The sequence below is a fragment of the Solanum lycopersicum genome, chromosome 5, assembly GCF_036512215.1.
Source record: "Solanum lycopersicum chromosome 5, SLM_r2.1".
Taxonomy (NCBI): domain Eukaryota; kingdom Viridiplantae; phylum Streptophyta; class Magnoliopsida; order Solanales; family Solanaceae; genus Solanum; species Solanum lycopersicum.
The window spans coordinates 43,746,555-43,818,643 of NC_090804.1; the positions used below are offsets into that span (position 1 = coordinate 43,746,555).

Consider the following 72,089-nt stretch of genomic DNA (forward strand, 5'->3'; position numbering starts at 1 on the left):
ACTTGCAGTACCAACATCAAATGGACCATCTGCTCATCCTCACTCTTAGAATATACCAAGATGTCATCAATAAAGCCAATCATAAAGGCATGAAGGTAATTTTGGAACACTCTATTTATTAGGTCCATGAACGTCGTCACGACATTGGTTAATCCAAATGACATGATTAAGAGTTCATATTAACCATACCCAGTTCATAAAGCTGTTTTGGGAATATGTTCACCTCTCACTCTTAGTTGGTATATCTCGACCTCAAATAAATTTTAGAAAAGTAGCTTGACCCTTGGAGTTAATAAAATAATTCATCGATCCTGGGGAGAGGATACTTGTTATTTATGGTGGCTTTATTGAGTTGTGAATAATCATTGCATATCCTAAGGGACCCATCCTTCTTTTTTACGAACAACACCGGAGCACTCCATGGAGAAATAATTGGTCAAATTAAACCTTTGTCTAGTAAGTCTTTGAGTTGAGCCTTCAACTCTTTCAATTCGTTTGGAGTCATCAGAAAAAGAGGAATTCAAATGGGGTTCGTATTCTGTAATAAGTCAATACCAAAATCAATTTCCCGTTTGGGAGGAATTTCGGGCAAGTCATCGGAAAGACTTTTGAAAAGTCCTTCACTAGTTTCAGAGTCTAGGTACTTGACTCTTACAATACGGTATAGACACCCTTTAGATATCATCTTATAATCTCTAAGACAAAAAATGATACGACCTCTAGGAATTGAATTTCCCCCTTCCACTCTTAAATGGGTTCAGTTGGAAAACATAACTTATATAACCTTTTTCTACAATCTATGGAAGTAAAACAAGCATGCAACCAATCCTATCCCAAAATGACATCCAAATCAACCACATCAAGTTCTACCAGGTCTACCATAGTAACTCTATTGGGCAACATTGTAGAACAATTCCTATAGACTCTTTTAGCAAGAACTAAATAACCCACCGAGGTAGTAAATGAAAATGGTTCATACAGATATGGGGAAATATATCAAACTTCATGTCTAATAAAGGAGTCACAAATGATAATGTAGCACCGGGATCAAGTAAATCATAGACATTAATAGTAAAGACTTGTAACATACCAGTGACAACATCGGCAGATTTTTTTTGTCACTCCTAGAACAGAGAGCAAAGAAGTGATTCTTCCTTGGAACATCGGAGTTAGACCACTTGCTTGAGTTTGACCACTCCCCTTCCCTTGACGCCTTACATTTGGACAATCCCTCACCTTGTTGCAACTCTAACCATGACAAAAGCAATTACCCATCCCCACCAAGCATTCACCCAAATACTTCTTACCACACTTGATACATGTAGGTTTTTCACTTTTCGAGCTTCCACTTCTTACATTTTAGGGATTAGGGTTAGGCACCCTATCATCATGAGCCTTAGCAACCTTAGAAGGAACTTGATTGGAAAACCTCTTCTTCAATATAGGCTTGTCTTGAATTTCCAACCTTCCCTTAGAAGAACCATTTTCATAAGACATAGCCCTCTTAGTATCCTTAATTTTCATCTTAAGCTTATTCACTTCCACTAATTGAGCATGCACCATAAAACAAGAAATATCCATGTTGTCATGTAGCATCGCTGAAAGACACTCTTCAACCAAATCATTGGCACTCCCGACACAAAGCGACTTATGTCATCCCTTGGGTTAGACACCAAAGAAGGGGCATACTTACACAATTTCGTCAACTTCAAAGAGTAGTCTAGCACACTCATACCCCCTTGACTAAGGTTGATGAATTCTTAATCTTTAGCATCCCTTTTCTCCCTTGGGAATCAAGAATAGTCTTTCTAAACACCTCCCAACTAATGGGACCCTCTCTCAAATCCCTATTGTCCCTCCATTGAGTATACAAAGTTTGAGCCACATCCTTAAGTTGATAAGCGGCTAGCTCGTCCTTCTCATTTGAACTCAACCCCAAGGCATACAGGATTCTTAGATCTCATCAAGGAAGTCTTGGGGGTATTCATCCTCGACCCAAAGAACATTGGAGGGTTCAAGCTGGTGAATTCCCTCTAGCGAGAAACCATGGTACTAGCATTTTGGTTCACGCGGGGTCCAATTTCCCAATTTTCTTGAGCCGTCGTGGCTTGAGCTTGAGTAGCTACGACTTGGTCACCTTTAGGAGCTTGATTGTCTTATGAAGGAGCTTGGTTGTCTTGGGAAGGAGATCTCGCATTAGCAATCTCTTCTTCTACCCTCCTTGCGACTTCTCTTCTAGTAGTCATTACCTATATATAACCACAATAAAAGGCTTAGAAGAAAAAGGACACATAGAGTTACCACTCTTGAGGCATGACTTTCAAGATTACCAAAAAGTGAGAATTCCTAAGCATCACATAGTCTCTTGTTCATACGTGTGGCGTGCTTCATGCCCATGAACAAGACTCTACATAGACGTGGTTTAATGAGACATAAATCCTAAGATTAGTTCAACCTGACTCTGATACCAAGTTTATCACGACCGGGGAGCACCCCCTAGATGTAACTGGCATCTTCGTCCTTGGAGAGGACTTGGACAAGCCCTCAGTATTCTTTATAACATATCATAGGTCAAAATGCATAAAATTAAAAACTTTTACGTAGTGAGGTATACATAGACCTCTCACATATCTTATATAAAGTTTACATAGACTCCTTTGTTATTGAAGCTTACATAGGCTTCTAATTTAGGAAATATAATCAATATATAGGAAATATTCTAATAAAATCGTCTCACATTAAACCATCTAAAGATTACTACAATATGAGGCATAGCCCATACTTCAATAGAAAGAGCCACAATGCGCTTACATTAATAGTCTCAAATGATAAAGGAAGGAATAAGTGTCTTTAGACATAACAACAACATAGCTAGAATGGTGAAATGGTAACATCCTCGAACATTGAGGACCTACCAATAACTTGGGGAACTAGTCCATGTTTTCTAGCAATTAGCCTCAAAGTGTGTCAATGGCCCGTACCTACATTGTTTGGAAAAAGGGAAAGAATATGAGTTAGTACAACTACTTGTAGGAAGAATAGAAACATGTACAAGTAAAACCATTGTAATCACGATAAAAAGGACAACATTGTTCGAAACCATGCCAAGTCACTTTGAAAAGTCTTTATGCACATTAAGAACAAATACAAGTCAATAGACATAGCATCACTTAAGACAAGTCCATATTCAACATAAGACCAACATCATCATAAAGTCAAGTCAGCATAGATATTATCAACATAAGTTCATATCAACATGAATAACATCATATGAAAATCATATAGGAATGAATAACTCCAACATAACATTATAACAACAATTCATGTACAAGAGCTCATAACATCAAAACATATAAGACCCTTACACACAACCCCTTCCCAAGCCTACAAGTGAAATTCTTATGTGAATCCCCATGACCCCAAGTAAACCAAACAAAGGATCAAGAGCAATGTCAACATTTCATAAACCTTCATATCATGCATATTCATAGTCATGTACATCAACTTAGATCAATAGCATGTCCATCAATCAAACTAACATCATATAGGATCATCAACATGTAAAGTCATCATATACATTTCATTGATATCATAGGTACATAAGAACAACCTCCTAGGAATTTTTTCAAGGCAATGCGTGCAATGTATAAGTAGAGTCTCATACCCCTACCTATACTAAGTAAAACGCCTTAAGTCATCCCAGTTAGAGTTCACTTCATTACTTTATTTATTCATTTTACTTTCGTGAACAATCGCCATAACCGACAATAGACCATGTGAGCCAAAAATGGAATCCAGTCTCATTAAACCCTACACCAAAAGAAGGTGTTCTACTTGCCAAGGTAGAACTAAAACATGAACATAGATTTCTAGGTGGATCCACTAGCTAGTCTTCCTATGGGGGGAAATAGTTAAGGAACTAGGGGATATGTCTTGAACCCTCTACATTCCCATTAGGAATGGATTCCTCATCTCATGAGAGCATTATTGAATCTCCCTTCCATTGGGGAGTCAACACCTCTAATTGTCAAGTTCACTCGGTGCTAAGCTAAAGTCCCTTTTTGAAATGTATTTTAGCCTTGATTAATCATCATATCTTAGTATAGGCCATATGAGACTAACCCCTTGTATATTCATAGTTATTAGTTCATTAGATATTTCATGAGAATTTCCTTTCATAACAATCCTTCATTTGTGAGATCAACATATCATAATCATATCATAGTAAGACACAGAAGTGATTCATATTCAACCTTATATCTTCATCCCCTTAACATGATCCCATAATTAATATAGTCAATACATTTCATAACATTCATTATATCATCGTATTCTTAATATAATCAGATATAATACTTCAATTGAACATCATCATCAAGTATAAGCCATCATCATTGAAGTAAAGAATTCAAGATCACAAAGTCTTACCACATAGCCTTTATAAGCCTACTTAAATATATTACAATCAATCCAACCATATTCATCCATTAGTTCACTTAATAACAACATATAATAGCAATCTATACAAGAATCAAATCAATTGTATCATCACTAATCAAATCTACCTCAATTCATAACCTAGGGTTAGAGAAAAGCGTTCAATCATGGATTCTTTCATTGAACTATGTTAAAGAATGATAACCACAATAATTAACCCATAAAATCATAATATATGAATAATAATCAAAGGATATCAACATCAAATCCAATTGAAAGACAATTCACGATATTGGAATGAAACTCATATTTTTGACATCTTTTAGAAATCGATTTTGAAGAGCCTATTGGGAAAGAGATCCCAAGATTCAATAGCTTCCATACCTTAGGATTTCGTGAAGATTGATGAATAAAATATGGAGTCTTGAAGTCCTAGTACACCTTGAATCTTGGTCTATAATGGGGTCTTGAATAGAGAGAGAAAGTAGAGAGAAGGTGGAGAGAATTGAGTTTGGGTGGGGTGTTAGCTTCGTTTAATGAGGCTTAGTCTTTATATAGTCCCTAAAATAAATTAATTAACTACCCCTTAAACCTTAATTAATAACCTAACAAATTAAATATTTAATTCACTTGACTAAAATTTGGATAGTCCACTCGACCCTCAAACCGTGAAACCCCGACCTATGCACCATAGACACAACGATGGCCCGTACTGGCAACCAACATTTGTGTCAGAGACTGGTATTTTGGGACATTTGAAGAATAGGATAAGTTACAACCTACGAATCCATTACTAAGTATCAATCAATCGACGACTCATCGCGTGGCTCATGGATGTACACTGTCCAATATGATAGTTTTGGGTCAAATGAAAGGGTCCTCTCCAAGGACCCTTAGGGTGATCCTTCGGGGGTCGTACCCAAACGTTTTGAACCTAAACACACTCTTCGATATCTTTAACACCTTTTTACCAATTTTTACTAAATTTTGACTCTTAAAATCCCATGAAACATGCCAAGGCACACTAGCTTCAACTTCAAAATTCTCTAGACGTCATAGTCATTTCTTGAAGTTCTGACTCTAACACTTCCCAATTGATTTCAATACATTATTTTAGAATTAAAAATAGTTTTTCAAGTCTTGTTTTGTCATGTGAGTCTCTAGACTAAGTCATAGACTTTCGAAGTGTTACAATTACATTAATATCATCCTGGCATTCTGATCGTAAAAATAATATCTGGTCTTGTGCAAGTTTGAACTTACTTCAAATGTCCAACAATTGAAGAGTAGGGAACTATTTCCATTTCTTTTCATTCTAGATCATTCGTTAGGCATTGCATGAGATTAAATTTTTCCCCCTTTTCAATAGGAACTATTTCTGCTGAACAATTGTTCATATTAGATCTCTTCACAACTCTTTCGATATAGCCTTTTTTAGATAGTCCCAATAACCCATGTGATCTATCACGGAATATTTCTATCCCTATCATATAGGATTCCTCACCCATATCTTTCATTTCAAAGTTCATAGATAAAATCATTTGTGCCACGCAATATGCCTAAATCATTAGCAGCAAGTAAAATGTCATCAACATACAGGACTAAAAATATAAACTTACTCTCACTAATATTTTGGTATATGCATCGATCAACGATAGTTTCCTAAAATCCAAAAGATGGTATAGTATCATTAAACTTTATATAGCATTTTCATGAGGCTGATTGAGTCCATATATTTAATTCTTTAGCTTACACACCATTTTATCTTTTCCTTTAATTTTGAAACCCTCTGGTTGGTTCATATAAACATCCTCTGCGAGTTGTCTATTAAGAGAGACAGTTTTCACATCCATTTGATGTAACTCCAAATCATAATGAGCTACCAAAACCAAAATAATTCATAATGAGTCTTTCTTAAAGACTGGTGAAAAGATCTCTTTATAATTAATGCCTCTTTTTTTAGTGTATCCCTTGGAAGCAAGTCTGGTTTTATATCATTCACTATTGTTATTAAAATCGTGTTTGGTCTTAAAGACCCATCTAGACTATATTCTTTTAAAACTTTCTGGTAATTGAACAAGATCCTAGGCTTTGTTATATTCCATGAATTTTAACTCTTCATTCATGGTATCATCCATTTGCCAGACTCAATGCTTTCTATGGCCTGTGAAGGAGAAGACTACGTTCGGTCTGTTGAAGGCACTGTCAAACATGTATGATAAACCATCGGCAATGAACAAGGTATACTTGATGCGTAGATTGTTCAATTTACAGATGTCTGAGAATGGATCCATTTCTGATCATATAAACGAGTTCAATATGATTGTAAGTCAACTCAATTCTGTTGCTGTTAATTTCGAAGATGAAATTAAGGCGTTGATTTTGATATCATCTCTGTCCGAGTCTTGGGATATTGTAGTTGCTGCGATTAGCAGTTCCCGTGGATCTGAGAAACTGAAGTTTGATGAAATCCGTGATGTTGTTCTTAGAGAAGTATTCGCGAATGAGAAGTGGGAGATTCATCGGGCAGTGCTCTCAGCATTGACCGAAGGGTGAGAAGTAAGACGAAAGGCCAAAATCAACATGGTCGATCAAAATCAAAGAATCGAGGAAAATCCATGAACAGATCAAACGTGACTTGTTGGAACTGTGGAGAAAAAAGGCATTTTCGGACAAACTGTACAAAGCCAAAGAAGAAACAGCATAAGCAATTTGGAGATGACAATGATTCTATAAATTCAGCAGAGGACATTGGGGATGCTCTAATCCTTAGTGTAAACAGCCCGGCTGAATCATGGATTTTGGATTCTGGTGCATCTTTCCACTCGTCTCCAAGCAAGGAGTTGTTCCAAAAATTTTAAATCTGGAAATTTTGGAAAGGTGTATCTTGCTGACAATAAAGCCTTGGAGATTGAAGGAAAGGGGGATGTTTGCATAAAGACCACCTCGGGAAATCAGTGGACATTGGAGAATGTCAAATATATTCTTGGGCTCAAGAAAAATCTAATCTTTGTTGGTCAGTTGGATAACACGGAATATGCAGCAGAGTTTGGGAAAGGTTCGTGTAAGATTGTGAAAGGTGCTATGGTAGTAGCTCGTGGCACCAAATCTAGAACCTTGTACACCACTGCAGAGTGTATTAACATGGACGTTGTTGCTGAAGGTGCTTCTGGTTCATGTTTGTGGCACAACAGAGTTGGACACATGAGTGCTAAAGGAATGAAGATATTGGTTGCAAAAGGAGTATTAGAGGGTCTGAAGTCTGTTGATATGAGTCTTTGCGAGAGTTATGTTATGGGCAAACAAAAAAGAGTAATCTTCACAAAGACTCCTAGAGATCCAAATAAAGTGCGGTTGGAAATGGTTCATACAGATGTTTGGGGACCATCTCCAGTATCATCACTTGGAGGATCCAGATTCTATGTTTTCATTGATGATTGCAGCAGGAAGGTATGGGTTTACTTCTTGAAGCATAAATCAGATGTGTTTGCAACTTTCAAGAAGTGGAAAGCTGAAGTTGAGAACCAGACCGGTTTGAAAGTCAAATGCATAAGGTCTGACAATGGAGGAGAGTATGAAAAATTAGAGTTCAAGGCATTCTGTGCAGCAGAGGGAATCAGATTGATGAGAACAGTTCCTGGTAAGGCAAGGCAGAATGGAATTATTGAGAGGATGAACAGAACATTGAATGAGCGTGCAAGGAGTATGAGGATACAGTGTGGGCTGCCCAAAACATTTTGGACGCAGTGAGCACAGCTGCATACTTGATCAATAGGGGACCATCAGTTCCTTTAGTGTTCAAGATTCCAGAGGAGGTGTGGACAGGAAAAGAATTCAAGTACTCACACTTGAGGACTTTTGGTTGCACTGCTTATGTTCATGTTGAACCATAAAAGAGAGACAAGCTTGATGTCAAGGCTATAAAGTGTTACTTCATAGGCTATGGCTATGATTTGTTTGGTTATAGGTTTTGGGATCACAAGAACAGAAAGATCCTGAGACATTGTGACGTTACATTTGATGAGTCTGTCCTGTACAAGGATAGAGATCAGAAGGTTCTAGAGATTACAAAGCAAGTGGGAGTTGAGGTTGAGTTGGAGAAGAGTAACCCCAGAGATGTCGAAGTAGATACTCAAACAACTCCTACTGAAGAATCTGAAGTGGAGCAAGTTACACCTGAGCAGGTGTTAAGGAGATCATCCAGAACCATCAAGGCACCAGATAGGTATTCACCTTCATTACACTATCTATTGCTGACTAATAAGGGGGAGCCAGAGTCTTTTGATGAGTCCCTACAGGTAGAGGATTCGATCAAGTAGGAGCAAGCCATGGATGATGAGATGAGGTCACTTGAGAATAACGACACATGGGTGTTGACTAAGTTACCTGCAGGGAAGAGAGCTTTGCTTATCAAGTGGGTGTTCAGAATCAAGACTGAACTAGATGGCAAAAGAAGGTTCAAGGCTCGTTTAGTGGTTAAAGGATATTCACAAAGGAAAGGTATTGATTATGCTGAAATATTTTCTCATGCTGTGAAGTTAACCTCTATTCGAATTCTATTGAGAATAGTTGCATCGGAGAATTTTCATCTAGAGCAAATGGAGATCTGGACAAAGAGATCTATATGTAGCAACCGGAAGGATTTGTGGTTCCTGGAAAGGAACACATGGTGTGCAAGCTCACCAGGAGCTTGTATGGACTAAAGCAAGCACCAAGGCAGTGGTACAAGAAATTTGACTCCTTCATGACCAACAGTGGATTCTGCAAAGCTGAAAAGGATCCTTGTTGTTACTTCAAGAAATGCACTGATTCATATGTCTTTCTACTCTTGTATGTGGATGATATGTGGATTGCAGTATCTAGTATTAGGGAGATTAACGATCTGAATATAAGGTTGTCTGCAGCATTTGAGTTGAAAGATTTGGGTCCATCGAAGCAGATTTTAGGGATGAAGATTTCTCGGGATAGATATGCTGGTACTTCAAATCTATCTCAAGAGTTGTACATTGAGAAGGTACTGAGCAGATTCGGGGTTAATGATGCTAAATCCAGGACTACTCCATTGGAAAATCACTTTAAATTGTCAAAGGAGCAGTCACTTAAGACTGACGAAGAGCGTGATCACATGGCACTTGTTCCATATGCTTCAACAGTTGGTAGTTTGATGTATGCTATGGTCTGCACTAGACCTGATATAGCACCTGCAGTGGGATTTGTTAGCAGGTACATGGCAAACCCAGGTGACTCTACAGGATTTTGTGGATGTTGATCTTGGTGGGGATGTTGACTCGATCAAGAGTACATCTGGGTACATTTACACCATATGTGGAACAACAATGATTTGGATGTTCACGCTTCAGAAGTGTGTTTCTCTTTCATCTACTGAAGCTGAGTATGTGGCAATAGCTGAAGCTAGGAAAGAGATGATATGGCTGGCAGATTATCTGGAGGAATTGGGCAAGAAGCAGAGCGAGAAGATTCTTTATTCAGATAGCCTGAGTGTCATATAGTTGGTGAAAAATCCAGTCTATCATTCGAAGACAAAGCACATCAGAAGGCGATACCATTTCACTCGGAGGGCAGTAGAGGATGGTGATATGTGCTTGGAGAATATAGAGGGTGCAAATAACTTGGAAGACATGTTGAAGAAATGTGTTGATGTTGGGAAACTGGGGTTATGCAAAACCTCAGTTTGTCTTATGTAGTTGTTGCTACAAATGTTGCGGTGCGGTAAAGATGTTGATGATGAAGAGATTTTTTTTGAGAATGTACTTTATGGATGACTAAATCAGTCTCCAAGTGGGAGAATTAATAGGTTGTGGAGCCTGATTAATATATACTACTGTTTACTATTTATTCTCCATTTATTCTCTGTAACCAAAAATACTCTGATTTATTAATATAAATATACCCCACCGCCGTGTAAGTTTACTCACGGGGTGTTACCACGAATTATTGGGTTTTCTCTTTCTCTCTCTAGATCTCTCATCTCTTTCTGTTGAAAGTTCTTGTGTTCTTCATTCATCAAGTGTGTTTGCGTGAATTAGATCCTAACAGGAAACCTGTTTAATAAATATACAACGGTTTTAAGATCATACATCCACAATGATTTGGGTAATGAGGAATTACTTATCATACTCCTAACCATATCAATAAGTGTTCGATTACGCCTTTCTGCAACACCATTTTGTTAGATGTTCCTGGCATAGTATATTGTGCACATATGTCATGTTCTTCAACAAATCAATCAAATGGACCTAGACGTTGTCCTGATTCGTTATCTTACCATGATATTCACCACCTCTATTGAACCTAATGACTTTAACTTTTTTTATATTATTGTCATTCAACCTCATTAACTACACTTTGAGAGTATCCGCTGCTTGTGATTTTTCTTTCAATAAATAGATAATCCATAACGTGAAAAATCATCAATAACGGTGATAAAATATTTTTCTCCACTTAAAGATGGAACATCAAAGGGTTTGCAAATATTAGCTCGTATAATTTCAAGAAGTTGAGTGCTCCTTGTTGCACCTTTCTTGGTATGTTTTGTTTGTTTTCCTTTAATGCAATCCAAACATATATCAAGATAAGTAAAATTCAAATTCAAAAGAATTTTGTTCTTTACTAATCTTTTTAATCGTTCTTTGGATACATGATCCAAACGTTTACACCACAAATAAGCAAAACTTTCATTTAGTGAACTACTTTAATTCCAACATTTTGATGAATAGTAAGTAGGGATTCAGAAATTTATTACCAAGTTTCAATCTATATAAACCATCACTATGAACACTTAAACCATAAAAAATAGTATTCTTTCGTATATTCAAACATCCATGTCCAAACTTAAAATCAGATCTATAAGTATCAAGTCTTGAAAGGGAAATCAAATTGCTAGAAACTGAAGGAACATAAAGAGTCTGTAATAGATCAAGGTGATGTCAAGTATCCAAGATCAATCGATAAGTCCCTATGCCTTCAATTTGAGACTTCATGTGATTTTCCATGAACACGAAATCCCTATTTGGATTTGTAGTGTGGATCATAATGAATCCCTATAATATAGTGAATACATGAGCAGTTGCACCAAAATCAAGCCACCAAGTATTATTAGGAACTTCTACTAAATTTGATTCAAAAAATACAAAAGCACTAAATGTACCTTTCATTTTAAACCAAGTTTTACGTTTCAAGCACTCTTTCTGATGGTGTCCTTCTTTTTTACAAAAATGACACGCATCAGCCTTGAGTTCCTTATGAGCATCCTATGGAACTTAAGCAGGTGCTTTATTTTTCTTAAACTTGTTGACCTTCACTTTAAGTCCTTTAGCACCTCCTTGACCTATGAGAAAACCCATCAAACTTCATGGTACCTAGTGCTTTCTGTTTATGGAATAGTACTCTTTATGCTAACATTCATTCGCATGAACAGAAGGCTTAATCTGTTAGATCGCTCCCATGATTTATGAAAAGACTTCTCATCATCACTACTCTTATCAGTAATGGAAGTGGATTTGTCATTCAATAGAGACAACTCAATATCCAATACACCTAAGTGGAAATGGACTTGTTCATACCATTAAGAGAAGTTCAATCCATTGAACACAATAACAGACGAAGCATGCGCATGAAGATAAATAACTGCAAAATATATAGTCATCCTCACAATAATGTGAAAAGTAAAATGATAAAAATATATCGTAATTCTCCTTTGGGTAGATACTACGACAAATTATCGTAAATTAAATGCCAAGTGTATCTTTGATAGGTAATTAAATATTTTATCAAACATATACGACATCTTTGGATATATAACACATATTTAACTAAATATATTAATTTATCCCATAATTTTCACTAGTATGAGAATTATAGATTCACTTTGGGTAAATTAATAAGTTTTAGCAATAGTGAAAGCCAATTTATCTATTTATTTTTCAATATTGGCATTTAGTTAATCTTCATAGATAAATGTCAATTTTATGAATGTTGATTTTTCTTAACCTTACTAGTTTGACCACTTTGGTGACTAACAAACTATATGAATACAAATACACACATAATATCATCAAATTTTTGTGCATGTGAATAATTTCATATATCTTAGTTTGGCCACCTTGGTAACTAACAAACGATAGAAACATAATAAATGTATCAAGTGATCATAAACATTATATGTGTAGACGTTCATTCCTTTAGTTTGGCCACTTTGGTGACTAACAAACTATAAAAACATAATACATGCATCAAGTGATCATAAATATTATATTCATGAACCAATAGAAAACTAAGCAGCTTTTTGTGTAAACATTATATTAAAACACATAAATCTTATTGTTGTGTCTTTCAAACATAAGAATAAATTAATTAATTAATTAATTAGGAATGTAACACTACGTTTTGCTTGTTGTTATAACAACAAAAGCTTGTGAAAAACATGGCATAATTAATATGCAAACCAATCAAAGGTTTTTTGTTGACAGTTATGCGTACAAATGTGTAGCCGAATCAATTTAAGAATTGCAACATGTTTTTTTGTGTGTGATGAATACATAAATTTTTATTAATTTATTTATTTTACATAAGAAAATTATCCGTTCAAATAATTCAGGCTCTGATGCCATATGTAAGATCAAATACTTTATAACATAATATCAGGATCTTGAACACGATAATCTTACATAGAGATCGTTTGGGGTACATACCTGATGATGAAGACATCATCAGAAATCACAGAGAAAAACAGAAGCGTTAATTATAAATTGGTTTCTACCTTCTTGCTCTAATTTTATGTTATCACAACCGTCAGCGATGAAATTATTGTAGAGAATATGTGATAACCCTAATGGGTGGAGAGAGGACCAATTTACAGAGGTTATCACTTAATCTGGTACGTCCATCAAGTGACCAATGTAAGGACGATATACATGTCTTACCAAATACTAGTTATTTTACTGCTTAGGTTACAAGTAATCTTGGGTCATAAATAAGAACAAATTAATAATAATCCTTACAATTATACCTATTGTCTATGATGCTACATTGCTCCAAAGAACCTATTGGAAGATAGTGATTGCTTGTGAAGCTATATACAATTTTCTTAACGGGCTATATATCGATTTCCTTTGAAGCTATATACAGATCGCATAAGGGGCTATAGAAAGATTTCCTGAGTTGCTTTTAGGTCATAGCAATTTTCTTCAGTGCTATTCATACGGTGTACGATGGGATACTGAGATTTAATGATTGCCAACAATGCTATATTATTATCATTGGGTTATATAGATTAAAATGAAATTACTGAATTTATAAGGGCTCAAGCAAGTTGGCTTATTTATTGTTTTTACCTATCAAGCTTATGGACACTCGTATAGGTTGTATTATTGTCACGACCATAAGTACACCCTAGATGTGATGTTGCTCCCCAATATACGCACAAGTTTACGTGGTCGAGCAAGTAATATAAATTCTTTGTAGAAACGATTTATCATTCCCAAGGTACTTATGATCAATTTATATTCAAACTTAATTCTAATCACTGAAAGTAAAAGTAACTATTTCAAGAGTTGATGGTCAATTGTTAACTACGACTACTTTAGCAATGAATAAAAATAACTAAGATTGAATGATTTAACGATAGTGGTTCAAGCAAAAAAAGGCAATTCCAAGGCTATAGCGTATGTTGAATCTCATGCATCATAGTATTGGTTTAAAACTAATATTGATTGTCAAGTTATTGCTTTATAGGGTTAATTATATGAGTGAGGCTACACACTTCTCGTCGCTTACCCTAATTAGCTACCTAACAATATCGTTGAGCGGGGATAATTAAGCTAATTTGCGAGCATTTATATTTCACAATTTCGTAACCAAGCAAGTTGTTCGTTCGGGCATCACTCCTGAACACAAATCACCTTAATCTAATTGATCGATCGAGCTCTCTATATCTTTTCGTCTATCTAATCCCTCCTCTCTCAATTTTAAGATTTGACATTAAGTTTATCTTATAGTGATCAAGCATTAAAAAGCAAAACAAGAATATAGAAGCAACTTGTGTTGACAACAAAGAATTAATTAACCAGCAAATAATATTCAACATTCAATTCATAGTTGAGCCCAAGAACAAAGACGTTTAGCTACTCATAGTATTCAAAAACAACAAAAGACGATTGTTCATGTGATTTCCAAATAATAAAAAAGATGGACGATTAAGACCTATTACAAACTTGAATTTTCTCTTGCATACCAATCAAAAATTCGAACCCTAATAATGAGTCACTAAGGGTCTATTTATAGTAAATAGAAAAATAAAGTCGAATTCTACTTCAACAAGGATTCCTTTAAATTCAACTTTCTTCACAAACTCCGCACACATTGGGCGCGGGGCGCCACAATTGCGCCTGCCAATGCACCTGAAACCACCCTCAATCAATCTTGGCCTGGAGATTCACGCCCTTGCTGCACCAAGATGGCTGGGGCACCGCGCCAGTGTCACGCCTGGCTGCTTCTTGTCGGTCTCAACTCCTTTTCCTTCCAATACTTGATCATTTCCCTTAGTAACCTGAAAAAACCACTAATCATGTTTATTAGTGTGCAATCATTGCAATCTTGAGACAAAACATGCTAGTTATATTAGATAATGTTCTAGACTAACGTTAAAGATGGGTAATTTGTCGTAATTGAGCATATTTATTGGGCATATAAATATGCCCAAGATCACGTGACATAACACATATGACCCTGAGAGACCTTACACATTTCACTCAGCACACATCATATAAGATAATAGAAAATAAAAGATTTTAAAAGACCATTTTATATCGTAAAGAGTTTGACAAAATGTAGCAAAAGTCTAGCATAGTCACAAACTCAGCTGGTACATCAATAGTGATTGGGACATAACCCATGCATCACATACAAATGAAAAAGTCAAGACAATATGCAATAAAACTTTCGGTCCTCAAAAGTCTACTAAAGTGAACACTGGCCACAAAGATGCGACATGAGAACGTTATACCTAGCACTGTTCAAAAAAGAATCAAAATCGACACCAAGAAAAAAATTATTGGTTCACAGTATTGGATTATTAGCTTAACGGCTTCGATAATGATTTTTTTTGTTATTGGGTATCGGTTCTTTCACGACCCTAGTTTACACCCTGGATGTGGACGACACTCAAGAACCATTGTTGGATCCTTAACGAAATCATCCTGCTGACTACAAGAGGAAGACTAACTTACAAAAATATAAAAACTGAATAAATTCAATAACTCAACTACAAAGCTTTAACTTAAAAGATTAACTCTGAATAAAAATAATATATTCAACTCGCCATAAAACAATCAACTTAAGTTTTTAAAACATTTAATAAAATAAATGAATAATACAAACTTCTCAACTATACTGACTATCTATGAAGCCTCTAACTGATAAAGATGGAAATCGGGACAAAACCCACGACATCCTAACAAGTGATATAACTAAAAGGTAAATGAAACCCTCCGGAAGCAAGAAGTCTCACCATAGATAACACGAATTCTCAAATGTATCAAAGAAGCTCATGTTGATGATCCTGAATACCTGTGTTTGCATCATGAGAAGATGCAGGCCAAATGGCTCAGTACGTGAAATGTACGAGCATGTAAGGAAAATTTTAGAGCATAGCATAAGCTTGAACTTGATAAAAATGTAGACATACTTACCTCTTTTCAAACTTACTCAACTCAAGGAATACTCAATGATACTCAAAACCACTCAACTAAGAAAAACTCAAGGATAAGATACTTAATTCAGAGAGTAGATACTTAACTCAAAAATTAGATACTTAACTCAAAGATATGATATTCGACTCTGGGTACTCAACTCTGATACTTAACTCAATATAAAGTAAGATACACACGCAATATATAGAAAGCTTTATAAAACATTAAAAGTAACTTAGTTTGTTAAAGAAAAGGCAATAACAAACTCAACTTTACTTATATAATAAAGTGATATAATTTCTGTGTGAGTTTCTCTAACTGACAACCACTACTATGAGCGTAAGTGGTGATACAACACTTCACCTCATTCTACCATGGACCATCCTATACCTTGATATCAGTATAGGACATAACTTAACTTAGTGTATCCACTAGTTTATGGTTAAAAAGATTCATCTAAAAAGTATGACACTTTTCTACCTATGGTGGCTACATGGTTTTATGAAGACATGAGTTATCTGCACTCATGCTCATCCCAATTCGATACTCAATACTACTCCCAAAATATACTAGCTTTTATGTTTTAAACACATACTTCTTATGTGATTGAGATTAGTGCTCAAAAACATAACTCAAAGTCTATCTTAGAAATCTCGAATTCCCTTGTTGCTTCATTTATAAAGCTATTGCTCTTTATGAAAACTAGCCCGAAGGCTTTTTGGAAATTTCATTTTCCTTCTTATTAAAATGTGAATACATTTTAAATCTGTTTGGGAATAAATTGTCCCCATATACTTTTGAAGAAATGAACTTCAACTTTACTCTTTACTCAACTCAAAACTCAAGTCTTAAAACAAAGTTAAAACATTTGTATTAGACTTCTTAAAATAAGGTTCATGCCAAATTATGGACGTGAACTCTCAATGCAAGTTTTTCAATAGCCATAGATATATAGTACTCAATACTTGGAACTCAAGAACTTAAATAATACTACTCACTTCAAGAATGTTGGACTCAGAGGGTTCATGCAGAATTATGCGCAAGAACAACTCAACTCAAAGGATCAAAGATACTCTTCGTCTCAAGACTGCTCGACTTATAGGGTTCATGCGGAATTATGGACATAAAATACTCAAATCAATTACTTCATGGGTAACATGCAATAGTCCCTTGATTAGGAATATAATCTCAAACGGGTTAGAAACTCAATACTCAAGACTTATAACTTCAAGATTCAAAACATCAATAAGGAAATCATGTATATGACTCTTCTCACTGTCATACTTACCTCCTTAAAATTTAGCTCAAATCGATAGTTGATCTTAAAGGATTCACACTTAAACTCATAGACTTTCTTGAGATCTACTCTTAACTCTCTTTTGAATGTGAATTATGAATTCAAGAATTATGGTTCATGATATGAAGGATCTAGGTGATAGTTCATACTTATGAATATATACTCTTCAATCTTATACTCACTTGCTCGAGTCTTGAAGCAAGCTACTAGAAGTTGTACAAGACTTTTCAAAAGGACTCAAAATGACTTTCTTAGAACGTTCAAAAGGATTCTCAAAACTTAAATCTCAACTCTACCTTGAATTTGAATTATGAATTCAAGGTTATGATAATTTTAGGAATGATTTTAGATGTTTATAAGTATCTTAGATTGTTCAGAATCAAAAGGAGTGAAGGTGCACTTTAAACGAACTCAAATGGAGCAACCAAAGACAAACTAGATAGTGTAGGCGACCCTGGGCGTGGGGCATCAACCCCTAAACTTCAGAGAAGGGTTTGGGGATGCGCTGGATGGCACATCGTGCCAGGCCCCAACCTAAAAAATCTTACGAGTTTCCTTGCTTGTTTTGTCACCGTAATTTGCCTAGAATCGAACGGTTTCTTTCCCAATCCCATGAAAAAAAACACTCTAATTACTCAATTCCATCTCAAAAAATCATCAAAACCCCAATACAACGAAATTTAGAATGAACTACAAGAAAATCTATCAAGAACTTTAATCTTTCTACTTTAAGAATGAAATTTACGCTGAAAATGATATAATTGGCGTGTGGGTGAACAAACCCAACACCATGGAAGATTACATACCTCTTAGGGATCAATCACATGGGAAAATCTACGACATCACGCAAGAATCTCGACAAACGCTTGATCCTCTCCTCTTTTCTCTTCTTTTCTTTTCTTGAACTCTCAACTAAAACCATAGACGTATATTAGGATTATAAAACTGAACCTATAGGACTAGACCCTTAAAACCTACTAAAAACAAATTGAGTCTAATTGTGTAAGGAAAAGACCAAAATACCCCTTGCTATTTTCGTCTAACTTTCCTTAATTGAACAGCCTAACTTCAAAAGGTCATATCTCACTCATACGAACTCGAAACTTAACAAACTCCACGGATTTGGAAATATAATTAAAAGATCTTTCCAAAGGTAACTTGTAGAACACCTAACTCACTATGTTCTTAGAGTTATGATTGTTTGAAGTTGACCTAAATCTCATACTTAAGCATAACTTGCAAAATTTCATATTTCGCTCTTTCCAATTTAGTTCTTTTTAGAACTCAAGGTTCTTGATGTAGTGTCTTGAACTTAATGCTAAATAAAGTTTAAATTCCTCGGAAAAAACATACTCACTATGAAGGATGGTTCAAGTCTTAGCACAAAAAATTTTGGGATGTTACAGGTTCTAAATGGTTTGAAGTTTTTTCTAAACGGGTTAACTGATAACCCGATAGTAAATTAAATATTTATATTTTTATATCATTTTGTATATAAATTCCTCGACTTAGATTTTGATTTTCTAGTTTTATTTTTTGTGTCTCAAACACTTGGTAATTCTACAATGTAAAAGTGTTTGCTTTTGAGCAAGATGTAACTTGTGAACTCATGCGCATGATTTATTTGGTTTGACACCTTGTTTCTAAGTGATTTTCAATGGATTTTTTTTGTGTGTCAAATCTTAAAGGTTAAACTTATAACCAAACCGATAATGATAAAAACCGATATACCAATAACCGATAAGCCAATATTTTAATGGTTTTATAATAATTTAGCATCTCTACAAATCAATAACCAATAAACCAACCCGGTAAACTTCAAAACCAAACCGACCAATACACAACCCTAGACTCATACCCTACATTAATGAAACAATGTAGGCAAAAATATGCGTTAGTACATGGAATATACTAAGTGTGAGGAGAATGCAATAAAACATGAGATGTGATCATAAAGGGACATAAACGAAAATATGGGATGCATGACCAAGTTAAAACATAGTAAAATAATTTAAGAAAATTCATAAATTATGACCATGGCCAATACATCTTTAAATCATAAAAAAAGCTTCATAAAACATTAGAAATCAATTTAGTTCTTTTTGTAGGACATTCATTGTTGAATCCAATGTCTGCGCACACCGAAAAGGGGTTTCGTACTTGCCAAGGTAAGGACCATGAACTTCTAACTCATGTAAATCCACTAGATAATATCTATCTAAGACACCTCTATGATGTCACATAGGTATTGTCACATCCGATGAGCACCCCTAGAAGTAACAAGTGTTGTCGTCCTCGAAGAGGATTAAGACTAACATCTTAGCATTCCTCATTACATTTCATAGGTTAAATTGCGGAAAATTTAAAACTTTTCATCTACTTCTACATTGAGGTTTACATTGACCTCTCGCTTACACGTAATATATATAGGGAGTTTACATAGACTCCTCGCATATGACGCACTACATAGGCTTCTACTTTTATTTCACATATATAGTATAACAATATAATATAATAGGAAGTCTAGGATAAATCTCACATATAAACCATCTAAAGTCAAATACAACTTTCGAGCATAGCCCTTAATTCACTTCAATAAAAGCCACATATAGGCATATACAATAATTGTCTTCAAATGAAACAGAAAGAGCTATGTCTTAAAACTATAACAATATCAATAGCTAGATAGTGACATATCCTTGAAAATTGAGGACCTACCAAACTTGGAGAATGAGAATCCAAGTTGTCTTCAAATGGCCCTTCTAGAAGCTCAATGGCTGGAACCTACATAATTGTAGAAACATAGAAATATGGGTTAGTAAACACTTGTACTAAGTATGGGAATGTGCATATAAAACATTTGAAATCATGCTAGAGGAGACATTTGTTCAAAATCATGCTAAGTTACTTTGAAAAGCCTCATGCACAACCAAGAACCATATAAGCCAATAATCACATATTCTTTAATTCAAAGCTATATACAACACAAGACCAACATCATCAAGTACAATCAAGTCAACATGTATCATAGCATAATTGAGTACATAACCAAACCAATTCCAACATCAATATATAACAACAGAACATATATAAGATGTTCATAACATTACCACATATACAAGACCATTACTCACAACCCAACATCAAGTCCACAAGTGCAATGACCAAGTAAAGCCACATAACCTTACTCAACAAAGTAAACCTAACAAAGGACCATAGGCAATGTCTAACATGACATAACATAGCATTAAGAGTATTCGTCATCATATTTAGCAATATAGACCAATAACATGTTGATACATAAAACTTACATCATATAGGATCATTTAAAATGTAGAGTCAACATATGCATATCATTTTCTTTATAAAACATAAGAACAACCTTCCAAGACTTTCCTCAAGGACAACTAGTGCAATGCATAGGTAGAGTCTCATACCCCTACCTAGACTAAGTCAAACCCCTTAGGTCACCCTAGTTAGTGTTCACATTATTACTTTATTGTACTTTTGAAAACACTTGTCTTAACCGACATAAAGCACATGAGCTAAATGTGGAATCCGGTGTCATGAGACCTACACCAAAAGAAGGTGGACTACTTGCCAAGGTAGTACCAAAACATGAACTAGCATTCTAGGTGGATCCACTAGCTAGTAATCCTATGGGGCAACATAGTTCAAAAACTAGGAGATATACTTGGGACCTTTTGATGCACAATTGAATTTATTTCACCATTTCATGAGAACCATTGTGAACCTACATTCCCACATTAGGAAGTGACACCTCTCATATCTAGTTCACTCGGTGCTAAGTCTTTAAGCCATCTTTTAACAATCATAACTTAGTATAGGTAATAGGAGACTAACCCCTGTATATTTATAGTCATTGGCTCATTAAGAATTGCATGAGAATATCCTTTCAATATAACCCTTATATGTGAGATCAACACATTATCATCATCATGTCATAATAAGGCAAATAGGCAATTCATAACCAACCTTATATCATTTCATCTTAAACATAATCTCACCTATTCACATAATCAAGAAATTTCAATTGAATCATCATATCAACACCTGATTAATATAATCATAAGACATGTTTCAATTGAACTTCATCACCAAGTACAAGTCATCACAATTGAAGTAAAGGTTCAAGATCATAAAGTCTTACCAATTTTCCTTCAACAATCCATCATTATTGGTATTACCCTAAACCAATCAATTTCATCCATCAATAGGTGTAATAGAATCATTCAGTAGTAATTAACACAAGAACTAACTCAATTGCATCAACACTAATCGATTCAACATGAGCTATAACCTAGGGTTATGGAATTTGGGTCAATTCATGATCTATTCCACATAGTAGGTTAATTCATCAATAACTATCATAATTGAACAATAATACAACATAATATAGTCATAATAACCAAAAGAAACCATAAACAATACAATTTAGAAGATCAAATTTATATTAGGAAGAAACACATACAAAATCATCTTTTTGAAAACCAATTTTGGAAGAACCCTTTGGGGAAAGAAATCTCAAAAGTGAAAGAATCTCATACCTTGTTAATATTTGGATATTTATGGTGAAACATAGTTTTATTGCTTCCCTGGAACCCGTTGACCTCCGTCTTCTATGGAGTTTCCTTAGGAGAGAGAAAGTAAAAAGAAAGGAAGAACAATTTAGGTTTGGGAAAAGTGATGTATTAAGTGGGGTTGAGGCTTAGGGTAGTTTATATAGCTGTATAAATAATCTAATTAACCGAACCTTAACCCATAACTAACTAACTTAATTAAATTAACCAATTAAAACTTAACAAGAAAAGTTGCAGGCCTGACCTACGAGACCTCGACCTACGGGCCGTAGGTCAGTTGACGGGCACTGTTCCCCTCCGTCCTGCATATCCGTGGTTTGGATCAGAGAGTATGCATTTGGCCCTTATGGAAATTGACTAAGTGTTCAGGGACGTAGGCATTGACGCCCCATCGATTGGCCTACGCCCCGTCGATGCAAGCGTAGGAAGCCATTGCATTTTGACCACTTTTTGCCAAAATGGAAGGGTCCTTCTGAAGGACCCTTCGGGTGGTCCTTGGGGATTCATACCCGGAAATTTCGACCCTAAACATATTTAATATGTGTTCGACACCTTTTTACCAAATTTCACCGAATTCTGACCCTTAAAACCTTGTAAAATAGGCTAAGGCATACTAGCACCTCAACTAGGCTCCGAACGTCATGGACGTTTCTTGACGTCTTGACTGTAAAACTTCCTAAATGACTCATAAACATTATTTTTGACCTTAAAACAGTGTTATAACCATTAGACACTCATGTGAGGCTCTATATTAGGTCTTAGACTTTTCAGAGTATTACATGTATGGGATAAGGAGATTGCTACTAGAAACTCGACTTCAAGCTAAGGAAAAATTTTCATCTCAATATCCTATCTATGCTAAGAATATATCGCACTGAATAGTCATTAGTCTTAACTAATCTTATTATTATGTGATGTGGGTATTCTCTTTTTGTCTTATCATATGGGACATTATGGGACATAGGTATTCTCGCCTCTTGTCTTACCCTAATGAGACATCGGTATTCACCTCTTTTCATAGGATATCTCCTTACACCATGCGTGAGAAAAATATTCACCGTCCATGATCTTTTTATAATAGCTTTAAGGTCCATAGTCATTCACTTCATGCTAGAGATGCCCTACTACTAATGGAAATAGTTTTGAAAGTATAATCTAAAATCCTTGATGGCATATCCGGATACCATACTAATCAAGACCTAATTTAGGAAAATAACTCGAAAAATATTGAGGGCAAATCTACTACTAATGGAAATAGTTTTGAAAGGGTGATCTATAATCATTGTTGGCATATCCGAATACCATACTAATTAAGACCTAATTTAGAAAAATAGCTCGAAAAACATTAAGGACAAATCTAGATGTCATTCATGTCATGTGACCAGTCTTTATAGAACACATAAATACATTCATCTATAAGATTACTTGAGTCATCACATTACTTTCTTAAGAGGATATTTTTTTGAAATATGTTCAAACTTTGATCGAAATTGATGTAACATATTGAATTTTGGAAAGGACCTTTTATATGCCCACGTGGACATCATAAGTATTGCATCATTATAAAAAGTAATATGTCCATGTGCGCACATATATACCTTTAAAATACACTATTAAATAGTACAAGAGTAAAAGATCCTCCATAACATTTGGTTTCTTAATAACAATTTCGGCCAAAGTTGCAGGATTTTTTAGATCCTTTTTCCTTCATATTTTTCAGATCCTTTTTCCTTCATAAAACATGTATAATTTCATAAAACATATTCATAGCTTGAAGTTTCTTTCATAAATTGATGTTTCATCTTTCAAAGCTTCTTTATAAATTCATTTAAATTAGGGTTCATAGATCAATGCATGGATTCACATGATAATTGGTTGAAAACATGTAATTAAGTTCAAATCATCAAAATAATATCATAATAAAGCAATTGAATCCATAATAATAGAATCCTTTGAGGAATTGAGTGAATTAATATCTAATCAAACCTTGACATTGATTTGGAGAATTGAAGAGACTTTGGGGGCTCAATGAGTGAATTAAACCTATCGATGAACTCCCTACCTACCTTGATTTAGGCGCTAAGAAATAATGAAGAAATAAGACTTGAACTTGAAGAACCTAGCTTTTTCTTCTTCCTTGATCTAGAAAAAAGATTTTTGGAGAGGATGAATTTGGTCAAATTAGAGGAATTTAGGAGAATGAATTGGAATTGGTTATTTTGGGCTTAATTCACTTATATAGGCCTTGGAAATAGGGTTTCAAACGACATAGTTTGGATACCAAACACTTTGGAAAAAAACCACAATGACCCTAATTTAAAAATTGACGAGCTGACTTAGAATAAAGGCTTCATGAACCGTCAAAGCTTCATGGGTTGTATAGCCAGTCGTGAAGTTTTTCCTATCAGACAATGCTTCACTAAAACGAGCACAAATTTTCACTCTGAGCTCAGAATTAGGCGAACTTAGTGGCGTTGAATATCTGAAACAATATATACTTTGGTTAATTTTCTTAATTTCTTGAATGCTACTTGCATCGCTGAATCGGATTGTCATGTAATTATAGTGTGCTGTGTTATTTGGTCATAACTAAGAAGAAATTGTCTCATATGGGCAATAGACTAGGTGGGTCCATAATGACATTATATTTAGTAGTAAGTTGTATTGAGGTGAGAGAGCTTGTTTGATGGTCCGGTCCATCTCCATGGCAAATTTCAATTTTCATTTGATGGAAATGGAAAGCGCAGGTGTCAGCGTGTCTGTCTTTTTCTCTTTCCACCGAACTCGTCGCAAGCCCCTTTTCTGTCTTCCACCTGTACAGTCTTTCTTCTCCCCAAATATTATACAAAAAATCAAATTCTGCTGCAAAAATCATTACTGTTTCTCGTGTCTATGAGTTTACATAATGATGGCCATTACATTGATTTACCTTTTCGTCTTCTTCCACGTTTGTTTTTTCTTTGTTTCATCATCACTTTCTGATTTTTCAATTCTTGATTACAATTTCGATTCCGATCCATTCAAAGCCGACTATTCACCCCCATCACCACCACCACCCTCTCCACCACCCCACCCTCCATCGCTCACATGCCATGAATTGCAAGGTATTGGCTCACTCAACACAACATGTCAGCTCAATTACAATCTCAATTTCACACGTGATGTCTACCTTGAAGGAACAGGCAATTTGTTCATTCTTCAAGGGGTTCTACTCAGTTGCCACGTTCCTTCTTGTTCCCTTACCATTAACATAACCGGAAGCCTTGAGCTTAAGGCTAATGCCAAAATTTTAGCTGGCTCGGTCTATATAGTGGCAGGAAATGCGAGTTTCATTAGTGGGTCCGTCATAAATGTAACGGGATTAGCGGGTGACCCACCCGAGCAATCAACCGGAACACCTAAGGAGTATCAGGGTGGTGGTGGAGGCCATGGGGGTAGGGGGGCCAGCTGTGTTATGGATAATAAGAAGCTCCCAGAAGACGTTTGGGGAGGAGATACTTATTCTTGGAAGTCATTGGAACAACCTTTTAGCTATGGAAGTAAAGGGCAGAGTACTAATAAGGAGGATAATTATGGAGGTAATGGGGGTGGGAAGATCTGGTTGGACGTCAAAGATATTTTCGATGCTTGCGGAACTCTTTTGGCTGATGGAGGGGATGCTGGAATCAAAGGAGGTGGTGGTTCTGGTGGCAGTATTTACATCAAGTCCAAGAAAATGTAATATAATACAATCTTCTCTTGTTCTTTGTTGAGTATACTATTTTTCATTTAACCCCTATGCCTGCTGACATTACAAAAGATTTCTACACTACTAGTGCAGTTTGATTGTAGCAAGTCACTTCTGAAGTTTTGCTGGTTACCAGCCAGTACCTGTTTATATAGGGAACTGGTTCTGTTTAGCTTTTAACTAACCATACAATGTTCAATTTTCTTTACCTATACGTCGCCTTACACTTCACAGACCAACTATGTATGTCTGAAGATGGTATGCATGTTTTCCCCATCATAAATATTGTCCCTCTGTTTTCTTTGACCATTGATTCTTGTTCTAGTGATAGAGACTTTATTGCCAACCGTCGAGTTGGGAGGTTGAGTTATGTAGAGGGGAAGTTAAAACATTGTTAATCCTCTTGGAGGGGTAATCCCTATTTTAAACACAGAGTTTCTGGTTGAAGGTTCAATGAAACTAGTAGGAAAATAAGTCTAAACATCTCTTATTGAGTTTCAATTTAAGGGGCTCATGCTTCCTTCATTAAATTAGAACTTAAATTAGAGGTCTTCTGAAGAGGTGTGGAAGGTAAGAGGGAATACAGCTTGTTTTCCTAGAGAGGTCGGGAAATACTTTATCCCCTTTTCCGACCTAGAAACTGAAGAAGAATTCTACTTAGAGAAAAAGAAGAAGAAACTAGAGGAGACCCTATCTTATTAATAGGAAAATGATGAGTTGAGCAAATAGAAATGCCAAATCATTGTAGATTTATAGCAGAATTCTCTGTTGAAAGTTCCTCACATACTCTGGATTGGAGGCTTATGTCACAATTTCACTGGGACAGTCTATTCCCCTGTTATATTTATCATTTCTGGATATACTCGGACTTAGCACCAGGCCTGACAAAACCCAAATGATAATGGTGTATCTGTTTAAGTATATGAAACCAAAACTAAAGTTGATGTCATGCAAATAAATATGAAGAGATGAAAACATTTTCTGAGTTTCTAATAAGCCAAAGGAACAAATCTCTAGGAGATATATTTTTACACAAAGTAACCATTACCTGGTGGCTGGTGTGAACATATTGTTGTCTTTGTCATTAGTGACTGTGGTCAATATCTTTGTATATCTTCCCTTCATTAGATTGATGGAAGATACCCCAATGTAGAAAGTATCTATAGCCTCTTTTGCCAAAAGCCTAGGGAAGCAGCTAACTTTGTAAGGAATCTTTGGCTTCCAAACCATCTTCCTTGACACAGGAAAACTAGGTAAAAGGGGTCATCAATTAGTTGCTGAGTGTGTTCTATGCGGGGAACAAACTGAGACAATCCATCTTCTTTTGCATTTCAAGTGAACAGACCAACTATGGAAGATGTTTATATGCTAAAAGGATAAAATGGGTGAAACCTGGAAGCATAGTGGGTGTCCAAAGATGCTGGAACAAGGATGGCATGGTAAAGTAAGAAGGAGTAGAGATGGAAGATTGTCCTGGCTTGTATTTGGTGGTTAATCTGGATCGAGAGGAAGAAGAGGTGTTTTGAAGGAGTACATAACAGCTTACAGATTCTTAAGATGAATTGCTTAGGCCTATTTTTGGTGTGAGCAAAAACTACTAGCTCAAACAGAAAATATTGTTGATGTTTTTGACTTTTTGTAAGGATGCATGCTTGCTAAAGCAGTGGTTAAGTGAAACAAAGCGCTTAACCTGTTCCACAGCAACTTTCAAGGTATAAACAAAACGAACCTTAAGAGATTCTTTAATAATACTGATAAATATACTAATTAAAAACACTGATAAGCATATCTCAACAGTTAAACTTTGGATGAGGTTTTTAAGAAACTTATCATGGATTTTTGGTCATTCTTGACCTCAGGATATTGACACAAGGGGTCTATAAATATTTAAAAACCACTTCATCCAAACTCTTTATGTGTTGGAAAAAATGCTCTAAGTATTTAACATAATATATTTTTTTGACTTTCGAGAAATTCGTCTGGAGCCAACTTTTTGGGTAATCAGCAGCTTTTGGAACTCAGAGGTGGTGGGCACGCTCTTCTACCCTTTTCCACTTTATTAGAGTTGGTAGAGTCTTAAGTTTGATTTTATGCCAGCCAAAAACAGAATATGTTTACATGTTTTGCCAAAGGAAATATTTAGTCTGACAGGTGAGAGGCATATTTAAGACTTGATTAGATAACTAGTCCCTAACAATTTAATTTATATGAGGCGGTTTGCAAGAATTCAACAAAGCAAAACTCATTATCAAGTGATTATATTAGTGCCTTTTTATTATACTTTTAGAAAATCACAATACAATGTCCACAGTGAACTTTTCTACTTTGGGTCTATCTAATACACTGATTGCTAGATTGGATTTAAAAAAACGCTTATAAGATAAATGCTAAAAGCCATAAGTTAGGATTACCCAACTTTTAGCCTTATTTTATAGCTTTTGGGCCTAAAAATAAGCCATCCAAACACCCTCTAAAATTCTAATGTGGATTGTCATTCTTTCATCACAAGTCTCCCTATATGCTACATTTTGGTATTGGTTAAGTTAATGCTATTGCTATCCAATGAGACATATGTCTTTGAGGTAGTATCATGTGTCCAAAGTTGACTTTCTTTCTAAGCAGGATAGGAGGTGGCAAAATAAGTGCTTCTGGAGGCAATGGATTTGCTGGAGGAGGTGGTGGAAGAGTTTCTGTTGAAGTTTTTAGCAGGCATGACGACTCAGAGTTCTTTGTTCATGGTATGACTAATAAAAAATAGAGTTTATACTTCTCTGTCATTGATTCATAAGTCCTGCTTTCTGAGAATATTGCCTTGTTTGAAAGCCATCTTTAGTTTGCGTTTTTTTTTAAGTATTATAATATTGTGGAATCTTCAACTGAATATAGGGTTGTAGAGCATTAATAATATTTCGAAGCTTCAACATGTTTGTCAAATCAATTATGCTTCAACTGAATATACAGTAGTAGAGCATTAATAATATTTTGCCAGCTTCGATTTGTTTATCAAATCAATCATGCAGAGAGATGCAGAAGTCATGCATATCTCCAAGAGGACCAATTATGAATGTGAAGGAAAGACAGCATAAATTGAGGTTTTAAGTCTTTGCTAAATCGATGTAGAAGCAAATTCCTACCCATTTTGGACGGTAAGGATTTCCAACCTGTTGGAAGTCTTTGCTAAAGAGTGTAAAAGCAAATTGTCTGCCCATGTTGGAGGGTAAGGATTTTCGATAGCAATCTTAGAGCCGCACTGTATCTACTCAATTGCCTACTCGAGGTATAGAGATTTTAGACCAGTCCACTGTTTAACACTTGATGCACTTAGAAAGTTAGCTGCACATTTTCTTTAAAACTCCAGCCTTCCTGAATCCTTTTCCTTCTCCTGTCGCTGAACCATGTAATAGCTCTTCCCAATCTGTTTTTTACTTGTCAATAATTCAAAATTGCCTTTTTTTTTTAATAGGGAAGAGACTCAAATATGCCATTGAACTTTTAGAAAAGGCTCATTTATGCCATCCATTAAAAGTTTGGCTCATCTATGCCATTACCGTTTAAGAAAAGACTCATTCATGCCATTATTTTTTAACGGTGGTTTTGGTAAACCATTTTTAACACGTGGCCAATTATAATTCGGCCACATCGTTATTTTTTTTTATATTAAAAAATATAAATTCTGATACACGTGGATTATACCAATCCTTTTTTAGCATATGGATCAGCTGCCTTCTTCTTTCCCCCCTTCTTGCCTTGGAAACTTGCTTGTTCTTACCGACTGCCATGGTTGAGCTTCAGTGATTGACAATGTACCGAAATGAAAAAAATAAGCAATAAAATTACATTGAAAATAAATTGATTGTGGGTTAGGAAATGTATGAAACTCATCCAATCACCCAAGAAGTGAAAGGGTCTTTGGGTTATAGGGATTTTAAAAATTTGGGTGGGTCTTTACTTGGGTGGGTTATTTTACTTCAATTTTTGAGAATTTCAACTTTTTTTATATATATAAAAAATAATGACGTGGCCGAATTATAATTGGCCACGTGTTAAAAATGGTTCTGCAAAATCGCTGTTAGAAAATAATGGCATGAATGAACCTTTTCTTAAATGGTAATGGCATAGATGAGCCAAACTTTTAACGAATGACATAAATGAGCCTTTTCTAAAAGTTCGATGGCATATTTGAGCCTTTCCTCTTTTTTAAAATAAGCTAAATGGAATTGCTTTGAATTACTAGGTTAAGTGTGTATTATAAGCTAAAATTTAATCAGTGATCATTTGTTATTATTTTTCAAATCTTAGCACGACCAAATCAGGAAATTCGCACTAATAAGCATTTACACTATGGTAGGACCTCCTTAGGGGGGTATAAGGTTTTGATTAGGTTATCCAAGCACAAATACCTTTGTTTAAAAAAACATTTTTGGTGTATGAAGTTTAATTTTGAGGATCTTCCACATATGTGAATCTCCTTCGTGCGTCAATCTTGGGGACTATGTGGAGGCCTGTGTTCTGTTCTCTTATTCTAGTTTCTCTTTCTCCCTCTGGCATAGATTAGAGCTTTTATTTCAGGGAAAATGGCCAGATCTAGTACTTCAAAGCATTACCTACATTCAACTTCTGTGTGAAATATAAGGGAGAGATATTAGTGAATTGTGTATCTACATTATTCCATTGAGACCCTATGCATAGACAATACAATACTCTTTTTTTAACTAGGACACTACGTTACTATCATTTCTGAAGTGGGATTCTATATACTATTCTTGTTCCTACTCCTATTCTTACCCTCCTCCTCAAGCTAGCGCATACAGGTCATATGTACCAAGCTAGCTACGAGGACCAGTGGGAGACTTGGTGAAGATATCTGCAGGAAAATTGGTAAGGATTGCTTTGGACATCTGGGCGACCTCAGATGAAAAGGAACAATTGAAAAAATATCGGAAACTTGTATAAAATATATGAGTCGTCTCAAAATCATGATATGAGTAGATTGTGAACAAAAATGACACCAAAAACTGGCTAGAACAGGCTCACGCCAGCGCATGGTCAGATCTCGTCGAAGGTGATGATCTCCTGGGATACGCGTGGGAGGTTGATTCAACGGCGCCGGTAAAGTAGAAAATATGAGCATTTCAGAAAACTTGCCATCCCAAGAGGTATATCTTGCAAATATAGTTCTGCCAATCTTCCTACAGTCATAGGGAAGATCTTCAAATATATTCTTATCCTTTCCATATGTCCCAGTACTTTTGAGAAAACCATAACTTTACTCTTTTTGTTATACATCAATCAGAACCTTCACCATTTGTACATGACTAGTCACTTGAATACTCGAAATTCACCAGAGTTATTTATTTGTGCAGAGTGGTTGAGACATGTATTGTATCGTTTATAAATTCGACAGGACAACTTCATCATATCTATTCAAACTAATCTCGACTTCATTACTACATAGATAATTTAATAAAAATCATGATCAAATCTCTCTTGAAACTTGTGTCAGTCTCATTAAACATTTCTGACCTCTCTCTGATGAGTCTACCTATTCTCTCTCTTCTCCATAGTTTCTGAAATTTCTACCGTGACAGATCATCAAAGGGAAGAGTAGCTTTTGGTTTCTCTTACAGGTGGAGATGGAGAGACAAACATTCTTTGTGGTCGGCACCAAGTCCGTCAAATTGGTGGACTTGTGGAAAGGAACAGAGAATCACTAGAAGAATCGAAAAAGCCGATGAGAGGATAATATAAGGTGGTTTTGTGAGGTTGATGAAAGCAACTGATGGGAAGGGAAATCTGGGTGGAAGATGGGGAAGGAAGGTAAAATCTTTTGTGTGTATACCAAAGCTTCAAAATATTTGGAAGATATGCAGGACTAGAATCTTGGTTGGGAAATAGGGGTTAGAAATAATCCAGGAGCGGATAAATGAGTGGAATGGATGGATATAACAGTATACTACTGAATTTTGTGAAGAGAGTTGGAAAACAGTGCAGTGTAGAAGATAAAGTCATTCATTGAAGTAACAGAAGTGAAATATGTCTGGATATTGAAGTGAAACTGGTAAAAAATAAAGAAGAAAAAGAGGAAGAGATAGAGGCGGAAATTAATTCAATTGACAAAAGGATGGAGAACTTTGCATATGTCTGGTCGTTTTCTGTTTGAGTTCCTATCCAAGCATGCGGCAGAAAAATAATTTAGGCAAGGGAGTGACGATACTGAAGGGGAGAAGACTAATCCTGAAATGGTTGTCACAGATGACAAGCATAGTCGAAGAAGTGCAAGAACCAATGGATGATTGTAGAGGGAATGCCATTGCATGTGTGGTTCAAATCTATCTTCTGAACCATTAAAGGTTGGTATATTTAAATAGAATCGTGTATGTGTGCGCAAACCATTGGTGATACACCAAGAAAATCGGGTATCGTCGTCAATGGGTGGAAATATAATGTGAAAATCAAGAAAGACGAGTCGACAACGATTGAAAAGGCTCAAGGACAGTTCCCCGCAAGGGGGTGTTCATCAGCGACAGAGTAGTGAACCATTGTGCCAGAAACTTCTGTCAAGGGGTAATAGGCGTATTGAGTCAAAGGTACACGTGAGGGAAGAGATTTCAAATTTTTAAAAAACTGAACTGCATACTAGCCAACAGCTGGTTCAAAGAATGACATAGGAATGGTTCAAGAGAATAAGTGAACTGCACAGATGACAGAAGTGCCCTAGATTGAGTCTGGATTGAAAAAAGAAGGCTCCACATAGAAGAGACCCAATAAGGAAAGTTTTAAAGATGGAGGAACAAAGAGCTCAGAGATTACAGAATCTGAGCCCAGAGCAACCAGCAAGAAGAAGAAAAATCAACTGAAATAAAAAGAGTCACAACTGTAGTCTGAATTCTGATAGTAACAAGGGGAAAGGGAGGGGGAAGAAGTGCAAAGCAATAATTCATTGAAGATGAAGATTTTGAGTTGGAATAATAGGGTGTTGAACGAACCAACAAGAGGAGGGACATTAAAATGTTAGTACCACAATATCCTGCACTTTCAAGAGACAAAGATTAGAGATTTTTCAAACTCCTTAGTGAGGCAAAGATGGGCTTCTTGGCAAGAAAATAAAGCAGAAGGAAGCAAGGGAATAAAAGTGATATTATGTGACAAAGTGATAGAAACCAAGATGAAAATAAAACTTTACTGATTAAATGAAGTGCAAGAATCTTAAACACTGCATTGACCAATAACTAAGTCCGTATGGAGTGGACAAATCTCCAAATATAAAAACAAATATAATACTTTTCTTCTTACAGGATGTCTGCCAGATACATATGTTTATACTAAATATAAAGGTAACTCTTGACACAAAAGTAGTTGCTGCTGTAGATAACTGCCTAATAACTAATGTAGGTAACTGCTGTTTATAACTATTATAAATAACTACTACTTATATATTTTATCCTCTTCAAAAAGAAACTAATTAAACGAGTAGTCGTATGCACCCCTCTGAGAAGTCGCCTTGTCCTCAAGGCGAAAAGAAGATCCTAAAGTGGCATGAAACGAAATTTCAGCAATGTCAGTTTCTTGAGAGTTGCCAATAGTTGTTGCACTAACCAATCAACATCTTCCAATTGATCTCCACCTGTAAGCTCCATGAGAGACGATTTCACAAATTTCCATTCATGACCGGTGCAAATTTCTCATGGTAACGATAACAAAGTCCTTGTGCCTTTGATTTCTCCGGTCAGTTTCCCATGTTTGCATTTGAAGAGGATGGGAAGTGGATGGATTGGGAGAAGCATAGTTGCGTAGATTTTGAATTGAAAAGTTAATATTGTTCTGGGTGTTTATAGAAGAGTGCAATGAGTTTTGTATAGTGGATCAGTTGGTTGGGGTCCAATTAGACACTCCATTGCTGCGAAGTAGGCCAAATTTATTTTCAAATTTGAGTGCCAAACTCATGGCTCTGTAAACTGCTATGGGCTTGCGAATCCTAACTTCAGATTTTGATTTCCTCTTTTAGCCCACTCAAGAACACCCCTAAAAGACAATTGGCCAATTTGTTACCCTAGATGAAAATTTTGCAAATTCTTGACGATACTCTTGTATAGAACCTTTTTGTTGAATGCTACAAAGATGCTCGTCAGAATTTTGAAACTCTACAGGACCATAATTTTCCTGCAATGCTTTGACAAGCTCTTCCCAATAAAGCAAGGTACGCTAACAATTTATCCAAGAAAAGAGATCAAGAGCATCACCTTCCAGCTACATCGCTGCAATGTCAACTTTGTGTTCCTCTGGAGTTTGATAGAGCAGATATATTTCTGCTTTCAAAATCCATCCCCTGAGATCTCCTCCTTCAAATCTAGGAAATTCTATCTTTGTGTGTGGCCTCTGGGAAGGATTTTTTAGCCACAGTGGGCTATTAATGTCTTCTTCCTCTTCTCGCCAAACAGATTTTCCTCCATTACGGGTCCGGTGACTAGTTTCCCCTTCTTGGGTGCAACCATTCTGGGCTTTCAATGTAGCCACTTCTGCTGCCAACAAATCAATAATATTTAGTTTTGATAATATTACAGATAATTGTTGGACAAGAGATTCAACATTGGGAGTGTTCTCTTGAGAAGTAGAAGATCTAGTATTGACCATATTGGATCGATCTGCTCTTATACTGATACCAAACTGATAGAAACCAAGATGAAAATAAAACTTTGCTGATTAAATGAAGTGCAAGAACTTTAAACATTGCATTAACCAATAACTTAATCCGTATGGAGTGGACAAATCTACAAATATAATACTTCTCTTCTTCTTACAGGATCTCTGCTAGATACATATATTTATACGAAACATAAAGATAACTCTTGACATAAAAGTAGTTACTGCTGTAGATAACTGCCTATTAACTACTGTAGATAACTGCTAACTGCTGCCTATAACTATTATAGATAACTACTGCTTATATATTTTATCCTTTTTTTAAAAAAGAAACTAAGATAAACGAGTAACCTTATCACAAAGGCAGTAGAGAATGGTTGATAAACAAGGGTATCTTTTCCATGTTGTGTTTGTTCAAAAGTTCGATCGAAAATCTCAGGTGGTATTTTACAAGTATGCCCTTGTTAAAACTCAGGCCTGTGGCCGATGGCTTCAGTTTGACTTTTTACCAAAAAACATGGAGCATTATCAAAGAGGACTTAATGATAGATATGAACTACTTTTAACAAACCTACAAGTTTTTTCAGAGCTTGCAATGCCTCTTCATATAGCCAAGGAAAAAAAATGCCGAGGGCTAATACAACTCAGACCAATAGTCTTGTTAGAAGTGTGTATAAAATTATGTACATACTTCTAGTTGAGAAGTTGAAAAGAGTGATGTGGAATTTGGTTTCTGCGCAGCAATCTGCATTGAAGGGAGACAACCATGTCAATTTGGTGATTCTTATTTAGCACATTGTCAACAGATGGATTTTGGAGGACTTCATAAAAAAGCAGATGGGTTTCTGAGAAAGGTGGCTATGCTGGATAAAATTCTGTGTCACTACAATAGTAATTCCATTTTAGATAATGGTGAACCGGTGGGATTTTTTCCTGTCACATTTTCTATTCATCCTGGTTATGGAAGCTATCAATAGAAGATAGAGAAAGCCATCCAATATCAGTGGATTAAGGGCTTTATGTAGGGTCAAAACAGGGGAGACAATCACTGCTCCCCACCTTTTTTCCTTATGATAGATTGATATTCCATGGTGCTGAGCGAAGTTAGATGAGATGCATTAAGTTGCTACTCATTATTTTTGATACAAAATCTGGATTGCTCATTAATCTTTACGAATCAGTCATCCATCCAGTAAATCTATTAAAAAAATGTGTTGGGGCCGGCAGAAATATTGGGATGCAGCATTTGTACTTCCCTATCACATTTCTTGGACTGCCATTGTGAGCCGGATATATAAAATCACGTCAGTGTGGCAGGGAATAATTGAGAAATTTAAGAAGAAACTGGCTACATTGCAGTCGATACTTATTTTTGGGCAGGGTATAACTTTTGATAGTAGTGTGCTGGACAACATTTCATACTATTTTTCTCAATTCCAGGAAAGTTACTTTCTTGTCTAGACAAAATAAGAAGAAGGTTTCCCTTGGGAGGGCAATAGTTCTCTAACATAAGTTGTTTTTTTTGAGCAAGGTAAAGTTATATTCCTCAGCGATGTGGGTATGCTGTCAACCATCAAAAAAATTACAACGCAAGTAATCATAATTACAGATAGCCTAAGAAAAATAGCCTAAGAAGTCTACTGGCTGTTCTACCTGATCTATACCCTCTTCTTTACACCAAAGATATAAAGTATTAATGCAGTTTTCTTTTACTTTCTGCATTGGATCAGTAATATTCTCAAAACATATATTGTTTCTTTCCTTCCAGACTGACCACCATATGCAAGAAAGGACTAGGCTCCACCATTTTTCTGTTTTTTACTCCCACATCTTTTCATCCAGCAGGTTAGAAGATCTGCCGTATGCTCAGGCATTACCCATGGTTCTTGGATGTGATTAAGAAACATATGCCACACCTGAGAAGTCAGTCTACAATGGAGGAACAAATGGCTATTTGTTTCCTCCTTTCCTTGCAAAAGAAGCACCTTGAGACAATCTCAAAACCTCTCTTTTTCAGTTTCTCCTGAGTGAGACATGCTCTTCTATAAACCTTCCATGTGAAACCCTTAATCTTGGTAGGGATATTAGATTTCCATATTTGTTTCCAAGGTCCAGGGATGTTCCCAGGTTGTGAGATCAAATTTCTTCTGTACAATCTTCCAACTGAAAATTTTCGATCCCTATCATGTCTCCATCTGATTGTATCGGGGCTGGTATTTAAACCAGAGAAATCATTCAACCTTTGCAGTAGGCTGGCCACGCTCTCAATCTCCCAGTCATTTAGAAGCCTCCTAAAGATGATATTCCATCCTTCGTTAGTCCAGGTCTCAGCAATGGATGCTTCAGGATTGCCACAGAGAGAAAGAAATCTGGAAAATCCTCCATGAGTGAGTTCTGGCCGATCCATTTGTCTTTCCAGAATAGAACTCTAGTCCCTTCACCCACCTTATAGCCTATGCTACTGGACAATTTAGGCCACAAATTTCTGATAGTTCTCCAAACTAAGACCCCATAAGTGTTGTGTTAGTCACAGCGTTGGTTGTCCATTGCACAGTCTGTCCGTATTTGGTGATGATAACATCCTCCCAAAGAGCATGATCCTCTTTACCAAACCTCCACAACCATTTTGATAAAGGACATGTTTTGCAGCCCCAAGTTCTTAACACCCAGCCCACCAGCTTTCTTACTGAGTTGTACAGTTTGCCATTTGACCAGGTGAATACCTTTTCCTTCCTTGTTACCCAACCAGAGGAACTTCCTCCTCAATTTATCCAATCTCTCCTCCTCTTTCGCAGGTAGGGGGGAAAAGGGACAGAACATAAGTTGGTAGGGCATCCAGGATTGCTTTGATCAATGTAATTCTTCCTCCGAAGGAAAGATATTGTGTCTTCCAGGTGGCTAATTTTTTTTTTTTTGTCTTCTCCACTACTCCATCCCATATCTCTAACTCTCTGTGGGTGTTACCCAGTGGCATCCTTAGGTATATAGTGGGCTGATTTTCTACTTTGCAGCTCAAAATATTTGCTAGACACTGAATATTTGATACATCTTTAACTTGGAACATACTGCTCTTTCTCCAATTCACAGAAAGCCCTGACATTGCCTCAAGAGCTATTAGGATTATCCTGATGTAACATACCTGCTCTTCCTTGGCCTCACAAAAGATCATAGTATCATCTGCGTAGAGAAGATGGCAAATCTTTACATCTTCTCCTTCTTGGTTGCCCACCTTGAAACCTTTTAGCCAGTTCTTTTGAGTGGTTACCCTCACCATACTATTTAGTCCTTCCATAGCTAAAATGAAAAGGAAAGGGGAAAGCGGATCACCTTGTCCCAGTCCTCTTTCTGAGGGAAAAAAAGCAATAGGTTCTCCATTCATCAAAATAGAGAACCTAACAGTTTTAATACAAAAAAACTACCACTTCAATCAATTTCCTCCAAAACCTATTTGTTTCGAAATATTGAGAAGAAACTTCCAATTCACAAGATCATAAGCCTTCTCAATATCAAGCTTACACATGATCCCTGGGGTTTCACCTTTGATCCTTGAATCAACACATTCACTTGCTATTAGGGCTGCATCTAGAATTTGTCTTCCCTGGATGAAGTCCATTTGATGCCTGTTAACTAGCTTGATAATTACCTTCTTCATTCTTTCTTCCAGGAGCTTGGCAAACACTTTGTAAACTCCTCCAATGAGACTTATTGGTCTGCAGTCTCTCAGTTCGACAACCCCTGACTTCTTTGGAATAAGGGCCACATAGGTGGCATTGAGACTCCTCTCAAACTCACATCTCCCATGAAACTGATTGACTGCCTTCATAAAATCATTTTTCAAGACTTCCCAGAAGTTCTGGAAAAAATTCATGGGGAAGCCATCAGGGCTGGAGCCTTGTCACTCGCACATGATTTGATGTGGTTCAGCACTTCAGCCTCCTCAAAATGGCTCTGTAACCAATTTTGTTCTTCTTCGCTAATAGTATTCAGTCCTTGCAGCTTGAAATCAGGTCTCCACTGTTCAGTTTCTGCGTATAATTTCTTATAGAAACTAATGATTCTCTTTAAATCTCTTCTGGATCTGAAATTGAGTTAATCATTTGGTAAAGGATTTTTTTGCCCAAGGAAAGGGGAGGTATAGCAATCAGGGACTACTTCACAAAAAAGTTAATTGATGGAGTGGCTGCGAGATATAGTAACTATGAGGAGACCATGTGGAGGAGAGTAGTGCCAGATAAAACATTGAGCAGAGGGTTGTTGACACTCTAAAATGACAGCAGTCCCACATGATGTGAGTCTGTGGAAACATATAAGCAAGCTATGGGATAAGTTTACTGACAAAGTGAAAATACAGGTAGATAATGAAGAAAATACCTTATTTTGGCTAGACAGATGGAATGGCAACAGGTTTTGAAAGAAGAGTCTCAGGTAGTGTCGGGTTTTGCTAATGATCCTAAAGTGTCAGTAAAGCAGCTCCGGGAGAGTAACTCCTGGAACATTAGTTTCAGGAGACAATGCCATGACTGGGAAATTTAAGAGATAACTGGAATGTATGGTCAAAATTCAAGACATTCAGGTGCAACATTAAGAAAAGGATAGACCAATATGGGGGTCAGAGGCCAAGGTACCTTCACAGGCAAGGAAAGGAGTTGTATGGGGAAATGGTCAGCAGAGGCAATATCATGGAAGATTTCAAGATTGGCTAATGAAGCTGATGTGGAGAACCAAATCACCTACCAAGGTAGCATCATTCAGCTGGTTGGCAGCTCAAGGACCCTACCTAACATGAAGCATTTAAGGAAGAGGAGAGCAGTTTTGTGCAGCAGGTGTTACATGTTTAAAGAATATAGTGAGTATAGACCATTTATTTATGTTCTGTACAGTAGCTAGGAATATGGCTGTCCAGCAGTATATATGTATAAGTTGGGCAATGCGAGGGAGTCTGAAGGAAGTTAGTCATTTGAAATGGCTTCAGAGTTGGAAAATCCACCAGATGCATCAGGAAGATGATACCCCAGCGTATTATTTTGGAGCAAATAGAATGGAAGAAAGCAGAGATGCTTTCAACTCCCATGCGCACACTAAAATGTAGATGCTTACTTTCATTCTCAAAAAAAATTCTAGACGCTTAATCCTTTTGCTTCGAGTAACTCTTCTTAACTTTGTTAGCTCCTTGAGCTGCTAGGAGAAGATATTCTGTACAAGTCTTGCTATATTTTTTAAATCAAATTGCATCCACTGGATATTTGATTTAATGGAATTTTATTTAACCTGATGATAAAAAAGTTGAGAACTTTATCTTGGTTCTGCTCGAACCTAAAATGATTATTTACTTTGTACGTCACATCTGGAATTTTGTGGATCATGATATTTTTGTTTCCCTATCCAAGATGGCTGTATTTGGATATGTGTTATTGTGGGTAGGGTCTCACTGTGTCAGTGCTTTTCCTTTTCGTTGTTTGACAGGAGGGAGAAGTTTTGGCTGTCCCACAAATGCAGGTGCTGCAGGGACATTCTATGATGCTGTTCCTCGAAGACTCATTGTTAGCAATCACAACTTGTCAACAGATACTGATACGCTTCTCTTCGAGTTTCCTAATCACCCTCTCTGGACAAACATTTATATTCAAGATCATGCACGAGCTACTGTTCCTCTACTTTGGAGTCGTCTACAGGTCATTCATATCTTTTGTTCTTGTGAATAAGTGCTTCTACTTACAACATAAGGGTGTTTTGCTTCTATGTTAGAACGAATTTGGGATTTGACAGATGTCAAAGCAGTGAGTTGACTGCCCATTGACCATATCTAGACTTTTTCTTCATTGAAAACTTTTGAATGATTGGGGCATGTTGTGTTGTTGTTTTAGTAGCCAATCCCTGAGAAAGCAATGTATGTGTAAAAATCAATTGAATGAAATATTGGCTCTAAACGGAGTTCTTAAATAGATAAAACCAAATAAAGACCCCTGAAAAGTGGGTTCATTTCTTCCAGGCACAGTTTTTCAACCCCATTGGGAAGAATGGGTATGAATACCTAGAAGTCGTATAAACACTAGTGTCAGAACTTCCTATCCTTTTTGCGTCCTTTATCACTTCCCTTTGTCTTCTCTTTTTCTTGGATGATCGTGGTGTCTTTTGTCTTTCTTACTGCTATTTCCTTTTTATGCCTTTCTGGTTTATTTGGTACACATTATGGTCCAGGAAGGGAAGCCTAAGTTCGTAATTTGAAAATTGAATATGATATCTTAGTTTCTAGTTGGTCTACCACTATGCATTTTGATTTGAGTGTTAATCTTGGTGGTATATGAAGTTGATATGCTACTTATCATTTAGGTTCGAGGAGAACTTAGTTTATCACATGGTGCCATTTTGTCCTTTGGGCTTGTACATTATGCCTTGTCAGAATTTGAATTGCTGGCTGAAGAGCTCTTGATGAGTGACTCAGTAATTAAGGCAAGTATGTTCTCTAGTGTTTTACCTTCGTCTTTTTGTTCTAGCAAAAAAAAGAGGCACACCCCAAATTTTCTTTTTAATGGTTCTCTTTTTTCAATTTATTTCTAGAACATATTTGTTGCTGTTATATTTAATAGATTACAAATTTCTAGATCTATGGGTCGTTGCGAATGTCTGTGAAAATCCAGTTGATGTTGAACTCAAAGATGCTTATAGATGGTGATGGTGATGCAATTGTTGCAACATCTTTACTTGAAGTGAGCAATTTAGTGGTGCTAAAGGTAACTCATTCCTTTACCCTATTCGTACATTTTGGTTTTATTTTCTTTGTTCGTTACCCATCAAACATATTGTCTTTAGGGATCCTCTGTGATACAATCAAATGCAAATTTGGGAGTTCATGGACAAGGTTCACTGAACTTAACTGGACCTGGAGATATTATTGAAGCACAACATTTGGTTTTGTCCTTGTTCTACAGCATCAATGTAAGGCTCTTTGTCTACTTAATGCTTATACCTTTTAAAAATCAATTCATTCAGATCTTGCTAGTCGATTTGCTCTGAAACCAGCTGAATATCAGGATATTCCTCAACTTAATCGTTGGGTGTTCTATACCAATTGAATTGTTCTAATATAAAACTCATTGAACTGTATTTACCATTTTATCGGTTAGTGAAACTATTTGTACCGTTGTAGGTAAGAAAAGAAACATCTATAATGTTCTTTGTGCGGCTTGAAGCAGGGATTGAAGCTATTCTACATCTTGAGTTGTCTTTTCATAAATGTTTCGGTTTCAATGATGATACAAGCAACTCCACTTATACGGGATTTGCAAGCTTAGGTAGTCTCCTAATAAAAGAAGAGGGCCACAAAAGATTACTGTCAGTGTGAAAAGAGTACAAGTTACAACTATGATGAATGATTATAAAGAGTATTCATAGAGCCTACTCGAACTAATTTAGAATTGCTGAATAATTGATGTCATGACCCAAATTACTCCCTAGCCGTGATGGCACTGGACTATTTCAAGACAGGCGAACGTAGTAATAATAACCAAAACCAATAAAAGCATTGACAAGTCTTAACATAATGAAATACCATAAAAGAGAATGAATCGGATACAAGTGCTGAAACTTTAAATCCCAAAGCATAATACTTAATATCTCCAAGACCAGATGTCGCATTGTCGCTAGAAAAACTAGAAGAAAGTACAAGAGTCAACTAATACAATGTTCCAATAAGTAAGAAATAACAATAAGATAAGGGACGTGGCCACTGCAAAAGAAGACAGGTGGCTCACCACAAAGCTAGAACTCACGAGCTGTGCTGAAACTGGGATTCAAAAATGAACAGAAGTGCAACAAGTGTAGTATGAGTACGAATGTCAACGTGTACCCAGTAAGTCTCATTGACCGTTCCCAAAAGGGTAGCGGCGATAGTTACTTTGAAAAAAAACATCAAAACTTACCATTACCTGTGCAATACATAACAAATATAAAGGAAAAAGAGCAAGAGGAGAAATAGAAGCATGTACTTGACAATTATTAACAATTAAGAAATTGTCACAGTTCAAGTCAACTGGGTAGGCAGATTCAACACAATTAATGAATTAAAGCAAGTAAATAATCAAGAAAAGGAGTAAAGGTAGTATCGCTATCACATATTTTCTCTTCTCGACTTCATTTGCCAACTCATTTTACAACCCAGTCTGCACACAGCAAGGGAGGTACCAAGTCACTGGCTCATGAGGGGTGGATTCATATCTACACACTCACATGATCATTTATATGATCTTACGGACTCTATGACAGTGTTTTGGGAAGCGAGAAGCGGAAAAAAGCGACGAGGGCTTGCTTCACAGAAGCGAGAAGCGTGAAGCGAAGCGTGCGCGCGACATTTAGTACAAAAATAAAAAAATATTAAATAACTAAATAGAGGTAATATAGTCTTAGATTGAAAGAAATTACATAGGCAAAAATACTCATAAGTCATAACATATAAAGCAAAAAATCAAAAACATAATTAAATCACAAAGATTCAAACTCCTATTCTTAAACAAGGCTGCTAGACTGATCACAAAATTTAAAAAAAAAAGAATTGAAAAAAAAAACCAGAGGAGGCAGCAGTCAGTAATTAGAAACAGAACAGGCAGCAGAGATGAAGAAAAGAAGTGAAGAAGAAGAAAAAACTAGAATAGTCGAAACTCAGAGAGATGAAGAGATGAAGCACAGGCGAAAATTGTATATTTCAGGAGAAAGAAACTCATAGAGATGAACTAATAAACATTAGCTAAAAAGAGATGAACAAAAAGTTACCTGCAGTCGCGGTTGAGGTTGAAGAGAGAGGCAGCCTCAGTCGAGATCGTCAGGAGAGAAAGAAGGGAAAGAAGTATTGTGAAAGAAGAGTCGCGAGGAGAGAAAGAAGGGAAAGAGTTGTGAAAGAAGAGTCATGAGGAGAGAGAATGTTATATTTCAGATTATTTTTTTTTAAAAAAAAAATTTTAAAAAAACCCTAATTGTCGCTTTTTTTTATAAAAAGCGCGCTTTATTGCGCATTTGCCTTAGGTCGTTTCTCGCTTCTTCATCTGAAGCGAGAGCTTTTTTCAGATCGCCTCGCCTCAAGATAAAAAAGCGCACAAGGGTTGCCTCGCTTTGAAGCGCGCTTTTCACAACACTACTCTATGGTCCGTTTTTTCTTTTTGATAAAGTAAGGGAAGGTATAAATGACATCAAGAAGATGCAGGTTAGATAGTTACAGAAGTTGTGAAATTGTAAGCTCATTTACAAGTGTCCTATGCAGGGAGTAAAGAGCTTACGAAGTCCAAAAGATTGACATTAGAGTCTTAGACTCGTAGGGGGCTACTTCATCTCAACCATATAAATTTAAACGACAATTGGTCAAAAGTTGGGGGATTGAAGTTGATATTCCATCAAAGACACTTTTTGTTTAAATCTCCTTCCACACACACTAGAAAATACAAGTAGGGATCATTTTCCAAACTTGTCTGATGAATTTATCAACTTTCCAAGAGTCCTTAAACTAGTAGAGGCATGACCCAACTCAAACTAAAAATAGCAAAATAAACAAATTCCAAAATTCAGCAGTCACTGGGCAATGAAGAAGTAGATGTCTGTTAGTCTCATAAGCTTTTTTTTTTTTTTTTTGAGCAAGATAATGTTATATTCCTCAGCAATGTGGGTATGCTGTCAACCATCAAAAAAATTAGAGTGCAAGTAATCGTAATTACAGATAGCCTAAGAAGTCTACTAGCTGTTCTACCTCATCTATACCCTCTTCTGTACACCAAAGATATAAAGTATTAATGCAGTTTTCTTTTACTTTCTGCATCTATTGACTGTTGTCATGCCCCTTTTCCTGCAGTTTTCCTGGGTGAGACTGACCTCATGAAGGTCTATCCAGATAAAACATAGGACCTTGGGAGGGGCTTATGTCCTCCAAATGACAGACTCTATGGTCCTCACACGTTACCTTCTCAATCTGGCTCAATAGTCCCACATCTCTATATCAACTCATACTATACAGTCCACACAATATTAAACACCAATCTCACACAATCCCAACAACATCTGAACATCAAATTCACAGGGTGCACAATGTTCATATCAGAGCTCCACAACAATAACATATCAGAAATAAGGAGCACATAAATAGATAATTTTACAAAGGTATATCAATGCTCAAAAAGAGAATTTCAATAGATTCTGAGATAGCACATGATTTTTTGGCATAAAATAAGTCTAAATTCATCAGAAGACATAAATATTATGCTTAGTTCATCAAAATACAGATGAAGGATGTGAGGCTGAAATTTAACATTTCATGTACATTCCATTTTACACCCAATAGTCGTATATCAGCTCGTCACAACATGTGTATGCTATTCCCCGCAGAAGTCTCAATTAGCACGATGTTGGGGGAAAATCCCTATCAAAGTCTTAACTTACCACAAGAGAGCCTTCAACCTTTTTTGACTGCGTCCAAACGACTCATCACTAGCCAAAAAATAATTACAAACTTTTTAACAAAGCTAAAGGATCGATAACCATAAGTTAATATGCGGTCTAGGTCAAAGTCAACCCGATAGTGGAACCTGAGCCCCAAGTATTTCTGATCCTACTATCTATATTCCTACTCTTATATATAATTGTTGATATATGAGTAGGAATATAGATAGTAGGATCAGAAATACCTGTTAAGGCTAAAAGTCTAAAACATGAGGTATTTTCAATGATGGGGTTGGATGGGGACACAGATTCTACCTTTGTGGGGGAGTGCGTATTCAAGTTCTATCAAACAACCAATTTGTACTCTGTTTTTGACTTGATCTTCTAGTTTCACACGCTGTTGCTTATGAAACTTGAAATCCTAATACAGCATAAGTAATGATCTGTGAACGTGCTAATGACAGTTATTCTCTGTTTATGAGTGAAGGTTGGTCCTGGGTCTATTTTGCGTGGTCCCCTTGAAAATGCAGGTGTTAATCACACGTAAGGCAGAATTATGTACAACTAGTTTTTTTTTTTGCTGGACTCATCATTGTTTTCAGCAAGATATTATTCGCAATTGCAGGAAAACAAGACTTTTTTGTGGACATGTGAATTGCCCAACTGAATTGACATACCCCCCTGAGGACTGCAACGTGAATAGCTCACTATCTTTTACTCTTCAGGTATTTGTGCTAATCAAATTCATCACTCAAGCATGATATCTTTCATGCTTATGCCTATATCTGTTTAAGTAGCTTTTGGCATCGACTGCTGTTCTAATTCCATATGATTTGGACAAAGTTGATCTGTTTTATTCGTGTAGGTCTGTCGTGTTGAAGATGTTTTGGTTGAGGGCTTCTTAGAAGGGTCTGTTGTTCATTTCCATTTGGTTAGAACTGTTGTTGTAAAATCTACTGGATCAATAAGTGCCTCTGGGCTAGGTATGCCTTTTCTCATTTTCCTTTCCTTGTTTGTTATCTTTTCCGTACTTGTAAGCTTTCATGTTTCTGTTGAACAAGAAAATCTTTTTGTATGTACATGGCGTAAAAGAACACAATTTTCTATCAATTACCTTTACACTCTTGTAGTCCAGATTCAGAGCTAAATGATGTTTTCTGATATGAAGGTTGCACTGGAGGGTTGGGCAGTGGTGTGCTCTTGCCTAATGGCCTAAGCAGTGGTGCCGGACATGGTGGAAAGGGTGGTGATGCATTTTACAATGGAAGCTATATAAATGGTGGTATTTCATATGGTGACACAGGTTTGCCTTGTGAACTTGGTAGCGGAAGTGGAAACCATAGTTTGCCTAGTTCAACTGCTGGTGGTGGCATAATTGGTTAGTGTTAGAGAATTTTTTTCATTTATCTCTTTGTTTGTTGGCTCAAGTTATCCTCTGGTTTTTATGGCTATACCACCCAAACCGACCTGCAGAAAATAATCTCAATATAACTGCCTGAAGTAATTGAATGCTGTTTGAGTTATATCTGGTAGGTTTTTCCCAAGTCACACGCATAGAACACATTTTTTTATCCACAGTGGCATATTACATTTTTTACCATCCTGGATCTTCTTGGGCTTTAGCTGTTTAATGTTATATTGAAATTTGCTATCTGAGATTTACGGCTGAGAAAGCCTATTCCATTGAGCTGATGAGCTCCTTGAGAAGAGATGCTTGTTGCAGTTTACATAACAGGGCAAACTTACACGTAACAAATCTTGCAGTTGGGGAATGCCATACTACAGCAACAACATACCCAGTGTTATCCCTCAAGGTGCGGTTTTGGGGGGTAGAGTGTGCGCAGACCTTACTCCTACCTCGTACAAATAAAGAGATTGTCTCCGATAGACCCTCAACTTAAATAAACCCTGCCAAACAGTTTGAAAAGGTGATGCAGATTCTCGCCCGGAATAACTTTGCAGTCCTCTCACTGGGTATTTTGTTGTAATAACTCTCTTCAATCTTTCTGTCAACACCTTGGATAGAAGCTTGTAGACACTACTTATGAGACTGATAGGTCTGAAATCTCTCAGTTCCTTAGCTCCATTCTTTGGAATCAAAGCAATGTATGTGGCATTGGAACTTTTCTCAAAGACACCTTGAGAGTGGAAGTTCTTAAAGGTTTCCATAATATCCCTTTTTACTACATCCCAGCATTTGATGTAAAACCCCATAGTGAAGCCATCTGGGCAAGGAGCTTTGTCCATAGCCCACATCTTCAAACATGAAAAAACCTCTTCTTCCTCAAACTCCCTTATAGAGCTTCTCTTTCCTCTTCCGTGATCATCGGACAATTGATCAAGCTAACTGACGCTCTCCAACTTGTCTTCTGAATATAACTCCTGATAGAAACCAACAATCTCCTCTCTGATTCTCACCGGATCCATCACACGTTCATCTTCAACCATCAGTTGGTCAGTATTATTGCTTCTTTTATGCGCACTGGCCACCTTCTGGAAAAAATTGGTGTTTCTGTCTTCCTCCTGTAGCCAAAGTGCTTGATCTTTGTCTCTATGCTCTCTTTATTTTTTAAGTGCTTTTCATGATCCGTTAGAAGAGTTGCCTTCAAAGCTGCCTCTGACTCTGTTAAAATCCTATTCTCCATTACAGTATCTAGAACGGCTAACTCGTTTAATATTTGGACTTTCTGCATTCTTAGATATCCAAGGCTCGTGTTGCTCCACTCTTTCAGTTTGCCTTTTAAAGCCTTCAATTTACATCCCAGGATGTAATCGGACCTCCCATCAAAGACAAAGGACTCCCACCATCAGAGCCTTCCCACTAAACACTCAGTATTCAACCACCATTTATCGAACTTGAAATAGGATTTGTTGTGATCCCAGACTCTACATTGAAATAGGATGAGTTTGCAAGAGAGTGTAGTCACACGCCTGCAAAGGCAATTGAACATGATATTTGAAATTTCAACTTTTACTTTTAAGTTATTAAAATTATTTTTTTACAAAAATTAATTTAAAAAGGAAAAAAACCTCCATCTTCTTCCCCACACTACCTCCATCTTCTTCCCCACACTACCTTTTTTCCAGTCACCCCAATCCCAGCCTATTTTTCTTTCTTATCCACACTATTGTTAGTTATCTACATTTTTCTTTCAACTTCTTTCTTGTTTTTTTTTTTTGGTTACCCTAAATAAAAAATGAAATTGGGAAAAAAAATTTGAACACAATAAGCAATGAAAAATCAGAAATTAGTGGAGTTGTTGATATCTCTAATGAGTAACTTGACCTCTTTTGCTGTCAAAATTATTCTTGTATTTGTAAGCAATTTGGGGTGTGAAATAGTAGTTAATATTGGATTATGAAAAGTTTTGTTAGATCTGGTTGTTAGGCGGCTTGGTTGTTGTTATTGTGGTTGTTAGATGACTTAGGTTGTTACTTTGATCTCGCCGGTAAAAATGGCGATGACGCTGGCAAAAATGGACGCCGTCGTCAAAAATGGAGACGATGCAATGGCTCCATCATTTCTCCGGCATCGACGAGATCCTCTACCTTGTTTCGACCAGTTTGTATTGCTATCCATGCCGAAAAATCAAAAATATTATATTGGGTTTTACAATTGGATATTAATGGGATTTACGACGCCGGCTTGGTGGTGAAATAGTTAAAATAGGGAGGATTAGAAATGTCAATAATAAATTAAAATGGCACTAGCGGGGAGTGAATTAGTTTCATGACTTCATCAGATTGCTGGATTGTGAAAAAATCGAAGAAGAAAAAAATTGGGATATGGAGATGGAGTTTTGACAGTGATGGTGGGTTAGGGAAGGTGGAGGAAAGGTGTACAAAATTAATTATTTTATTTGATAAAATAGATTTTTTTAAAATTTGTCTTTTATTTAATATTTTTACTAATAATTAAAAAATTATTATAAAGAAAATTATGACTTGGCATTAATATATATGACATGGATATGACATGTATATAACATGTCATCTATTTAAGGGAGAGTGAGATACACACATGGTCAGAGGGATTCAAAAATCTCATTTTGGTTAAGATCAGGAGTCCAGATGACAAAAAGCTAAGTAGAAGAGTCCATAATACAATCCGATACAAGTACGAGAGTCCACCAGACTATTCTGCCTTTTTTTTAACTTAAAAGTTACTAATGTTTGACTTTTTGAAAACTACTTTTTTAAGTTAAACCAAACGGGCTATTAATTACCTGACAAGGGATTGCAAAAAGCAGAATAAGAATGCAAGATGAGCACGAAAGGTTTCAAAAAGTATAAACCCACTACAAGAAAGAAAGAGGGATAGGATAGACAGAGCCTTGCCAGGATGGCAAGCTGTTGTAGATGAGAGGGACCTCAGTGATGCTTGGGCGATCTTCTGTTCAGATGCGAGTGGCTGCCGGAGAAACAGACAGTGGTGCTTTCATCTCTCTCCTGCTCGCTGCCTAGGATTTGGTCGAACAAGGAAGAAGTGAAGATAGAGAAGAAGAGGGGGAGAGAGGAGAGGTGGAGAGAAAGAGAAGGGGATGAGGGGGATACCGGGGTTGATGGCCTCGAGCATAAGTGCGATGAAATTGTGAAAGAGGTAATCACTATCAGGGAAAGAGAGCAGAAGAGAGAGAGAGAGAGCAGCCGTGATATAGAGATGGATACATATATACCCATGAAATGCTACACAAATAAAAGCAATCATAAATCATTAAGCCTGATATTGAGGAATGATCAAAATCTCTTCTTTTTTTTTACTTAACCTATTTTTGCTTGTTTATTTGATGTGAAATGGGGTTTAATGTGTTCTTCAATTCAGTGCTGATATTTCTAGTAACTTTTTCTTGATAATACTTGCATAATGATCATTGTCTCCTTAGAAACTCGCTTTAAATACAATGTGTAGATAATAATTGCTTATGATATCTCTTGAAACAGTTATGGGTTCACTGGAGCATTCATTGATAAGGTTGTCTGTCTATGGTTCAATACAAGCCGATGGAGAAAGCTTTGGCAAGTATAGTACAGAAGACTATAGAAAGGTTCTTTCAGACATAGGCCCTGGTGGTGGTTCTGGTGGAACAATTCTTCTTTTTGTTCAGTCTTTGGTCCTTGGTGATTCTTCTACTATATCAACTATGGGAGGGCATGGTAGTCCTAATGGTGGTGGCGGTGGTGGTGGAAGGATTCACTTTCATTGGTCGGACATTTCTGTTGGAGATGAATACCTGCCTATAACAAGTGTACAAGGCACTATAAATGTCGGGTTTGTATCTACTCTAGTGTACATACTCATTGTGTAACTTGAATTACTTGCTTGGTAAGTTTGTTTTGTGAAACATTAAGTAATAAAGATAAGTGTTGTAGTAGCTAATATTGTGTAGTTTCTTTTGGACCTGTAACCTTGATACTTCCAGGCTGTGACCTAGGCCATCGAAGGATAAAACCAAAAATATGTTCAAAGTTGAATTGTTTCTACCAACGTGTGAGTAAGGGATTCATTAAAAGGAAACAACATATTTGGTTTGTATTATCTTCAATCACCCAGATAATGAGCATCTTAACAGAGTAAGACCGCTTTTCTTGACTGTAAATATCAGGAGTTTCAATCACGTTGGCTCTGAATCTAAGCACAGACCGGGATCTAGCTTCTATGACATGAACCTTCGTGGTCTATGTAGTGTTCATTAGATCAGGCGCCTAAACTTTGTGGATCAGTGTTACTTGTTGAATTGTCAAGGCTAGATAGTAATATCTGTTGTTGCTACACTTGGTTGTTCTTAAAACTTACATGCTTGTACTATTAGTGACACTCGTCTATTTAATTCCAATCCTTATTGGATATCATTCTGATAATGGAAGTGCAGGGGAGGAATTGGTAGAGCTCTAGGACAAGATGGAGAAAACGGAACTCTTAGCGGCAAACCTTGCCCAAAAGGGCTATATGGGATATTCTGTCAGGTAACTTGTAATTTCAACTTGCGTAATCAAAAAGATAAATTAAATGAATACATTATCAACACTTGCAATTCCTTCTTACGATTGAATTTAATTGAAAAGGTTTTGGGGCCTGACCTGAAGAATATGATGCTCGTCCTAAAAGAGTGATAAGATAACCATATGCGTTGAGATTGTATTTTGTGGACCAAAATGGCTTGTGGATATGTTTAATCAAATTCTAGGTCTAAAAGCAAATATGCTTCATACTTTAACTTCTTCTACATTTGAAAAAACTCACCTCAGAGTTAATTTTACTGCAATCTTGTCTGTCGGTTCAGCGATGAGAAATTTCATATATGTCACCTTTGCATGTTGGCTAATCTTGTTGTGAATCGAAAGGTTCGATCACACTTGCATTTTTTAACTTCTCAGTTCTCTCTCTCTCTCTCTCTCTCTCTCTCTCTCTCTCTGGGGTTTAACGTAGAGTATTGTCAGCTCATTTAATGTTTATTGTCAAAGATATCTGAATAATCTTTTAATCTGTATGTTAAGAATGTGGAATTTATGTTTAACGTATGTTTTAGTGTTTTAAATGTGGATGAACTAATGCAGGAATGCCCTATTGGTACTTATAAGAATGTAAGTGGATCTGATCGATCCCTATGTGCTAAATGTCCATCTCATGAGCTTCCCCATCGGGCTCTATATATTCCTACACGAGGTACGTTCAGTCTAATTTTATGGTTCAGCGATGATTTCATCCTGCACTTTTGGCAACTAATTAGTTTCAGTGTTCAGTTGATTGATACATTTCTTACTGGTAGATAATTCTCGTGACTTCAGCTGTTTCAGGATTAAAGGTTTCTTGATTGATAGATTTGTATAAGTTGGTTGAAGAATTGGTCCAATAAAATTGTTCTAATTGAATAACAGCATTATTCTAGATTATGATTTGTAAGAAGTTTAAAAGTTCTCTTAATCAATGATTTTATTATGTTAACTTTTCGGGGTGGCGCTTTAATGCTGCAGGTGGTGTCACTGATACTCCATGTCCGTACAAGTGCATTTCTGATAGATATCATATGCCACGCTGTTATACAGCACTTGAGGAGTTGATTTACACCTTTGGTGGACCATGGTTATTTGGTTGTCTTCTTTTCAGTCTCCTCATGCTTCTAGCCCTTGTTCTTAGTGTGGCTCGGATAAAATTTGGCAGTGGCGATGAATTGCCTGGTCCAGTGCCAGCACGTCGTGGATCTCCAATTGATCGTTCATTCCCTTTTTTAGAGTCATTAAATGAGGTCCTCAGATCCACCTTCTTTTTTTCTATCATTTCTTTTTTCAGCTGCCATTCAACCAAGATTTACACGTCGCATATTAGAAATGTCCTCTTTATGGGTGTTCTGATTTTAATATAAGTGTGTTATTTTAGGTGCTGGAGACAAGTAGAACTGAAGAATCGCAAACACACGTACACAGAATGTACCTTTCGGGGAATAACACTTTTAGTGAACCTTGGCATCTCCCTCATTCTCCTCCTAAAGCAGTAACAGAAATTGTGTATGTTTTCTCTTGCTATTAGACTAAAGGCTTGCCCATGCATTTCATGCAGGAATACTCAATCTTGTTCCTCGTTAATACTAGTGGTTTAAGAACTTATTTGCAGGCATTAATATGTTAATTTCTATATTGGTAGTTTTTCTTTTTTATAACCACGGTGTCCAGGCCTGCTTGCGGACACCTCGACTCATTCCATGGGATTATCTACTACGATCCTCTCTGCTTGGATTTAAACCTGAAACCTCATGATTCTCAATTCAATTTATTAACCATTAGACCACACCCTTGTGTTCTTTGATTGTAGTTCCCTTTCATCCAAATGTTCTTGAGAACTTTGTAACATTCAATGACATAATTATATTGTTAAACATATCAGATATGAAGATGCATTCAACAGATTTGTGGATGAGATAAATGAGTTGGCTTCGTATCAGTGGTGGGAAGGATCAGTATATGGAATACTTTGTACTTTTGCATACCCACTTGCATGGTCATGGATGCAATGGCGTCGGAAGAAGAAAATGCAGCAACTGCGCGAATTTGTTCGTTCCGAATATGATCATGCTTGTTTGCGCTCTTGTCGTTCACGTGCACTCTATGAAGGGATCAAGGTCTATCTTATCAACCTTTCACCAAGTTATCATTCCCTCAAAAATTGTATAATCTTGTCAAAATAATCTGGTTCGGTTAGAAAATGCTAGTAAATGGATATAGTAATAGAGTTCCTAAATGTCAGTCGAGATATTTATGTATGACGTCCATGCAGCTTTATCTTCTCCAGATAGAAAACATGCTTTTAAATTTAGAAACTTTAATGAATTTTCATAGAACCACCTTAACTTGATTGTGATAGAGATTCAGTTTGTTTGTTTTTTAAGAAAGTGGTATTTTAAATCACACAACTACAATTCTTCTACTGTGTAAATGAGACACTCTTATCTGTATTTAGCTTGGCCGTTGATGGTAAATATGCTTCTGGATAGTTTTATTTCAATGACTGAATGATAGAACTGAAATGGAAGTATTATTTTCACCTGAACTCCATCAACTTTTAGAGATATGCTTATGACATGGATTTAGCTTCTGTATGAAGCACAAGCACATAGTTGCAGTTTGTGAGTTATAAAGATTGTCTCCAACTTGCAAGAATTACAGCATATAGGATTTAGTCTGATGCTGTTGTTAGACTTAATATTAGATGCAACATTTTGATGCCATTTTTTTGCTTCATTCTCGTGGATGTTTACCACCATTGGTGTTGATCAATATTGATTCTAGTGTAGGTAGCTGCAACTTCAGATCTGATGCTTGCGTATGTGGATTTTTTCCTTGGGGGAGATGAGAAAAGGGATGACCTGCCTCCTCCTCTCCATCAGAGGTTACCAATGTCTATACTTTTTGGAGGAGATGGATCTTACATGACTCCTTTCTCTCTTCAAAGTGACAATATCCTTACCAGCCTCATGAGTCAGGTTTGTATTTATTGCCAAGTAAGATGACTGACCGTTCAGGATTTTGTGGGTAAATCATTTCTTTTAGCATTTCTGTTTCTCCTTCCCTTTCATTAGAAAATTCTGAAATATGTATTCTTCTTCTTTTTATACCCCATTGCAGTCGGTGCCACCAACAATTTGGTATAGATTAGTTGCTGGCCTAAATGCGCAACTTCGTTTAGTACGCCGCGGACATCTGAGGGCTAATTTTAGTCCAGTTACTAGTTGGCTTGAGACCCATGCAAATCCATATTTACGTGCCCATGGCATACACGTTTATCTTACTCACTCTCAACCTTCAGCCAGTGGTTATGACCAGTTTGGACTACTTGTATGCACTGTTGAAAATGAACCAGTGATGCCGTCGGAAAGTGAGAACAGATCTTTATTGCTCGAGAAGAACCCACGGTAATGATTCATATGCTGCTTTAACTTTTTTCTTCAATCTATCCTATAGTTCCTTGATTCTCTTTCTTTGGATGCAGTACGCCTGCTAATCGTTGGAGAAAGGCATTTGATCTTGTTAGAGTCAATGAACATGCAACGGTGCAGAAAAAAATACCTGGAGAAATTTTACATGACAAAAACCTACAGGCTCTTAAAGACCAATTGACTCTGTGCTACCCGTTCTATTATATAATTCGGAACACAAGACCTGTTGGCCATCAGGTATGTTTCATCTCAGTTGCTTTTGCTGTTCTTCTTTCTCGATCTGTCAGCCTCACAAGTTGCTGACTAATGCTTGTTCTTTATTCTTGTAGGATGTTATTGGTTTGGTCATCTCAATACTCTTATTAGGAGATTTTAGTCTAGTCTTGCTCACATTGCTACAGCTGTATTCTATCTCAATGCTAGATGTGTTTTTCTTTTTGTCTATTCTTCCTCTTGGTATACTTCTTCCATTTCCAGCTGGAATCAATGCTTTATTTAGTCATGGACCTGCGCGATCAGCAGTGCCTGCCCGTGTCTATGCTCTATGGAATATCATCTCAACAATTAATGTTGTAAGTAGCCGGGGACTCTGCAAGTTTTTTACTATTTTCCCGATTCACTGATAAGATGACAAAATACTCCTTGTTCTTAAGGTTCACTTTATGTTCCTTACCCTGTCTTTTCTCTTTTGCCTAGATTACCTTGATAAATAATTAATGTGCCATGCTACAACTATGCCTTCATTTGCTTGGTATTTGTTTAGAATAGGAAACCAACATGTTTTGACCTTTTCTGGTTCCAGCCTTTAACTCTTTACCGATGCTTTTATCTTCCAAATATGAATACTCGTCTATTCCATAATAATTTAAGCTTTGAGCCCTTTTCCATGTTTCAAATTAACTTAAGTTCTCAATTTTCAAGACTATTTTAAAAATATTCTTCCAATTTTACCCTTTAAGTTAGTATTAGAATTACTTATATATAATTAATATTTAATTATTTTTGACAATAATTAATAAGGGTAAAATGGAAAATTATGTTCAATTTATGTCCTAACCTACTTTTCTTTAAGGGTGTGAAACACCTCAAAACTTAAGTTATTAGGGAATGGAGGGAGTAGCATAAGTAAATGAAATATTTTCTTCACCAAACTTCCAGTATAAATGTGTGTCTTATGCCCTATGTTCAGCGCATTGCCAAACTGATTTGAGCTTGATTTTATCCATTTTAAGGGTAAAATGGAAAATTATGTTCAATTTATGTCGTAACCTACTTTTCTTAAAGGGTGTGAAACACCTCAAAACTTAAGTTATTATGGAATGGAGGGAGTAGCACAAGTAAATGAAATATTTTCTTCATCAAACTTCCAGTATAAATGTGTGTATTATGCCCTATGTTCAGCGCATTGCCAAGCTGATTTGAGCTTGATTTTATCCATTTTACCAGTTCAAGGAGCATCCCTATTAAGTATTAGTTAATGATGTAATTTTGAACCTGCTGGTCATTTGAACAATATTAACCTTTTTATAATCATAGCTCTGGATGAGTCTATTATGCATATAACTATACTAAGAACTCTTCAGGATACACCTTGTCACAGTTATTTCAGTTGTATGGCTTGCTTAATTATGATAGTTTTCACTGACTGATATTTCATATTCTGAGTGAATTTTTTCTTCTGGAAACATCTGCAACAGGTAGTAGCTTTCATTTGTGGATCTGTTCATTTTCATAGTCAATCCTCTGCGAAAAGACATCCCAACTTTCAGTCGTGGAATTTTAGCATGTAAGAGTGTCATCCCAATGCAATCAATAGCGACTGGCAGTAAATTAGATTATATTGGTTGATGTTATTAATGTTGTGATATATGGGTGCAGGGACGATAGTGGTTGGTGGATGCTGCCTACTGGACTTCTCCTATTTAAAACAGCTCAAGCAAGTCTTATAAATTACCATATAGCCAATCTCGAGATTCAAGATCGCACACTGTACAGTAATGACCCTGATGTTTTCTGGAGGTCATAAAAGAAAACTTCATTTATCATATTCTTTTATTGGTGGTTATATTCATTGTCTATAGTTTTTTAGATAGAGAGATGTATAGGATAATACGAGAGAGAGTAGTGTTCGTGCAAGCTGGTATGTATGTGGGATCACGTTACGACTCTTGTAAAGGTGTAAGTTGAACAAAACAACCTTAAACCGTGAAAGAACTTTTCCTAATGCATATAAGAAGTTGAATTCTTTTCTGTTTGCGTTACTAGTGTATTCGTGACTTGAAGCCTGTTTTAGCACTGTAAAATTTTGACCACTTTGTGAGAAATATATTATTGAACTGTCACTATATTGGAAATACTTCTCCAAATTCTTACTCGTATTACTGTTCATGTTCCTATACTAATTAGGATTGTATATACTTATTCTATTCTAATATGAGCACCGGTAAGAATTTGGTGTAGATATTAGGAAGCTATCATTAATTTCATAACAATGTCTCTCGAGAGTATTTTTTCTTTGTCAAAGTGATTGTCAATCTTAATGTGTTTAGTCCTTTCATGAAACACTAGATTTGATGCGATATGAAGAGTTGCTTGATTATCACAAACAAATTTCATTTGACCAATTTTGTCAAATTTTAGCTCTCCCAAGCAGCCATTTGATCCAAACTAGCTGATAGGTTGCTACCTCCATTGATTAATAGTATGACTTTACACTAGATTGAGTAACTACACTCTGTTTCTTACTCATCCACAACACCAAATTACCTCCTACTAAAATACAATATCCGAATATCTAATGTCTGTGATGGCCGAATCAATATATGTATATGTAGTAATATGTTCATAGTCTTGATCCTAAAAGAGTAGTCCTTAATCGAGAGCTGACTTTATATATTACACAATACGAACAACTGCTTCCAATGACTATCACAATGAAAAGTCATAAACTGACTTACAACACTGAGAGAAAAAGAGATGACATGTCTAGTTAACTTTCCAACCAACCGTCTATACCTTTCAGGCAGGATCACTAAGTGCCTCCTCCTGTTCTGGAAGGAATTTAACATGCGGATCCATAGGAGTGTCAATGGGTCTACATCCCATCATTTCTGTATCCTCAAAAATGTCTAAGGTATACTTCCAGAAATAACAATATCTAATCTTAAGAGTGTGTAAAAGTCGAACCGAACAATAACCAAATTGCGAAAATTGGATTGTTGGGCTTTTAATGATTCTATAAAAAAAAAAGTTATTTGGTTATTCGTTCGATTTCGATTTTTACTATTTGGCTAAACGATAACCTAATACAAACAGTAACAATTTACTACTTTACCCTACCTAAATATTAATAATTTAATATATAACTAGACACTATAACTATATCAACTTATTAGTACTCTACTCATTTCATACTAGGTAGTTTTATTAGTCTTTACTGTTTACTCAAAACTTAAAGACTAAAGTAAGGTTTAGCAATTGTAGCTATTTGATTTTAATTTTAGTTTTAGTCTTAATGGACTATTTGATTTTAATTTTAGTTTGTAATTGTAGGTTGTAACTTTTGCAAGTTTGTAATTTGATTAACATAAGAAATTTTATACTGTGTTTTGGTAGTGACGTGTAAATTGTAATTATAGTCTTCGTACTATATTTTCTCTTATTGATACAAGTTTTCATTATCTTTCTTGTTTCACTATATCAAAGCATTTAGAGAAATGAGAAGTCACATAAAATGTTACGAACATTTTCTTATTGGGTAAACAAAAAACCAAACTGATAAAGACAAAAAATTGACCATCCAAAAACCGATAAAAATATCTTTTTGGTTTTTTATTAGGTTAGAATATTTAAAAATTGAAAACCAATAAATCGAAACGATAATACATAAAATCGAACCGATCGATGCAAACCCCTACCTGATCTAGACTGAGCAACCTCAATACCTAGAAAATACTTCAATCTGCCAGTGTCTTTATTCTGGAAATGCTTAAAGAGATGTTGCTTGAAATTAGTGATACCATCTTGATCATTTTCAGTGATTACCATCAACATAAACAACCAAATAAATACACCGAATTGGTGTTGAATATCGATGAAACACTGATTGATCATGTAAGTTTTTTCACTAACAGATCAGCTCCACCACAAGTCATGTCGAGCTCATTAATTACTCTGCTAAACTTTTCAAACCAGGTTCGAGGAGATTGTTTTAGACTATAGAGTAACTTATGCAATCGACATACAAGATTATTAGACTCTGTCTGAGTAACAAAATCAGGTTGTTGCTCCATATAGAATTTTTCCACAAAATCACCATATAGAAAATTATTTTTGATGTCCAACTAATGAAGAGGCCAATGATGAACCACATCCATGGACAGAAAATATGAACAAATGCTATTTTATCTATGGGAGGAAAAGTATCACTATAATCGAATCTAAATATCTTAGTATACCCTTTGGAAACAAGCAACACTAAACCAATCAACCTGAACGTCTGGATCAATTTTGATTGCATAAAACTAACAATAACCAACTGTAGATTTACTTGTTGGAAAAGAAATAAGCTCTCAAGTACCATTCATATGTAAAACACATATCTCATCAATCATATCCTGCCTCCATCTAGAATGAGAAAGTGCTTCATCTGTAGTCTTAGAAATGAAAATAGAAGACAAATATAATATAAAGGCATAATGAGGTGATGAGAGACAATGATAACTCAAGAAAGTATAATGTGGGTTAACATTTCTAGTGGATGACTATGGTAACTCAAGAAAGTAAAATGTTGGTTAACATTTATAGTGGATACTATACCTTTTTGAAGTACAATCGATTGACTAAGAGAAGACAAGTACAAAGTAGGAGTAAGGTCCGACGCATGACATGAATCATCTTGGACTAGTGTTGTCATAATAGCAAAATTTACATGCTTTCACTAATATGTTAGGATCTATACGGAAAGCAACTAATCGTACGAATCTGCAATTGATATATACAAATGCATTAACAATTGTTTGTCGTCCACTAAATGTCTCAACATTAATTTTATTTATTCTAAATTAAATTATATATGACATGGGGTGTATATGATCGGGATTGATTTGAGTTTTTTAAATATCAAACTAAATTATTTGTGTTGGATTTTTGAATTTATAAATCAAACCAAACCAATAAAGTTTGTGTTTTTCAACTTTGAATTTTTTGGATTTTCTAATTTTTTCAGTTTTGTCCGATTAAGAATTCATACAAACATATAACTTACTTGTAGTTCAAATATTTCTTTAATCCTATCAAAATGCAACTATCGAAGTTGTTTCTTAAGAAAATAACACAAAATATGATATGATTAATGACACTAAAATATCAAATAAAATATAATAATGAAATCGTGTAAAAAAAATTGAAAATTAATAAGTCATAAAGAAATTGATCATAATTTAATATTACTAAATCATGCTAAAATGAGTTTAATAAATATTAGTTACATGACAAAATATTAAAAGAAAGTAAAATTAGATTATGTATTTTAATTGTCTAAACCTATGTAAAACTAAAAACAAATATTCAATATTATTGTCATTCTTAGTATTGAATTGATTTTCTTTTTGCATTAGTATTAATTTGATTTTGATTTAGGCTTTATTATAATTATCAACTTGTATCAGCTATAGATCATTCAGAATTATAACTTCAAACATGAAATAAATATATTGAAAGATAAAAACTATGAAAAAGTATAAGAAATATTTAAAAATTATATCAAAGTAAAAAATTTTAAAAATTATATAGATAATGTCAGATTTATTTGGTCTCGGATTGAGTTTTTTTTAGTTAAAATCAAACCAACCTAAATATAATTGATTTTTTTTCAACACCAAATCAAATCAAACCAAACCATTAATCAAATACTTCTTTTGTTAATTTAACTCAATTTTCAATTTAATTCAATTAAAAATTGGACATTTTACACCACTATATGACATTCATACCAAGGAAGCTTACATATGCATTAATTAACTCCTTTAGGTCGTTCTAAATTAAAGACATTTATTCTCATGCCACAACTTGTTTGTTTTTATGTATCTTTGACTTATAATAATAATAATAATATAATTAATATGAACAGTCCAAAATATATTCTTGCATATTATGATTTTAAATAGATATATTCCTCGATAGGTTTGCACTACTTTGTTAAAGTTATTTATTAACTACCTTTTTCTCATTCATTTTCCACATAAAAATCCTTTTTAGTCACCAATATTTTAATTTTACATTTTTTTAATTTTCTAAGATTTCCATGTTAAGGATTCTTCTTGTTATTGTTATTATTATTATTTTTAATTAAACAAATGCTTTGTCATTATTATTAATGTGGATTACAAACTACGAAGGAAGACTTTATCTTGCCTTCCTAATGAGATTTGCATAATATAAGCACACAGAAGAAGGCATAAATAATATCAAACACATAGAAGCATCTCAAGGCGGCTCACAGAAAATTATACTTGTATAAATTATTTTGAAAAACAAATAACAACATAACAATGGTGACTTTCTAAAAATAACAAGAAATTATTTCTTTTACTGAAAATAAACAATTTAGTGAGAAAGAGAAAAGAAAGAGAAAGAAACTTAGGTTTGGGAGTGAAATGAGAATTGAGCATATATTTTTTTCTTTAAAAAAGAAAAATCTAGAGAAATTATATCAAAATTATGTGTGGTTTCAAGAAAAATTGTAAGGTGTAATACTATGTCTCAGTGATTTACTCTCCTTTTTAGTTCGTTCTCAAAAAAATGACATATTTCTATATTAAGTAACGTTTTAACAATAAAATGTCGATTTGCCCTTAATGAAATGATTTACAACCACATAAATTTCTATAATTTGTTTTGGACCACAACTTTTAAAAGTCTTTATTTCTTTCTTAAACTATATACCGAGTGAAACTATCTCACATAAAATAAGACGGATGTAGTATAATTTATAACATGTGAAGGAAAATAGATATTTTTGAATTTTAAGTTTTAGGATTAGGAAATAAAGCCGCATGCACATATAATACATAGATTAGGAAATAAAGCTGCATGCACATATAGTACATAGATTAGGAAATAAAGCCGCATGCACATATAATACATAGATTAGGAAATAAAGCTGCATGCACATATAATACATAGATTAGGAAATAAAGCCGCATGCACATATAATATCAAATTTGCCCTTGATTATGTAAAATACCAATACTGCCCTTAGTCATTCTAGCCTATATATATATATATATATATATATATATATATATATATATATATATATATATATATATATATATATATGAGTTGGGAACCAAAATAAGCCACCAAAATATAAAAATGACCAAAATAAACCACTATTTTAGTTAGTAACTAAAATAAGCTTAGTGGAAAAAAGTTTCACTTTATCTAATTTTCTAAATGTTTTCCGTTAGTGTCATAACGTGTATTTTTAATGTATAACGGAACTTTTTCTTCCACTTTACAAAGTGGAACTTTTTCTTCCACTTTACAAAGTGGAAGAAAATCTTCCACCTTATAGAAAATTACTTTACTTTTTCACCTTCTCCTTCTTTCTTTCACTTTCATGGCTTCTATGTTACACTTGAAGATGAACATTGATGGTCCCAATCCGACAAATGTAGCGGCCCCACAATAAATAAATCAAAAATTCGAAGTAGCACAACCCGACAACATAACAATTCGTCCCTACAAATTATATAAATTAGGTATTTCTTTAACATCTCACATTTTTTATTTAGAATATGTTTCATTTATCTCATCTTGTGTTAGTATAATATTTTTGATTTAGCATTCTTTAACATCTTGATTTAGCATTCTCTTCATTTTTGCTTGTTAGTGGGACATTAAACATTTTTGAGAGTGATATTTAAAAAAAAAAACTAAAAAATTGTTTAGAAACAAGAGAAGCTCAGTACGCACACATCTGAACATGAAAGCGCGCATTTCTACCCCTTTTCTGATGCTGCATCACATGCCAGCTGAAAACTTGCACATGTAGATCCCCCGGTATACTATGTTTCTACCCATCAGAGCTATATGTTATCTCAATCTCCTTTCTTCTTCGATTGGAATACTATACTAAAATATATAGATTTCATACAACAATAACTCCTGTCATACTTCAATATCAAGCAAGTTGGATCGGCTATATCACTAATCTTCATTGTTCATCTCGCTTCATTATTCAAACAAAAAAAATATCATAATGACTAATTTTCATATCGATTATGTTCTTGATATCTAGTCAGCTAATAGTGCTCAGTTGATCGCAAATAAATGCAAATAACTAATTTAGATTTCTAATTGGAATGATAACACTTATTTTCCCTCTTTCTAAATGAGAATAATTACTATTTCTGTGATTTTGTTTTAGTAATTTCTTTTGGAGTTAGCAGAATCAAGTTATTTCACCAACTTGAGTTGAAAGCCGAGAGAGTTATATCGTTATTCTTTGTTAGATTTTGATTAATAATAGGAAGCATTCTTCATGATCATGTCATAGTTAATAACTAAGAATTTTAAACATTATTTAGTTAAAATATTCTCGATCATCATATACGTTCTCACTACTTACTCAATTAGTATTTTTTTTTCTTTTACTCCCCTTCACAATTCAAAAGCTAAAACCTCGCTGAGGAACCTCGACAAATAATAAGAGGTATAATATAGAATTTCACTTTTACCGTAGAGGTCCAACAAAACTATAGAAGTAAATAAAAAGCAGAACTTTCTAGGCATTAATATGTCAAAATATAATTATATTATATGAATTAATATAATTTTTCTTACAGTATATAATGGAGCGTGTTGTGAATCCTGGACCGATTGATCGTACACTTCTTCTCTCTCAGCATGAGCATAATTCAGAATTGTTATGGAAAGGTGAGATACCATTTAGTAACCTTATGAGGACGGTGCGCATGAATGATGCTTGGAATTTATTTCGTTTGCACCGACCTCATGAACGTGTTGAAGAGATCTTACGTAGGTCCGGACTGTATGATGTAGTTTTTGTGGGCATGATGCAGTATGATCGTGCCCTTGTTACAACTATGGTTGAGCGTTGGAGGCCAGAGACTCATTGCTTCCACTTACCTTTTGGTGAGGTCACGATTACATTGCAGGATGTGCAGGTCTTGTTTGGTTTGCGCATCGATGGTGATGCTGTGTACATTTAGGATGCTACCTGGAGGATTCGTCCATGACGTACTTTATTAGAGACACTCACAGGATGTACCATAGCACCTACTGATATGGATGGTGCGAGTCGGGTGAGGATACATAGCATTACCGGCTACTTGCGAGATCAGTTACAAGTAGATCTTATAAGAGATGCTACTCCAGTGGAACGAGTGGAGAGGATTGCTGACTTTACATGCTTGTTATATTATGGGGCATCTTATTTCCGAACACTTCAGGAAACCTTATTAGTTTACAATACTTGGCGTTCCTAGATCCTATCCACGATGTAGGTAAGTACAGTTGGGGCAGTGCAGTGCTAGCCTACTTGTACAGTGCACTTTGTCGAGCATCTATCGGTAATGTGATTGACGTTTGCGGATTTATTCCTCTCCTTTAGGTAACTTTACTTAAGTTTTAAAATACATTCAAATGTAAAAATCTTTAACATTATACCGTACAAGAATATTTTTTCTATATTCAATTTTTTAAAATATTTAAATTACATACAAATAGTTTATTTTCTTTGCCTGCTTCTTTCGATAGAAACTTGCATTGATAAAGCACACAATGTTATTCTATTAGAAAACCTACATAGTTTTAAAAAAAGGGTCCAACCAAAGGTTGAAACTTACTTCATAATAAATATGAATAATTATTATAAAACCTACATAGTTTTTAAAAAGATTCACATACATTTTCTTACAGCTATAAATATATATATATATGTGTGTGTGTGTGTGTGTGTGCGTGCGTGCGTGCGTGCGCGTGCGTGCGTGCGTGCGTGCGTGCATGCGTGTGTGTGTGTGTGTGTGTGTGTGTGTGTGTGTGTGTGTGTGTGATTATCTATTTTTTTTGTTAATGATGATAATTTAATTATTTTGTTTGTCACATCAAGGTTTGGTGTTGGGAGATGATCTTGCATGTACAGCCATCAGCTCCTCCTGAACATGATGGTGACATGCTACTTCCATATGCTAGGCGTTGGACGCGTGGAATTGATATAGATACTGAGTCACATCATGTTCTTATCCCGATTAGAGACCAGTTAGACCGCATGACGGAGGATCAGGTACATCAAATAAATTTTGCAACTCTACTAAAATACTTTTATGATTGTCAATTTGTTATTTTAAAAGTGAAAGGGTACTTTGGTCATTTTCTTTCGATTGATGTTGGTTGTATTGGATTGGTCTAACTTGGGGGATTTGACTTTGGATACAATGTTTTCATTATATATGATTGCTAAATATTAAATAAAATAATACACATATAATAATAAATATACAACAAAAAGTGATATTTTGCTGACTCTAATAGTCCACATGAATTGGACTATAAATAGTTTTACTATTTTATTTTATTTAAAATAAATAAATAAAATTGCAGCATTAAGCTAGCCAAACTTTGTATTGCTTATTTCATATTATAAATTCACGAAAAGTCATTTATTATTAATTATTATGTTATTTGCAAACCTATCATTACTATTCTAATTATTTGAGTCTTGAGTATTGATGAAGTAAAATATTTAGAGAGAGAGAGAGAGAGAATAGTTTAGATTAATATTATTATAATTAAGGTTATTAAATATCAATATTTTTCGGGAGTTTACGTAATATAATTAAAGTATGATATTATACTATAACTTATTGTACTAGAAAATAAATAAATTAATTAGGTCAAGAGTCAATTGCAATCTTGATTGATGGGAGAACTCAATCTTTGAAAAAGGTCAAAATTAAAGTTGTTAAAGAATCAATTTGTGAGATATACACTTGTTATTTTTGCGAAAATAACTTTATATATAATAATATTTTTCGATAAAAAAATGTCGATTAAATCGTTATATATGTTTCACATGTAGTAAGAAAGTGCAACATGCCAACCAACATTAATGTTAACCTATCAATTGTCTCTGCTTGAACTTGTAGTATATGTTATCATCCACACTGTATTTTATGTATATATGTATATGGATTCCTAAGTCGTTACATTTCATTAAATAAAAAATATAAATTTCATATAAAAGTAAATCAATAATAATTTTATTTGTATACTAATCAGTTAATGTTGATTTTATTTAATTGTTATATTTTAAAAATAGTTTCAATAGACACCGTACAATGAAATTTTACATACACTGCCTCATTGTTGTATGGTCGATGAGCCTCTGTGGATGGCATGTGTCACTATGTTTTGCCTAGAGATTGTTGAAGTGCACTCGCCTGATAGAGTAATGCGTCAGTTTGGTCATTCCCATCATGTACCTGTGATTCCTAGTTGGGGATCCAACCACCACGTGCATGATCAGCGTAGGAGGCTTGGACCAGAGGTTCTTGAAATGATGGATAAATATTTTCGTGATTGGGGTAATCGACATCAGAGTTTAGCTGTTGAGGTAAATGATGGTACTAGCGGGGCAAGGTATAGATTATGGTACATGCGGCATGGAAGATTGCTTATAGGTGGGCTTGCATTAGAGGTTCATGTATCGTCAGGCTTTGTTCATTCGGCTGGTACTAGTATTGCAATATCCAGAGGACTATTTAAGTTGTATAGTCTTGTATTACAGTGGCAGAGAGACACAACCTCAGCTTCACATGGTGAAGAGGTATCTCAGATTATTAAAGATACATTGCTTGAGGCCGGAATACAATTTAGAGAACCATTTTTTTAGGGAAATCCTTTATTTGAACATGTGCGTGCAAGAGGACCTAGACGTGAACGGATGGGGCATAGAGGTAGAGCTCGAGGACGCGCTCGAGGACGTGGCACTGGTGGTATACCTATTCCTCCAAACATAGAGGCAGAGGTGAGAGTAGAGGCTGATGATTTGCATGTTCATCAGTTTGGCACGGGAGATATCATGAATTTATTACATATGTCATTTGATCCTTATTCAAGATTGACTCGAGATGTGGAAGGAATCGGACATATGATCTATGAATCAACAATAGATGTTGGAGATTATATACCTGATATCGCGATAAGCATTAACAATTAATTTTAAACTTAAAACATTACTAACTTATATAAATATTTTAAAAATAAAAAAATAAAACTATTTATATATTTTTGTAGGGCACATCAGGTACTGTCCGTTGTGACACCGAAGATACTACTATTTATAACTCTCAAGATTTTATTGAAGGATTGTTTGATGATCCAATTGAGTCGCAGGTTTGTGTTATTTATCTATTTAATACAATAGTTATTAACACTTTGATTTTATATTAAATTATATTTTAATTATTTTTTAGATTCATACTACGGGCCCTTCATCTACAGTGGAGGAGAGTCCCACGACAATCATAGAGGATATTGTTCCAACAGTTAACGAGGGTCCCGATGTTACACTGGTTTATGTTATTTATTTATTTTTGAAATATTTATATTAATTATTAAAACTTTGATTTTATATTAAATTAAATTTTAATAATTTTAGATTCATACTACGGGACCTTCATCTACAGTGGAGGAGAGTCCCACGACGATCATAGAGGATGTTGTTCCGACAGTTAATGAGGATCCTGATGTTACACAGGTTTATGTTATTTATTTATTTTTGAAATATTTATATTAATTATTAGAACTTTGATTTAATATTAAATTAAGTTTTAATAATTTTAGATTCATACTACAGGACCTTCATCTACAGTGGAGGAGAGTCCCACGACGATCATAGAGGATGTTGTTCCAACAATTAATGAGGATCCCGATGTTACACAGATTTATGTTATTTTTTTTTGACATATTTATATTAATTATTAAAACTTTGATTTTATATTAAATTAAGTTTTAATAATTTTAGATTCATACTACGGGACCTTCATCTACAGTGAAGGAGAGTCCCACGACGGTCATAGAGGATGTTGTTCCGATAGTTAATGAGGATCCCGATGTTACACAAGTTTATGTTATTTATTTATTTTTTGAAATATTTATATTAGTTATTTTGTAGACTTTTATTTTGCACCACATTTCATATTCCTATCATTTATACTTTTATTTTTTAATTTCTACTATCTAACTTTGTATTTGCAGACCACCTTATCACCACTCTTTTCTCCAGATACGTTCATTATGTCAGTGGATGATATGCCACAAACACCAGGAAGAAAAAAACTTGTTAAAACAATTGTAAAGAATGTGAACATAAAGGATCTTCCGGCCAAAAAGAGGAAGAGGAACAATGAAAATTAAGATGGATATACGGGACTTAGACCGCGAGATGTTTGCACCTCAAATATGTTTTCCCTTTGTTGGTGATAGTGGATCAGTGTGTGACGTTGTGACTTTTTCGATTATCTTCAAAATCTTGAATGATTTAGGCATCCATTGTTGCTTTTCCTGTACTAGATGATTAACAAATTTTGATCTTGTAACAAATCGATTCACAATTTGATTGTAAGTGAGTCTTACCATTGCAATAACTGGCAGACCCCTTGCTGATTTGAGAAGACCATTGAATGATTCAGAACTGTTTGTTGTCAGCATGCCCCATCTCTTACCTCCATCCCTGTGCAATGTCCATTTGTCAAGATCGTTCTTCATTAGCCACACATATGCTTCCGCATTAATCTCCTTGATCATTTCCATTTATTCCAAAAAAAATTTCTCCTGACAGTTATTTGCAGCTGCCCATAATAGGTTGTTCAAAGTGATATTTTTGATTTTTTTTGAAAATTGGCCTTCAAATGTGTTAAACAAAAACGATGAAACCCAAATGGAGCCTGCCAATTCGGAGAATTATATACGGATGAGAGTATTTCGTGATGCCTATCTGATATCAATGTGACCCCTCTACGAACCTTGACAACGTGCAAGTGTAAATGATCCAAAAATAAAGTCCATGTCTCTATGCTCTCATTTGCAACTATTACAAATGCCAAAGGTAATATAGAGCCGTTACCATCTATTGTAATCGCAATCAACAACTTGATATCATATTTTCCATAGACATGTGTTCCATCGATCGATATAACAGGAGGACAATGCACAAACCCATCAATGCATGGTTTAAAAGCCAAAACACATAGTTGAATACATGTTCAATGACATCGACACGCCGCTCTGTTTTCCATTCTACTATTGTTCCAGAAATTAAGTGTTTCAAAGCTTCCATGAACCTCGGTAACTCGGCAAAAGAACCCTCCCAAGTACCATAGATTTTTTCAAAAGCCCGCTTGCGACCAAGATAGACTTTTCTTCTACTTATCGAAATGCCATATGCTTTAAGAATGGTTGTTTGAAAGTCTTTGATGGGAAACCTGAAAAGTAATAATAATATTAATTATCAAATAAAATGAATATTTTCTTATTAAATAAGAATCATCTAAGGATAAAATAGTACCTTGGCATTCTTTCTATATCAACACGGAGGACGTTAGTAATCATCTCAACATCCAAGTTGAAATGTCCTTCGCGACATGTACCCTTATCACATGTTTGTTCTTCAATGTATCTTCCAACTTTCCACATGTTAGTATGTTTATCAATAAAAGAAGTCAACCTAAATCAGCATCCTTGTTATACACGCCTGCAAACAAGTCGCCATGATTTTTTTGTCGATTTAATAACAAAGTACTCCCTTGCTACTTTCAAATATAGAAGTTTAACTGTTCTTTGCAACTGCTTCTTTGAATTGAATAACATGCCTTTTTCAATATAAATAGCACCATTCATGAAATCTTCTGGTTCATGCCACGTACGTTGTGATGTATACTCATCATATGTATCACCAAAGATATCTGAACCATCCGGGAGATGATCAAGATAAAGAAATTCATGATTATGAAACGGGCTCATGGACATTGATCTTGGCGATCGATTGAGAGTCGAAAAATCATCATCACTAGATGATGCCTCAAATGAAACATTATCTCCATATTCCTCAGCATTAGGAAAATCATCACTATCACTAGCTGAAGGTGAGCCATAATTAGGAAGGTCACGATCATCGATATTCACAGGATCAATGGGTTCATCTTGTGTAATATTTTTCCTATATATGTAAAAAAGTATAAATATTTCGCTCATGCAATTAACTTGCTTAAATAAAAAAAAATCAAACGTTGAACATACTGAAAATCATCTGCACCAAAAGTAGGCGAGACATGAAAATTTGAGGATGTCCCAACATTTTCCGTCATTTCAAAGTGTGATGACTGACTAAAATAATTATCTAATCCATAACTTGGAGCAATATTCCTATCTTACTGAGGTAAACCGCTATAAAATATATAATAATAAGAAAAATAAATCATATAAACTAATAAATAATTGACAAAATCAACAATTAATGATTGAAATATAATTATTGAGCATTACCGATCACTTTTATTGATAGTTTCATTTAAATCAAAATCATATCGACCGGTAAGAATATTTTGATGATGAGTCATGTTAGGAAAATTAGCAGATTGAGTTATTGAAAATTCATCAACGCTATTACGATTTTCTAATTGGGGATTGACATCGACTGATAAATGAGAACATTGTTGACTAATCTTAGGCTCCTTCCTAACATAGATTTCAAGTATTGTTAACTTGATTTGATCTATGTAGTCATTTGGAACCCTCAAAAAGTCGGTCAACGATTCGTCATTATAAATAATCCACTCTCCAAAATTAACTTGTCCTTTGATGAAAATGAAGTAGGGTATTTTTCGACTTATAATCAAATTATAATCAGTACTGTTTAGACTCATTCTTTTATAAATTGATGAAATGAATTTATGATATCGAACATTAATTGGATATTTAGCATTGTGTTTGGGAGGACAATTATAATAAACGATATTTCCGTCATGTATCATTTCGCCATCCCAATAAATTGAAACTCTAACTTTAGGCGTAGAAGACATTTTTTTTTTGAGATTGAATGAACAAAATATAGAAGATTTTATGTTGTAGGTGATATCAATCATTTTAAACGACCTTAAATAGAGATTGAAAGTTTTTTCAAAATACAAAAAATAAAAATACATAGTGTAATATTTTTTTTCGTTTTATGACATGTCAAATCAACATAATAGTATGACAACACTGAGAAAGCTTTTTTGAAACGTGAAAAATATTTCTCTTATAAAGTGTAATAAAAAGTTCCACTTTATAAAGTGGAAGAAAAAGTTCCTCCTTATAAAGTGGAAGAAAAAGCTTCACCTTATAAAGTGAAGAAAAAATTCCACTTTATATAGTGTAATTTTTACTTACACTTTATAAAGTGTAAGAAAAAGTTCCGTTATACATTAAAAATACACGTTATGACACTAAAGGAAAACGTTTAAAAAATTAGATAAAGTGAAACTTTTTTTTCCACTAAGCTTATTTTAGTTAGTAACTAAAATAGTGGCTTATTTTGGTCATTTTTACACACACACACACACACACATATATATATATATAAGCTTATTTTAGTTACTAACTAAAATAGTGGCTTATTTTGGTCATTTTTACACACACACACATATATATATATGAGAGGTGAATAGCGCCTACATGTCAGCACTACAATTAATCTCTAAAGTAATCAACTAAAAGAATTAATTCAATATTTTAATATTTGATAATTAAATATTTCATTTTAAATATTAAAAATAATTATCTTTCAAATAGTATATCTTTTAATCTAACTACTTCAAATTTAAAACTTGAATTCAAATATTAAAATGTATTAATCATGTGATTATATAGATATTTTAATATTTGATAATTAATATTTGATTTTAAAATGTTAAAAATAATTATCTTTCAAATGATTTATATAATAATAATAATTATAATAAAAATAATTATGTTTATAATAACAATAATAATCAACTAAAAGAATCAATTCAACATTTTAATATTTGATAATTAAATATTTCATTTTAAAATATTAAAAATAATTATCTTTTAATCTAACGACTTCAAATTTAAAACTTGAATTCAAATATTAAAATGTATTAATCGTGTGATTATATAGATATTTTATTATTTGATAATTAAATATTTGATTTTAAATATTAAAAATAATTATCTTTTAAATGATTTTTTTATTATTATCATTTAATAATAATAATAATAAAATTTATAAATCAATCCACTACCCACCCATTACTAATTAAACTTAACCCAATTAATAAACCTACCCCATTACTAATGCAACAACGAAAAAACTACTGTCAATGAGTATTTCTAAAAATTTGAGGCAAAAATATCTATAGAAATAAATTATCATACATTCAAGTCCTCAATCAAAACAAAATATAATTCAAGTGTCTAAATAAAAATTGCAGATAAACTTATAGTGTGACTATGTTCATCTTAATTATTCCTTCGCATCAATTATTTAATATTACATAATAGATAACTTTTTAAAACAATAAAAGGTTTAATATTTAAAACAAATCATAAATATGTCACGACCCAAAACGAGCCGCGAGCGGCACCCACACTTATCCTACTATGTGAGCGAATTAACAAATCTAAACCCCAACATTTACCAACATTTCAACCATAATGAACAAAATATAATGCGGAAGACTCAAAATCTTATTAATATAACCAGTAAATAAGCTTCTAAAGTTTATCAACTATCATCCCCAAAAT

The 72,089-nt window shown here is 35.0% G+C and overlaps 1 protein-coding gene and 1 long non-coding RNA gene across 3 annotated transcripts; both read left to right on the top strand.

Moving 5' to 3' along the window:
• The first annotated feature begins 24,415 nt into the window (after nt 1–24,415).
• LOC101261029 (uncharacterized) lies at nt 24,416–56,499 on the top strand. Its single transcript, XM_010322826.3, has 22 exons — nt 24,416–25,760; nt 28,393–28,508; nt 39,874–40,082; nt 40,741–40,860; nt 41,013–41,141; nt 41,221–41,346; nt 45,314–45,369; nt 45,452–45,551; nt 45,692–45,809; nt 45,995–46,204; nt 49,768–50,095; nt 50,697–50,790; nt 51,382–51,490; nt 51,799–52,070; nt 52,202–52,329; nt 52,706–52,940; nt 53,613–53,801; nt 53,944–54,230; nt 54,308–54,491; nt 54,584–54,826; nt 55,952–56,040; nt 56,133–56,499. The coding sequence occupies exons 1-22, from the start codon at nt 24,949–24,951 to the stop codon at nt 56,278–56,280; spliced, it is 4,302 nt and encodes a 1,433-aa protein (XP_010321128.2). The 5' UTR covers nt 24,416–24,948; the 3' UTR covers nt 56,281–56,499.
• A 10,269-nt stretch (nt 56,500–66,768) lies between these two features.
• On the top strand, nt 66,769–67,406 carry LOC112941497 (uncharacterized). 2 transcript variants are annotated; one of them, XR_011221028.1, is made up of 4 exons: nt 66,769–66,856; nt 66,943–67,041; nt 67,128–67,217; nt 67,309–67,400. It is a non-coding gene; the product is annotated as an uncharacterized lncRNA (long non-coding RNA). The 2 variants fall into 2 exon arrangements; XR_011221029.1 differs by lacking the exon at nt 67,128–67,217 and having other exon boundaries at nt 67,309–67,406.
• The last annotated feature ends 4,683 nt before the right edge of the window (nt 67,407–72,089 follow it).

Excerpts from the sequence above, each read along its gene's own strand:
- LOC101261029 (XM_010322826.3), top strand. The coding sequence starts at position 24,949 with ATGATGGCCATTACATTGATTTACCTTTTCGTCTTCTTCCACGTTTGT. Across the intron at positions 41,347-45,313 it reads CCTTGTTCTACAGCATCAAT|GTTGGTCCTGGGTCTATTTT; the intron begins GTAAGGCTCTTT and ends TTATGAGTGAAG. Across the intron at positions 56,041-56,132 it reads CAGTCGTGGAATTTTAGCAT|GGACGATAGTGGTTGGTGGA; the intron begins GTAAGAGTGTCA and ends ATATGGGTGCAG.